Source organism: Protomyctophum parallelum, assembly GCF_964188405.1.
Source record: "Protomyctophum parallelum genome assembly, chromosome: 12".
Lineage (NCBI taxonomy): Eukaryota > Metazoa > Chordata > Actinopteri > Myctophiformes > Myctophidae > Protomyctophum > Protomyctophum parallelum.
The window spans coordinates 907,567-976,436 of NC_139712.1; the positions used below are offsets into that span (position 1 = coordinate 907,567).

The 68,870-nt window shown below is 42.7% G+C and overlaps 1 protein-coding gene across 1 annotated transcript; it reads right to left on the bottom strand.

The window, feature by feature from the left end:
• Nucleotides 1–12,751: 12,751 nt before the first annotated feature.
• Nucleotides 12,752–46,227, bottom strand: LOC310868288 (protein NLRC3-like). The gene is made up of 6 exons (XM_083778651.1): nt 45,923–46,227; nt 42,351–44,175; nt 25,873–26,046; nt 24,478–24,636; nt 24,044–24,093; nt 12,752–13,976 (listed from the first exon to the last, which is right to left on the bottom strand). Exons 2-6 carry the CDS (start codon nt 44,090–44,092, stop codon nt 13,384–13,386), a joined length of 2,718 nt encoding a protein of 905 aa, XP_083634777.1. The 5' UTR covers nt 44,093–44,175; nt 45,923–46,227; the 3' UTR covers nt 12,752–13,383.
• Between the last annotated feature and the right edge of the window lie 22,643 nt (nt 46,228–68,870).

Here is a 68,870-nt window from a genome sequence, read left to right on the forward strand (position 1 = left end):
TTTTGTGACTGCAGTTGTGCTTCCTTTCTAGACCATCATCTAAGTGAGAATGAAGGTGCGCCTTGCCAGTCTTGCCGGCCTGAGTTCGAGAAGCTGCAGGCACTGAACAAGAGGATGACTGATGCTATCTCCAGTATCGGTAAGATGATTCATTTGCGGTCTTTTGTAACTTCAATTTGATAGTGTTGCAAATTGAAATCATGTCAGCTCAATTATTTGTCTCACTTGAAACTACTTTAATCTTTAAGTTCTGTCATCCACCCTGCTACTGAACAAATGTTCTATAGCCGTATTTAACACTTATTTGTCAAGTACTCAACCTTTTAAATATGTTGGTGTATATATAATTTAGTTTTCTTCTTTTTCCCCCCCTCTTATTCTAGTCCCAGAAAACCTGCAAGCCCTGCAGGCACTGATGGACATTGTCCAGACAGGCCCACCCAAGGACATTACTTCTTCAGCTGTTGGGATGCGAGAGCTCTATCCTGGTATGTGTGCAATGATTATGAATGTTGATGGTACGATTCTAGTCTAGAGTAAAAAGCATAGTTTCACAAATGTCTTGGTATGCATTAATTTGTTTCACATTTAACACTACATATGCTTCACTGCGATCACACCCATATATATGTTTATACCATACATTTCACGCTACAGTAAGATTAACCGTTGCCACACAGCTAGGAAGTAAAGTTAAGGTCTCATAGTAGTCTCTGAAACGGTCAATGTAGCTGCCTTACAAGTACAAAACTGTTTCAGTTTTAAAATGCAGTTTGTGAAATGTATTAATTGCTGAATCTCTATTCGCAGGTTGTGGAGTCCTTGTTTCTTCAGTGGAACTGACAGCGTGGCACCAGAATGCTGGGAAAAGAACCATGAAACTGTTCCACTCGTTGTTCGATGCCCTCTTCACAGTAAAGGAGTGTGCAGACGCAGTGGTCTTTGGCAAAAATGGTGTTATCAAAGAGGGGAAACAGAAGTTGGACCCCAAGAAAGTGACAGCAATTCAGAGTAAGTTTTCCTCATACAGGGTTAGGGTCCATTTGGTTCCATTTGTACACAGAGTTACAGTCCCAGTTGGTTCAGGCGGCTATCATTTAGCTGGGGACCCCTGGGGGTCCCTGGACCCCACTTTAGGAACCACTGGTGTAGATGACTTACCAAGATCCACTATTCTTGAAGAGTGTCTTTCATTATGGGTTGTGTTCATTTCCTGTAGACTTTTGGGCTCCAAGAGTGGTAATATTATGGGCTGACACCGACGCCTTCAAGCATCGCTACGATTGGTTTCCTAGATAGGCTTAGCCAACATGGGCATCCTACATTCAGTATTGATGGTCTGAGGCCGAAACGTTTGTCTGCTCTGTGTCACTTTGCTGTTTGTAAAGTAAGACTAAAGACTACATGTATCTGTTTGGCATCCAAAGAACCCCATTCATCCTTCAATCTGCAAGCCCCTTTTTGCCTGCCTGTGTCTGTTGTACCTTGGCTTGTGGTAGCTGGTAGTAAAGATTTGCCAAGCTTCAACATGACGCAGTGATGTAAATAGCTTTTCAATGTAATGGGACCCAGGGGTGCTCTTTTAGATGGGTCCCAGGGTCAATTTATGAGTCCTACTTCAACAACAATAGAGTGCAGGATTGCATCCCAGGACCCCCGGAGGGTGACATGATTGCATCCTTTCTCAATTTAGTGAGTCTGGATGCAGGATGAAGCCTATTTGTATCACTGAGGCTGGCCTTGTCTGTGGCTATGCTATGCTCAGAGCCTGTACAGAGTCAGCCATTCCAACGCGCTCAATACTAACCCTAACTGCATGCCGTAGCCACGTAGTCGGAATAGCAGTGCTTCGGAATGGCACTCTCTCCGTTCAAATACTTCATGTAACATTAGTTTGTTTTTTTTACACTGAAGGATGAATGAGCTCACTGGTGGGGGAAACATGTTTGTGTGCTTATAGATAATTTCATATTCTCTGTCTGCAGACTATGTTTTACGGTGTGCCAACCTGGATGGATGGGACGACTTGAGCTTGGAGAAAATCAATAAGGCCATGCACAACAAGTGCCGCAACACTCGCAAAACCGCAAAAGGACTGGAGGACTAAAGGACGCATGGAGCCTTGTTATTTGTTTTGTTTTCTTTTACGGTAGCACACTTGCCAGACTGGATTACCAGCAAAGGTGCCTGGACCACTGACCCATTGCCCAGGCCATGGAGCCTTGTTTTAAGGGCCTGAAAAAATACATGTTCTAACCTACCCTGAAAAAAATAAATGTTTTATTGAAGGAAATTATTGTAGCAATTTTTTATATCACAATATTTGCATATTTACTTTCTCCTTTACAGCTCAACAATGGCTCGATTATGAGACTCATGTGAGACACTATAGAGACAATAAAATAGCTAATAAGAGATCTCGAATACCTCTCATTTATCTCTCACTATAATCTCATTTAAAGCTACCCTTATGCATCCTAAGCAATAAACAAGACTTAAATGATCATAAAATGAGATCTCAACTAGTTCTCATTTATCTCTCACTGTAATCTCAAACAAGGCTAAATGCATCTTATTCATGGCTCCAAAGGACACTTATTCGAGACACTATAGAGCATTAAAGCAGACTATATCGATATCTCAATTTTGTCGCCTAAGGCATTTTAGGCATCATAATTGAGACTTTGGTGATCATCAAATGAACCACGTATGAACCACAAATGAGACGCTCCCTTATGTCTCGGAAGCAATATATCAGCTTTAAATGAGCAACAATATTTTCCTCTGGGTAGGCCTTTCTATACAAATATCTAACTATACTAAAAACAATCGTTTACAAAAAATAAACTAATCTAACATGCAAAAGCAATAACATTCCCAAAATACAGTCGACAATCGACATTTTTAAATGTTACCTCTGGCCCGACACATTTAAAAATCTATTTGCTAAAGGAGAATGTAATAAAACTGTCAAAAAAGGATTATGCAATGGCGCCATGTCATAGGTTGATATTTTGTCCATTATTTATCTTCAGAGATAGTTTATAAATTAGTTACTGTATTGGTTTGGTGATTGACTGGCTCCAGAAACTGGAAGTAATACAATAAGAGATATGGGAAAATATCATGGCATGCATAAACAACAGTTTGTCTGGTGCAATGGTATATATGGTCTGGCCAATCTAAAGCAGTTCAGTCTTGCTCAACTTTTGTATGTGCACATTTGAATTGAGTCAAGGATGACACCTAATCATAAGGAACACTCAAGATTTTGCTCATAGTTTGGAAATATACTGGAATATAGCCTACTGCATACCATCAATGACATTCTCTAAATATACTGGAAAATACTGCATACCATCAATGACATTCTCTGCACCTACAACCCCAACACACCACCATGCAGGCAAACACAAAAACATGGCCGTGTGTTTTTTTGATTGATTTAAATATTTATTAACAGTTTGTATAATTTACAGTACATTTTAAGCACAAACTCAATACAAAGACTGTTAACTGTGAGTGGACGACCCAATTAAGCATTACACTTGTTTACAACAGGGTCCACATTGTTCAATTCATCAAAACATTTAGAGACATACAAATAGACACTTCTATGTAGCTAAAGAACAGAACAGGAATTCATCATTTAGGAAGCAAAAAGGGAAAAGAAACATATACAGTGAGGGGAAATGGGGTGGGGGGGGGGATTCAGATTTTACAGAGGCCAGTTTCGAATTGCAGCCATCCGTAGGTGCCCTTTGAGAGCGGTTTTGAAGGAGTCAAGGGATTCACATGTCTTAATGACTGTTGGTAGGGCGTTCCACATTTTGGTGGCATAGGAGCGAAAATAATTTAGTCCCTTGTTTGTGCCGAATCTGGGTTGTACATGGTTTGTTGCACTCCCTCTGGTGTTGTGGGTGTGGACTTCGTTTACATTAAGGAAGTATTTAGACAGGTACATGGGTATCTTGGTGGTGTATCGAATCTTGTGGACCAGACCCATTGCAAGATGCTGTACTCTGTCGTCGACCCTAAGCCATCCCAGCCTGTCAAAGTGGGCAGGGGTGAGGTGGGTTCGGGGGGTGAGGCCAAGTAGGAGCCTGACCAGTTTGTTTTGGGAGGTCTGGAGCCTTGTTTTAAGGGCCTTTGAGGTGCTGTGGTACCAAGAGGTGGATGCATAGTCAAAGAAACCTTGTACGAGGGCTCCTTTTAAGGTCTTCAAGGTGTTTTTGCTGACCAGTGAGGAGATCCTGTAAAGGAATCTTGTTCTTTGATTGACTTTTTTGATTACGTTGGTGGCCATCTTATCACCGGAAAGATTGGCCTCCAGGATGGAACCTAGGTAGGTAATTTGATCTTTTCGTGTGATAATATTGTCACCCACTCTAACCAAGAAGCCATCTGCCTTGCTGAGATTACTATTTGATCCGAAGAGGATGGATTCAGTTTTTCCCAGGTGTAAGGATAGTTTGTTATCAGCGAGCCAGGTGCAGATTCTACCGAGTTCAGAGCTGAGGGTCTTTTCAACCTGCAGTTTGTTCCTGTCCGAGACCAGCAGTGCTGAGTCATCTGCGAACAGGAACAAGTCGCAGTCACAAGCTGAAGTCATGTCGTTAACATATATTAGGAACAGTAAAGGCCCTAGTATGCTTCCTTGTGGGACGCCACAGCTCACTGGGAGGGGAGGGGACAGTGTTCCGTTCACCTCCACCATCTGTTCTCTCCCCTCCAGGTAGGATTGCATCCAGCTCACTGATGTGCTATCAAAACCAATAGCTTTAAGCTTGTTAACCAGTATGGAGTGGTTCACAGTGTCAAAAGCCTTTTGGAGGTCCAGCATGACCATGCCGCAGTATTTTCCAGCGTCCACCTCGTGTTTGATGTGGTCGCTCAAATAGAGGAGGCATGTGTCAGTGGAGTGGGATGTTCTGAAACCAGATTGGAACTCGTACAGCAATTTATTAGTGGCAAGATACTTTTCAACCTGTTCATAGACAATTTTTTCCATCACTTTCGAGATGGAGCTTAGAATAGAAATAGGGCGGTAGTTGCCGGGTTCTAATTTACTCCCTTTTTTGTACAAGGGGGTTACTTTGGCCAGTTTAAAATCTTGGGGGACCTGTCCCTGTTTGATGGAGAGGTTAACTATGTGGGTGATGACTGGAGCTATGGAAAAGGCTGAGTCTCTGAGAAATTTGGAGGGGATATTGTCATGGCCAGTGGCCTTGTGGGGTTGGAGGGCACTCAGTTTTTTAAGTACCTCCTCGGTTGTTACCATTGCCATTTTGAAATCATCTTTACAAACACCAAGGTTTTTGTAGAAGGCTTTGATGTGCTCTACACCAAAACGCCCAGAGTGGGAGGGCAGTTTGCTAACCAGCTTTGTTGCAATGTTTGTAAAGAAGATGTTCAGGTGGTTGGCTACATCAAGCTTGTCAGTGATGAGGGTGTTATTCGATTTGATGTTTATGTTAGTAAACCTGGTTTTTAGTTTCTGACCACAGCCTAGTTGGTTGTTTAGTAACTTCCAGAGTTCCCGAGGATTGTTTTTGATTTCCTCGGCTTTATCATTGATAAAGTTACATTTGGCAGATTTGGTCATGGCAATTACACCGTTTCTTAGCTTGTTACACTGGGTTTTTAGGTTGCACAGTTTGGTTTGGAGATTACTGTCGAAGCGCTTGGCTAGCATGGACTTGCATTTAAGAAGTTCAGAGCATTTGTTGTCTCTGGCTTTCATTGCAGTCAGTATGTCCGAATTCATCCATGGCTCCGAGCGGGTTTTGACCCTGATGGTTCTCAAAGGAGCCATGATGTTTAGTACTGATGTAAATTTGGTTTTAAAGCCAAGCCATGCTTCTTCGACTAGTGAGCTCCTGAGCACATCGGACCAATCCAGACTCTCCAGTTCAAGGTTAAAGGCCTCACTAGAGTAGGTTTTGAGGTCCCTAGATATGACTGTTTTGTGACAGTCAAACTTTAGTTTTTGTATTTTGCGGGTACAGAAAATCATAAAATGATCACTGAGCCCACATACAACCCCTTTCTTGGAGATTCTGGATTTGTCCGAGGTCAGAATGAAATCAATGACAGTTTGAGTAGAATCACACACTCTTGTGGGTTGGGTAATTAGCTGACTGACACCATGCAGATCACAAAACCGACTAAATGACTTAAACACAGGTGTTTCCTTACGAAGCATATCCGTATTGTAGTCGCCAATCAGGATTTTCTCTACACATTCCTCCCCAGCTAGGCACCCCTCAAGTATATCATAGAACCCATTCTGATCGGGCGGTCTATAGACGGTGCCAACTAATACTGATTTAGCATTTTTGAAAATTAATTCAACCCACACAGTTTCAATTTCATCATGCTGTAAGTCAGTACGAGTAACATATTCAGTGTCTTTGTGAATATACATGCACACGCCACCGCCATGCCTGTTTCTGTCGTTCCTAATGATAGTATAGTTCTCTATTTCTATCTCTGGGTCCCTGGTGGACTCGTCCAGCTTTGTTTCAGAGAAACTTAGGATGTTTACCTTACCGCTTTGGAACACTTGTCTGACCTCAGCCAGTTTGGGTCCAAGGCTGTTGATGTTCAGGTGAAACAAATGGATTCCTTTGACGCTGGCAATACTGTTAATGTCCTCCATGTTAAAATAGGGAGGTCCATTGTTTATGTCTGCAGTAGTTGCGGCCGCGGGTTGCCGTGGGGTGAGGGTGGGGGGTGCCGGAAGTTGGGCTGCGGGTGGGGGGAGGGGTCCCTCGTCAAAGTTTGAGGGCGTTGAGGGCTCTGGTGGGGTTGATTGAGCCATGGTCCCGACTGGAAAAAAAGCCGGGAAAGAACGCCGATGAGGCCGACAAGGTCCGTCTCCAGATGCGATGTCCCCCGTGGTTGGATGCGGGGACTCTTCATGCCTGTAGATGGGGGTGTTGACCGTGTCTTGGGCCTTGACTGTCGCCGGTAGCAGGTCACTCCTCAGTCTCCTGCCTTTGCCTGGGACACACTCGGCCCTTGCGAATATAGGATTCACAACCGGGATATTAGCGTGTATATCCAGCATGATGCAGGTTGGTTGAGGAGGAAGGACGCCAGCGGTGTTGTTGTTGTTGTTCATCGCTGTGTCGGCGGTGAGGGCCGCGAGTCCATTGTTCTCCACGCCAGCGGTGTTGTTGTTGTTCTCCACCGTTACCTGTTCGAGCAGTCTAGTCCTTTGTCGAGTGATCACGGGACCAGGATTACTTTCGATGTCGCCAGCCAGTAACAAAATAAAGAAAAAGAAAAATCTCTTCACTTTGCTAAGCTGGAGCTTGTCTCTTCGGGCTGAATAGGATTGAATAGTTTCAAAGCCGTATCCAGGGTGCTTCCCGTGGTTCACGTTGATCTCGTTGTCTCTGACCAGGTAAAACTCGCTATGGGGAAGATGTTGAAACTCCCCTTTTACCGGTTCGTTTTTCTCCAAAACAACTCAATATAGTCCCTTGGGTGTATTGAGGTAGGGGTCCATACACCAGAAGAGGAAAAAAACAAAATTGATCAAAATCAGCGACTTTGAGTCCGTCGGAGGGCAGGAGCGAACGTAAACACGTCTTGTCATGATGAAAGCGGATGTAATTTGAGGGGGGGGTCAAATCAACGAATGAAATGATTCCCGAGCAGGGCACCGTTGGGCTCATATAATGTATAGCATAGTAGTATAGATATATAGTTTGTATAGTCTCATTATATAGATATTCCACTGTTACTTTCTTAGCTTACGCATGTTTTATGATAAATGCTTTTGTATTCCCATGCTTTTTGTTCTTGCTTAATGTAAATCGCTCTGGATTAAGAGCGTCTGATAAATGCCTAAATTGTAAATTGTACCAAATTCTCTTAACAGACCTTGTATTGAACTGGACTTTACTGTGCTTTTCTTTTCTCTACAAAGTGTTAATAAAGTATTCGATCAATCTGATTAAATTACTGCTATTTCTCCGTTCCATATATGGTTACTAGGGCCGGGACTAATTGCGATTAATTTAGATTAATTAACTACAGAAAAATTAATCGCGATGAACTACAGATAAATTAATCACACCTTTTTGTTTCCCCCATCATAAAGTTGTTTTTATTTGTTTTCTCATGCCCAGCCATGTAAAGCACATTTGAGTATTCATATACACACTGAAGACACTTTATATATAAGGCACTTGCTGCCTATATCACCTTCCTATATATCACTGTTGGGATAAAACGCATTTTTCTATGGAGTTGTGTGCACTGGAAATAATAAAAAGTCCCCCCATTCTGTGTTGCCTATAGAACTGGAGGTCTGAAAAAAACAGTAACATTATGAAGTACATTTTTGTGATGTCACTGAGATGTACTTCATAATGTTACTGATTTTACTGACAGTAAAATGTTGAAAATGAGTGGAATCCCGTAGTCACTATTCACTGGGATACCAAAAACATTTGAAAAAAAGGTTTCTCACTGTTCTCGGGTTAAATATTGATATGCGATTAAAATGCGATTAATCGAGATTAATTAACTACAAAGCCTCTGATTAATTAGATTTTTCTTTTTAATCGAGTCCCGGCTCTAATGGTTACACTTGGTCTATAAATACATATTCTCTCTCTGTGTTCATGTCAAGGTTTCTTCTATTATGTGTTCAAATATAATGTCTGTGTTTACCATGCAGAGAAACACCGTGTTTAGCCTGTAAATGAACCCAAATAGTGTCTGAAACACAGAATCAGCCTTCTAAAAACAGTGGTTCACAAAGTGGGGTCCGGGGACCCCCAGGGGTCCTTGAGGCAGTTCCAGGGGGTCCCCAGCTAAATTGACTTTTTTACCGGGCCAGTTTTGAACTGCAGCCACCTGTAAGGGCTCTTTGAGAGCGGCTTTGAAGGAGTCTAGGGATTCACATTTCTTTAACAACTGTTGGTAGCGCCCCACCAACAGTCGTAAAGGAATGTGAATGTCCGTGGCATGGGAGAACGAACTCAACCCCTTGTAGTTTGAGCCAAATCTGGGCTGCGATATTTAATAATAATAATAACTTTATTTATATAGCACTTTTCTGCACAAAGTCACAAAGTGCTTAAATAGATGCGGCATAGGAAATCAACAACTTACAGCCAGCTGGCCAACAGTAGAAAGCATATTTAAGGATCCAATATAAAAATAACAACAATGTAATAGATAAAAAATACCGACAGAGTTCAGTAAACAAACATTCAACGGGGCTGGGGGGGGGGGATGCTTCTCTGAACAAGTAGGTTTTGAGAAGAGATTTAAAGGATGCAACGGTGTCTGCTTGTCGGATGGTTTTGGGACAGAGAAGGCTCTTTCTCCCTTGTTTATGAAGGGTGTTACAACAGAGAAGGCTCCTTCTCCCTTGTTTATGAAGGGTGTTCAGACAGAGAAGGCTCTTTCTCCCTTGTTTATGAAGGGTGTTCAGACAGAGAAGGCTCTTTCTCCCATGTTTATGAAGGGTGTTCAGACAGAGAAGGCTCTTTCTCCCTTGTTTATGAAGGGTGTTCAGACAGAGAAGGCTCCTTCTCCCTTGTTTATGAAGGATGTTCAGACAGAGAAGGCTCTTTCTCCCTTGTTTATGAAGGGTGTTCGGACAGAGAAGGCTCTTTCTCCCTTGTTTATGAAGGGTGTTCGGACAGAGAAGGCTCTTTCTCCCTTGTTTATGAAGGGTGTTCGGACAGAGAAGGCTCTTTCTCCCTTGTTTATGAAGGGTGTTCAGACAGAGAAGGCTCTTTCTCCCTTGTTTATGAAGGGTGTTCAGACAGAGAAGGCTCTTTCTCCCTTGTTTATGAAGGGTGTTCAGACAGAGAAGGCTCTTTCTCCCTTGTTTATGAAGGGTGTTCAGACAGATAAGGCTCTCTTTCTCCCTTGTTTATGAAGGGTGTTCAGACAGAGAAGGCTCTTTCTCCCTTGTTTATGTGATGGAATTTCTCGCGAACCTTTAAGTCTCACAGCTTGTTTCGTCATTTCATAGTTTTACATCCTAATGTCAAACCCTGACCAATGAGCTGTGGCCAAATTGTCATGTGAAAACACTATGAATAATTAATACACGACAACAGAACCACGACAGACTTTTCAACAATACGTTTATTAAATGAAAACAATTACAGTTTATCATTTAGGCACTTAGCAATGTATCCACAGAGCCATTTACAGTAACATGTTTCATCATTTAGGCACTGAGCCATTTACAGTAACATGTTTTATCATTTAGGCACTGAGCCATTTACAGTAACATGTTGTATCATTTAGGCACTGAGCCATTTACAGTAACATGTTGTATCATTTAGGCACTGAGCCATTTACAGTAACATGTTTTATCATTTAGGCACTGAGCCATTTACAGTAACATGTTTTATCATTTAGGCACTGAGCTATTTACAGTAACATGTTTTATCATTTAGGCACTGAGCTATTTACAGTAACATGTTTTCAGAACACCACAAAGTTGGTACGGTGACTTTAAAATAAAATACACCATGAATTAAAATACACCATGAAATAAAATATGCCATACAATAAAATCCACCATTGGGCCAGCCTGTAACAGGAACATTTGTTACACATGTCATAAAAAAGAGAACATGAAAAAAATCGAATACAAGAATCAAATATCAGTAAAACAAAACAAAAAACACCATCATCAGTCTTGAAGGAAAGTCATTCATGAAACGTAAATGTGTGGAGATCTGATCTACTCTAACCTAACCTAATGTAATCTGTAAAGCTCCCTGTGGTGATGACTGGTTCAAACACAGAGGGTCTAGTTAACTAGTGTTAACCCATTCTGACCTTAGATCAGATTCTAAAAATGTCAGTCGTTCTTCGATTTTTCAAAAATAGCAGACCTACAAGCTCGTAGCGCGCCACTCGGTGGCGCGCTATGAGCTTGTAGATCTGCTATTTTTCAATAGCTAAAGCATAACATGATGCTAACACCAAAATGGGTTCCCGTTCAGAATGGGTTAACTAGTGTTAACTAGTGATAACTAGTGATAACTAGGAGCAGTAACCAGGCAGGCTGCATGCTACTAGATTGGTTGAGACGGTTGTGAGTTTGTTGATCTGCTATTTTGAAACACATTTGAAGGAGATGAAGAAAAACAAAGACCCAAAAAAATCTTAAAATTCACAAATAAACCTGAGATGAGGTATAAATCTACATATTCATACGTCAATGAGGTATGAATCTACATATTCATACATTAACCTGAGATGAGGTATAAATCTCCATATTCGTACATTAATGAGGTATACATCTACATATCCGTACATTAATGAGGTATAAATCTACATATTCATGAACCTGAGATCAGACATGAAGTAGCAGCAGGTGTACGCTGTGCATTATATCAGTTAAAACTCTTTCACTGCCACCTGCTCTCTCCTTGCCACGGTCTTTGTTTTAACCCATTCTGAACGGGAACCCATTTTGGTGTTGGCATCATGTTATGCTTTAGCTATTGAAAAATAGCAGATCTACAAGCTCATAGCGCGCCACCGAGTGGCGCGCTATGAGCTTGTAGGTCTGCTATTTAAAAAAAATCGAAGAACGACTGACATTTTTAGAATCTGATCTCAGGTCAGAATGGGTTAATCAGACCAGTGTGTGTCCAGTGGAAACCTCGTATGAATCTGATCTCAGGTCAGAACGGGTTAAAGGTGAAAATTACCCCGGGTCGTCACCAGGAAGTCAGCAAACGGCTAATGGATCCTCCTGTGATGAAAGCCTGATGCATTGTAACGCTGTCCAATGAGACGTGGGTAAAGCCTGAGACATTGTAACGCTGTCCAATGAGACGTGGGTAAAGCCTGAGACATTGTAACGCTGTCCAATGAGACGTGGGTAAAGCCTGAGGCATTGTAACGGCGTCCAATGAGACTGGGTAAAGCCTGAGGCATTGTAACGGCGTCCAATGAGACGTGGGTAAAGCCTGAGGCATTGTAACACTGTCCAATGAGACGTGGGTAAAGCCTGAGACATTGTAACGCTGTCCAATGAGACGTGGGTAAAGCCTGAGGCATTGTAACGGCGTCCAATGAGACGTGGGTAAAGCCTGAGACATTGTAACGCTGTCCAATGAGACGTGGGTAAAGCCTGAGACATTGTAACGGCGTCCAATGAGACGTGGGTAAAGCCTGAGACATTGTAACGCTGTCCAATGAGACGTGGGTAAAGCCTGAGACATTGTAACGGCGTCCAATGAGACGTGGGTAAAGCCTGAGGCATTGTAACGCTGTCCAATGAGATGTGGGTAAAGCCTGAGACATTGTAACGCTGTCCAATGAGACGTGGGTAACGCTTCCATTTTAAACGTGGCCGACTTGGGAACGATGCAAGTTGGGAACCTAGCATGGACACTGTGGAACGCCTGTGTCACCACTAGAAGTCAGCGGGGCGAAGAGTTCTCGAGTTACGTGGATGTGCGTACACACGTGCACACACACAGAGACGTAGACGTGCGTACACACGTGCACACACACAGAGACGTAGACGTGCGTACACACGTGCACACACACAGAGACGTAGACGTGCGTACACACGTGCACACACACAGAGACGTAGGCGTGTGTACACACGTGCACACACACACACAGAGACGTAGGCATGTGTACACACGTGCACACACACACAGAGACGTAGGCGTGCGTACACACGTGCACACACACACAGAGACGTAGGTGTGCGTACACACGTGCACACAGAGACGTAGGCGTGCGTACACACGTGCACACACAGACGAAGGCGTGCGTACACACGTGCACACACAGAGAGACGTAGGCGTGCGTACACACGTGCACACACACAGACGTAGACGTGCGTACACACGTGCACACACACAGAGACGTGGTGCATTTATTATAGGATATATATTTGTTTCTTTGGAAACAATTCTACTGGAACACAATATGTTCAGCTGGAGGTCAGGGGTCAAACCCTATCAATGTGAGGTCAGGGGTCAAACCCTATCAACCTGGAGGTCAGGGGTCAAACCCTATCAATCTGGAGGTCGGAGGTCAAACCCTATCAACCTGGAGGTCAGGGGTCAAACCCTATCAATCTGGGGTCAGGGGTCAAACCCTATCAACCTGGAGGTCGGAGGTCAAACCCTATCTTGGGGTCTTTAGCACATCAAGGTTTGATTGACAGATTGTCACTGTGCTTGTTACTGTATATACATCATCAGTGTGATGTCACCATGATGTCATGATGAGTCACTCATGACCAAATATGGAGTCCATGATGTCAGGCGTACTGGCGGCGGTGGTAACCATGACAACCTGGACTCACTCAGACATGTGGAGTAACCATGGTGACCTGATGTGACCCTCGCTCACATGGAGACTCTATCTCTGCTCACACAGACACACTGAGGAGCCAGACCACCTCAACCTGAACCCAACGCAGAGGGGTTCAGTGGACGTGGTCTGGACGGTGTGCAGGTGGGTCAGAGTGTCCTCTGAGGACACGTCATAGAAGGACAGAGTCCCAGCGGGACGGTCCACATACACTGCTACTCTGTAGCCCCCGTCCTCCCTGACCTCACGGTCAGCATCCACTGCTGCTCTGATGGAGCGTCTAGAGGGACCGACAGGGAGGACAGTCACCTCCCTATTGTGTCTGACATAGTAACTGTCATAACACACCAGACTCCATGACATGCCATTCCATCCAAGCCCACAGTCATCACCACCTCCTTTCCTGCTGATTGCTCTGTCAGTCCCTGCTATAGAAACCCCTCCACTGCACTCTACCTCAGAGTAGCAGCGTTCGCTCACACTCTCTGCACTCAGAACCTGACGATACGGTCCATAAAACCTCTCTGTATGGTCAGGATACTGATGACGTCGTCCCTTCACCCGTGTGACCTTCCTGTTGTCCTCAGACAGAGTGAGGTCACGGTGTGCTGTGTTTGTGTCCAGTGAGAGACGCTGGGAATCTGATGAGAAAACACACAGTAACCATTAAGTACATCATTCACCAAAACGGGCCGGGCCCGGGCCGACTTTGTCACTGCCCAACGGGCCGTAAACCGGGCGGGCTCACGCGCCGTTATATTAATTTTCCGATTCCGATTCACCCAGACTGGACTTGCTTCAGCAGCGCGGCAGCATGCTGCTGTCTGCTCCATAGTGACGATGTGACAAATGACAATAACCCCTCCACAGTGTCCACACACACACACACACACACACACACGCACACACTACAATCTGGTCAAAACTATAAAGACTTTGAAACAACGTGTTTTACATTCTATCTCTCTCGCTCCGCGCCTAAACTCTCGTCCTCTCTCTCTCCTAATTATTATGCAGCGCAGCTGTACACACACACACACACACACACACACACACACACACACACACACACACACACACCGAGTACTAAGTAAGTAGGCCTAGGCTACGGCTCTCTGACAGAATTAATTTCAGGAGATCCGCAATAAAAACAAATTAAATACTGCGGGAGCATTATTACCAGTACCACACTAAACAAAGTTGGATTTGTACATTGCAGAAACTGCAGATACATAACGTAAGTGTTCTTACTTCTTATTATTGTCCGTCTGGGTTTTATAATGCAGCGTGAGTCCGCGATAGCCGATCTGCAAGCTCACAACGCGTTGCGCTGATTGACAGTGCACGTGCAGCAGCTACTATATAAAACTATAATTAAGTAGGCTACTTTTTAGTGTGACGTCTGTGTGTTATTGACTTCTTGTTCCTTAATGTGGGTTTCTGCTTCTGCTGCTGCTGCTGCGTCCGTGCAACAGATGTGCACCAATAATGCGGCCGCGGCGCGCATGCTATAGAAATAGCGTAATACCGGGCCCGGGCCTATTCTGGACTTGACCAACGGGCTTAGGGCCCGGGGTACGGGCCCATATTTTAGGCCCGTGCAGGGCTCTAACACACACACACACACACACACACACACACTTGTGTGCGCGCGCATTTGCACCCAGTCTCACACACACACACACACACACACACACACGTGCGCACACGCACACACACACACACACACATGTGCGCACACGTACACGTACACACACACACACACACACATGTGCGCGCACACACACACACACACACACGCTTGCACCCAGTCTCTCTCACACGCGCGCGCACACACATGTGCACTCGCGGCCGCACACACACACGCATGTGTTTGCACCCAGTGTCTCTCACATCCATGTGCACGCACACACACGCGCACGCTCGTCTCTCTGACCCACACACACCCACATGCGCGCGCACGCACACACACACACACACACACACACACGTTTGCACCCAGTGTCTCTCGCACACACACCCGCATTTGCGCACACACACACACACACACACACACACACACACACACACACACACACACACACACACATTATTAAATTAAATGTCAGAGGCGAAGTGATGTCAGCAAGGTAAATGTAGGCCTAAATTAAAATTAAATTGAATAACACTCGATTGTGGGTTAATACATACAGTGCCTTCGGAAAGTATTCACACCCCTTCACTTTTACCACAATTTGTTTTGTTACAGCCTCATGGAGCCAAATGGATTAAATTCGTTTTTTTCCTCATCAATCTACACACAATACCCCATAATAATGAAGTGAAAAAAGTTCTCAAATATTTTGTTAATTTATTAAAAATAAGAAGCTGGAAAAGCACATGTACATAAGTATTCACACTCTTGACTTAGTACTAAGTTGAGGCACCTTTGGAAGCAATTACAACCTTAAGACTTTTTGGGAATGATGCTACAAGCTTGGCACACTTGAATTTGGGGTATTTTCCCCCTTTTTCTCTGCAGATCCTCTCAAGCTCTGTCAGGTTAGACGGGGAGCATCGCTACACAGCAATTTTCAGGTCCTTCCAGAGATGCTCAATGGGGTTCAAGTCTGGGCTCTGGCTGGGCCACTCAAGGACTTTCACAGAGTTGTCCTAAAACCAATCCTTCGTTATCTTAGCTGTGTGCTTGGGGTCGTTGTCCTGTTGGAAGGTGAATCGTTGACCAAGTCGGAGGTCCTGAGCGCTCTGGAGCAGGTTTTCATCCAGGATGTCTCTGTACACGGCTCCATTCATCTTTCCCTCTATCCTGACAAGTCTCCCAGTTCCTGGGAGACTTGTTCTCCCCACAGCATGATGCTGCCACCACCATGCTTCACCGTAAGGATGGTATTTGCCAGGTGATGAGCGGTGCCTGGTTTCCTCCAGACGCAACGCTTGGCATTCAGGCCAAAAAGCTCTATTTTGGTTTCATCAGACAAGAGAATCTTGTTAATAATGGTCTGAGAGTCGTTTAGGTGCCTTTTGGCAAACTCCAAGTGCGCTGTGACGCCCGGCTGTCATGTGCCTTTTATTGAGGAGAGGCTTCGGTCTGGAGGAAACCAGGCACCGCTCATCACCTGGCAAATACCATCCCTACGGTGAAGCATGGTGGTGGCAGCATCATGCTGTGGGGATGTTTTTTAACGGCAGGAACTGGGAGACTTGTCAGGATAAAGGGAAAGATAAATGGAGCAGTGTACAGACATTCTGGATGAAAACCTGCTCCAGAGCACTCAGGACCTCCGACTTGGTCAACGATTCACCTTCCAACAGGACGACCCCAAGCACACAGCTAAGATAACGAAGGATTGGTTTTAGGACAACTCTGTGAAAGTCCTTGAGTGGCCCAGCCAGAGCCCAGACTTGAACCCCCTTGAGCATCTCTGGAAGGACCTGAAAATAGCTGTTCAGCGACGCTCCCCGTCTAACCTGACAGAGCTTGAGAGGATCTGCAGAGAAAAAGTGGGAGAATACCCCAAATTCAAGTATGCCAAGTAGAGCCCGACCGATCCGTCGGTCGCACCGATGTATCGGTCATTTTCGGGTCATTTTGCGACATCGGTGTTTATTTAATCCGATGTCCCGATTTTTATACAGGAGGGGGAAAATTATTTAATGTTTACTACAGTCCATCCTGCAAATATCACTCTCTCGGTCCTGCACCGCTGTACTAGAGAAGTATATCACCTTTTCGGTTCTGCACCGCTTAGTGGAAAAGTCTTACACTCTGTCGGGTGTGCAGCGTAACTACCCCCCCCCCCCCCCCCCCCAATTCAAGTCCAACCTAGAAGAGATCTTTCGGAAGTAGACTTCCCTCCCCTGACCTCACCAATACAGAGAAGTACACCGCAGAGGCAAACACAGAGCCAAAAAGACAAGGCCAAGGGAGCCATTCCAGATGACACGCCACAGCCCCAGAGGACGGTCCGCAGCAGGACGGGACCAATAGAGGAGAGGACCCCACATGGCCAGACCCAGGACACAGAAGCAGCCCCTACCTGGACCACGACAGACCCAGGAGAGAACCGAGGACAGGAAACAGACGAACCAGAGATCATGGAACCAAGGACCCCAGGGGAAGTTTACAAACACATCTCCACAAAAAAGAAGAACCTACGTTGGAGATTACACCCGGAGAAAAGCATCGTCATCATAGGAGACTCAAACCTGGGCAATATCCCATCTCTCCTCCCATCTCTCAGACGACCGGATCTACAAGTGGATGGCTACCCAGGAATGTCATTCCAACACACGAAGGTCTTACTGGAGAGAATACCAAGAAACACCACAGTAGCACACTGTATCCTATCCGTTGGGATAAACGAGAGAAGCCATAATAATAAAAAAACAACACAGAGGGCCTTGAGAGAGACCATCGCAGCAGCACAGAACGCATTTCCAACCGCAAGTATCCATATACCTTTAATCAACTTCTCAAATGACCTCACACACAGGGAGAAAGACAACTTAAGAGAATTAAATCGCAACATCACAAATAAAAATAGTTTCCTCCCAAAATTGGATGAAAGGGATTTTAAAGTGGGTCCTGATAACATACATTGGAAAAAAGAGACAGGCAAAGCAATGCTTGAAAATTGGCTTACTAGTTTAAACTTATTGACCCCATAAACCCAGAAAGGAGGGGGAGTAAGTCTAACATAATTAATTTGTCGCATTACTTCCAACCAGACCAACACCAGACCGAACTGCTGGAAAAGGGGCTTTCATTTGTTCCAACTCTGGACATCTACAAACAACAAACCAACAGGTTAAAGAAAGACCTTTCCCAGTATCACCGCAGACTGAAACTAGCCACACACTTTGGAATGGACCAGACAGGAGAAATACAACCATTTCGACCAGGTTCAAACTGGGAACCGGCCGATACGGTACTCCCAACCAGCCTTAAACAACTAATCAAGAAGGACCTAAATACGGTAAAACACATACCAGGACACATTAAGGAAAAAGATAACCTCACATTAGCACAAACCAGGGCACTTAGGGAACTAATTAACAACAAACAGATCGTAATCAAACCAGCAGACAAAGGCTCCTGCATAGTAATTATGGACAGACACCAATACCTGTTAGAAGGTGAGAGGCAGCTTAACAATCAGGATCATTATAGGCAACTAGACCAACCAATTTACATAGAGACAGCGAGAAAAGCCCAAGCCATTGTTAACAAACTGAAAGATAAAAAACACATAAATGCCAAACAATATCAATATTTAATAGGACAGGACAGCCCTCGAGCTAGGATATTTTATCTTTTACCAAAAATACACAAAAGCCCGGATTCATGGACAATACCATATGAAGTTCCACCCGGTAGACCAATTGTGTCGGACTGTGGCAGTGAGACTTATCAGACAGCAGAGTTTATTGAATACTTCCTAAACCCACTGTCGATAAAACACCCCAGTTTTATAAAAGACACTTACGATTTTGTGGACAAAATTAAAGCTATTATAGTAGGAAAAGAGGCCTTGTTGTTTTCGATAGATATAGACAGCCTCTACACAAACATTGAGACAGAAGCAGGCCTACTGGCAGTTAAAGAAGTATTTAATAAGTACCCAGACACAAATCGACCAGAAGAGGAATTACTCCAATTACTAGACTTAAATCTAACCCAGAATGATTTTTCCTTTAACAACTAATTTTATCTACAAATCAAAGGGACGGCCATGGGAAAGCGATTTGCACCATCTTATGCAAACATTTACATGAGCATATGGGAACAGACAGCACTAGAAAAATGCAGACTTAAACCAACACATTATTATAGGTTTCTGGATGATATTTTTGGAATATGGGAACATAGCAAGGAAGAATTCCAGGAATTTATTGATGTTCTTAATAGCCATCATAGATCCATAACGATAAAATTTGTGACACACACTGAAAGGATTGACTTTCTTGATGTAACAATCTTCAAGGGCCCAAACTTTAACACAAATGGGAAACTAGACTTAAAAGTATTCTTTAAAGAAACAGACACCCACGCCCTATTACACAAAACGTCATTCCACCCGACACACTCTTACACGGGGATAGTCAAATCACAACTACTAAGATTCCATAGGATTTGCACGCAAAGAAGTGATTTCAAAATAGCTTGTAAAACACTATTTAAGGCACTTAGACCAAGGGGATACACTAGGACATTCCTCCGGAAAGCTCAAAGTACTTTTTTAGAAATAAGAGTGCGAGATCCAGGCCCTAAATTGGCCCTGATAACCAGTTATTCAACACAGAGCACACTAGCCAACAACAGAATAAAAATGAACTTTGAGAACCGAACGGATGATCTTCTAAAAGATTATAAAATTATATCAGCCTACAGAAAAAACAAAAACCTTAAAGATTATCTAGTACACAGCAAGCTAAAAGAAATCAACACACCAGCACGCGAGGGACCAGAATACTTCAAACCCAAACAATTAGTCAAAAATAGAACTACAAAACGCGTTTTAGAGATTAAACAACGATTAACAATCAGAACGAGCAACTGCATTTACTTAATCACATGTAACAAATGTGGTTTACAATATGTCGGAGAAACAGGTAAAACAATAGGTACAAGGCTGGGACAACACAGATACAATATTAACAATGGAAAAAAGACAACCACAAGGTTTGTGCAACATTTTATGGCTCATGGCATTGAAGCTCTAAAATGCACTGGACTTCAACACAATCCCAACTGGACAGTAGGACAAATACGTTTTAATGAAAAACAGTGGATTAAGAACCTCAACACGGATTTCCCTGGAGGCTTAAACATACCTAAAATCAGATCTTGAACACAACAAAACCTAAACGCAGGATTAAACTGGAGAAATCTAAAAATGATTGGATCAGACTTCCTTCAAATACATGGCGAATGCATTTATTCCTTGCACTGTACCTACACATGATGCGACCTGCGGTCGCATCATGTGTAGGCACAGTGCACTGAAGTTTTTTAATTCCCCCCCCCACACACACACACACACACACACACACACGACACACCTCTACAGTACTACAGAGAGACGGAGAGAGAGGGTGGGGGGGAGAGAGCGAGAGAGAGCGCACGCAAACTCCTTACTCCTCGATTGTTTTACCTTTGTCTCAAATTGCCCAGCAAAACTATAATCCTTGTGTGAGTGTCCTTGTTCCAAATTGATGTGAAGTCATGTGCATATTGGTTGCCAGCAGGCACGTGGCAGCAGCAGCTAAGACGGTGAGCCTGTATATTTCACATAAAACTTGACCGCATAGGCAATCAAGACCATTAATTAATGACAGCTGTGAGCCTGTGTGTAACTGTTGTGTGTGGGGCTGGCTAATCCTTCCTTAGGCTATAGTGAGGGACTACAGGGAGCAGGGACAACTATTATATTTTAAATCATATATATATTCCATTCCATCCATATATATCCGTTCCATTGATAAAAACATTGGACGTTCGCCTGACGCCCAGTGTTCAAAGAACGATCGTTCACGAAAACCCACCAATAAGCCCTTCAGACTTGGATGGTCAGAGCGGCGCGATTACATACAAAGGCAATGCAAAGACGAGAATTGCGCAAACGGGCGCAGCGCGACCTGCCGCGGTACAAACTGGACGAATCGAGGCAAATATATATTCAGGTCTGAACTACAAGCTCAAGTCTGATCTACAAGCTCACAACGCGTCACAACGCCTACAAGCTCACAACACTCACAACGCGTCGCGTCCGCGACACGTTGTGATCTTGTAGATCAGCTATTTTCAGCATGCGGAGATATGCAGGCTCTGAGAACATTCAGAAACTTTTAGCTTCACGATAAAAGTATGCAGCTTTCACAAGTTGGCCCATGAAGACAAGGAAAAGGATTAAGAATTCGTTGGCATTTCACATTGCAAAAGATTTTTTCCAAAATGTAAAAATATTATAATAAGGAATTAATTTGGATAATGGTATATTGTACAAATTGTCACTTTATTAATCCCAAAGGTTTGGACTGCATTTAATTTTCAACACAAAACCTTAAACTGACTATGTGTGTGGAATATAAATATTTGCTTTATTGACTGAGTGACTTTGTGTTGGGTTCAAATCATCTACAGTGTTTTGAAGTATAACCAGGTAGGTTGCTGTTTTTTACACAGTGACCTTTGTAGGGTTTTATGATTCAAACCTATAATGGTGGAAACCACTACATAAATAAAAGGCATGATAAGAACATGTATTAATACCACGCTATACAAAGAAAACAATGGTGCTACCTAATTTCTAGTGGCGCTACCAAATGAAAAGGTAGGTGGCACAGTGCTACCTGTGAAAAGGTTAGTCTGGAGCCCTGATCCTACATACAACTAAAAAAATTACACCTGTGTGAAGTGAGGGGTGCTAATATATTAAAGTCTAACTCATGTTGATTAGGTGATGTAATGGTGATTATGATGTCTATTGCTCAGACACTGACCTGTTTTGTAGGACGGACATCTACACTAATAGCTGGATAATAGGAGGGCATAGGGGTGCATTTAATTTAGAAAAAAAGCCTTATGTGCCAAAACATTTTATTTAAATGTATTCAATGTATTCTATTGTTAATTTAATAAAAAAAACGTATTTTGAAGTTTAGACGTTTTTAAAATGTATTTTTTATTATTGATTACGAAACATCGGTCCAAAACATCGGCATCGTATCGGCATCGGTGGTGTAGGTCTCTCCAAAATCGGCATCGGACCCAAAAATATGGCATCGGTCGGGCTCTAATGCCAAGCTTGTAGGATCATTCCCAAAAAGTCTTAAGGCTGTAATTGCTGCCAACTTGGTACTAAGTCAAGATTGTGAATACTTATGTACATGTGTTTTTCCAGTTTCTTATTTTTTATAAATTAACAAAATATTTGAGACAACTTCATCATTATGGGGTATTGTGTGTAGATTGATGAGGAAAAAAACGGATTTAATCCATTTTGAAATGAGGCTGTAACAAAACAAAATGTGGTAAAAGTGAAGGGGTGTGAATACTTTCCGAAGGCACTGTATAGGCCTATAGTCCGGCAGCCCACAGGCGTCTTTTGTTTAACCCATTTAGACCCGAGGAGGATTCTACAAATGCCTTCTACATCCTGACAGTTTCCTGAAGAAACCTCATGTTTTTATGTCAGTGTTTCTCAACCTTTTCCATGTCAAGGACCCCCAATAATATATGTATTTCACCACCGACCCCCATCTGAAAATATGTTGTTCCAGGGACCAACATATTTGGTCTACAAGCTATGAGCTTGTAGATCTGCTATTTTTCAATAGCTAAAGTATAACATAATGCTTGAGACACCAGAATGGGTTAAAGTGGGATATTTGGTATATAGTATTTTTCATTGGCCTGAACTATTGTCTATATTCATACATTCATGAATCCACTTGCTGAGCGGCTGTCACTATTGGGCTTTCTTTTTCATTAACATCCTACGGCAGGCAAAATGGTCCAACATGTCAAACTTTCCTCATGCTTTAAGTAGCATGTGACATGTAAAACTTTCCTCATGCTTTAAGTAGCATGTGACATGTAAAACTAAGGGCTTTTCATGATTCTGAATACATTCCAGGCATTAGTTTTACACAAAAAACCCTCCTTGGGCTAAAAACGGCCATTGACGTCATGACAAATGTGATGAGGTCAGCACATTTTGGGCAAGTGGCTATGGCTGTTTGACATGTCACATGCTACTCCACCCCCCCCCCCCCCCCCCCCCATCTGAAAATATGTTGTTCCAGTGACACCCCCCCCCCCTCCCAGAAGCAAAGATTTGAGTTAAAATGTTCACTCTGTAATAATTTATATTTAAAGATTTGAGGCACATTTTCACGATTTTTCAAAAATAGCAGACCTACAAGCTCATAGCGCGGCACTCAGTGCCGCGCTATGAGCTTGTAGGTCTGCTATTTTTCAATAGCTAAAGTATAACATAATGCTTTAAAACACCAAAAGGGGTTCCCGCCCAGAATGGGTTAAACCATAATGGAAGTTTGACAACTTTGACATCTTTGCCTGCCATAGGATGTTAATGGTCACAAGAAACCCCTATAAAAAAGCCCAATACTTTCAGCCGGTCAGCAAGTGGATTCATGAATGTATGTATATAGACAATATTTTAGGCCAATAAAAAAGACTATATTCCCACCCGTCAACCTCGACTGCCGGACTACTAGACAAGGAGGTTAAATGGGAGGCTATTGTGCAGTCAAAGTTACCAATACAAGCTAGTTAATTCAACATTCTTTTATTGAGCGGTCAGGCCGGTATGGTAGGCCTCAGGCCTAGCAATATAGGCCTCAGGCCTACCATATCTGGCCCACGTTCAAATATGTGAGTGAGAACACGTGAGTGAGCGTTTCTGTCATTCTGATCTCCAACATATTTCTATTGACTGGCTTTATCTCTCAGCCAAGGCTGTAGTTGTCTGCAACGTGTCACTAAGGAGTATGAAATCCTTGTTTGACCAACACGCACACGCCTGAAGATGCACTGTGTGCGCGCCAGACTGCGTGCTTGACAAACTACAATGTGAAAGCAAACCCAGCCAACAATCTTACAACTACAGCCCTGAAGTTTACCAAACTATACAGTAGGTGTTAAAAAACTCTGTATAAGATGTCAATAGTGAGAGATACTCACGTCCTTGAATGAGATGAGGATTGAACCGATCTTCTCCACCATGTTTCACTCTGTAGGAAGTATAACATCAATGCATCAATGTCTGACTGTCTAACACAACGTCTCCACTAGCTGACACTACAGTGTTTCACTCTGTAGGAAGTAGAACAACAATGCATCAATGTCTGACTGTCTAACACAACGTCTCCACTAGCTGACACTACAGTGTTTCACTCTGTAGGAAGTAGAACAACAATGCATCAATGTCTGACTGTCTAACACAACGTCTCCACTAGCTTACACTACAGTGTTTCACTCTGTAGGAAGTAGAACAACAATGCATCAATCATCACATGTCTGAAACTAGTAAAATAGTGGTGATGCCCCATAAAACATTACCCACACATAGTAAAGGGTTCTGCTGTAAACCGGGCCCCACAACAGGGTCTACTCACTTGAGATTCTCCAGCCCAGCAGAGAGCAGCATCTTCATTCCTGACTCATTCACCATGTTGAGACTCACGTCCAATTCTCTCAGATGGAGGGAGGGATTAGAAGTTAGAGCTGAGGCCAGAACTTCACAGCATCGCTCTGACAACCAGCAGTTCTCCAGTCTAAATGAAGAATACAACCAGATGAGAGAGAGAGAGAGAGAGAGAGAGAGAGAGAGAGAGAGAGAGAGACAGGGAGAGAGAGAGAGAGAGAGAGAGAGAGAGAGAGAGAGAGAGAGAGAGAGGGAGAGAGGGAGAGAGAGAGAGAGAGGGAGAGAGGGAGAGAGAGAGAGAGAATATGATTCACATTGCATGTGAATCATATTGAATGTGGATCACATTCAATGTGATTCACATTCAATGTGAATCACAATGGCATGTTCTAAGTCAGAGGGAGGGTGAGCTAATAGTATTTAGACTAGAGTCTAAGGGAGGGTGAGCTAATAGTATTTAGAGTCTAAGGGAGGGTGAGCTAATAGTATTTAGAGTCTAAGGGAGGGTGATCCAATTCTGATAATAAAATAGTCTGGGTTTTTATATACTGTATACATGTTTTACTGCAGCTTTGTCTAATAATACCCCTCTGTTGCTTTCACTTGTAGAACACACACACACACACACACACGTCCGTCTTTCTCTCTCTACTCTGCCGATGTGAACGTAAATAAAAGCCTGTCTACTGAAGGATAGTCTGTCTCAGTCCCTCATATCTCTGGACACTTTCTTCATACTGAGCAAGCACAGAAACGCTATTGGCCCATTTTGGACTGAGGTCGATTAAAAAAAGGCTTCTAAATCCTAACATTATTCTGAATAACCCATGTTTCTATGTCAGTGGTGCTCAACCTTTTTCATGTCAAGGACCCCCAGAATTATCTCTATTGGGCCACGGACCCCCATCTGAAAATATGTAGTTCCAGGGACCCCCCAGAAGCAAATATTTTAGTTAAAAATGCTCTGAAATATATATTCAATGATTTGCGCCAAATTTTAAAGATTTTTCAAAAATAGCAGACCTACAAGCTCGTAGCGCGCCACTCGGTGGCGCGCTATGATCTTGTAGATCTGCTATTTTTCAATAGCTAAATTATAACATAATGTTTAACCCATTTAGGCCTGAGGTCGAAATAATAAAAAAGTATTCTGAAAGAATATATATTTAAAGATCTGTGTTGCATTTTCACGATTTTTCAAAAATAGCAGACCTACAAGCTCGTAGCGCTTGTAGTGTGAGTTACCATGATATTAACCTCATCCACACTCTTCAAATACTACCACCATCATAACTACATTATAATCACTTACTATAACAGAACTTTACTTAACCAAATACAAATAAAAATGTTAAATGAATCTGACCTGAGAGTCTCCAGACAACAGTTTGGGCTCTTCAGTGCAGCACAGATGAGATCCAGTCCAGAATCCTTCAAGCCGTTTCCACTCAGGTCCAGTTCTCTCAAATGGGACGGATTGGAGCTGAGAGCTGAAGCCACAACTTCAACGTCTTCCTCTCTGAGGTCACAGCCAACAAGTCTGTAATTACAGATTAAATGTAAAATCAGAGATGATCAAAACAGAACAGACCATGTTCACTGTCAAGGAGGTTCACTGTGGAGCTGTCTGAAATGTGTGTGTTTGGATACTTTTCTAACTAAGCAAATAGCGGCAGTGAGTAACACATATTTAATTTAAATGTGCTCATAACTTTCCACTGTTGTCATTTGATTGTAATACAAACATTAAACAATTAAAACGATCCCAACTCGCTGCTGTTGTTCCACTATATGGCAGTGAAGTGAATAAATGTTCTGTCAACAGATGAACAGTCTGTACGACCGCATGCCATGGCAAAATTACGGAGCCCCTAAGGGGACGTACCTAGGTAGATTATTTAAGAGATGGTGGTTTATGTTTTCTGGTATGGAAAAACATTTAAGATGTTGGCAGAAAAAAACAAGGCTATAACATTTTTCTTTTAGGAGATGGAAATGTTTTGAAAGGGGAATTTTTTTTGGAGGGGGTGACAAAAATAAATCAAGGCTGTGACTTTTTTTTTTTAGGAGATGAAAATGTTTTGAAAGTGGAAAGATATTTTTATTGGAGGGGATGACAATTTTTTTTTAGGAGATGAAAATGTTTTTAAAGGGGAAAGATATATTTTTTTGAGGGGATGACAATTTTCTTTTTGGGGGTCTCAAGGTTCGGGGACCCCCAGGGACCCCCAAATGGTAACTCTGTCATTCCTCTACCGTTTTGGACGGGGGTGGGCTCATTTGAATCGTGTCGCCCCCCAGGGGGCGTCTTTGGGGGTCTCAAGGTTCGGGGACCCCCAGGGACCCCCAAATGGTAACTCTGTCATTTCTCTACCGTTTTGGACGGGGGTGGGCTCATTTGAATCGTGTATCTCCCCTGGGGGATACAAGGTTCGGGGGCGTCTTTGGGGGTCCCTGGGGGTCCCCGAACCCTGAGACCACCGATTCAAATGAGCCCACCCCCGTCCAAAACGGTAGAGAAATGACAGAGTTACCATTTGGGGGTCCCTGGGGGTCCCTGGGGGTCCCCGGACCTTGAGACCCCCAAAGACGCCCCCTGGGGGGCGACACGATTCAAATGAGCCCACCCCCGTCCAAAACGGTAGAGAAATGACAGAGTTACCATTTGGGGGTCCCTGGGGGTCCCCGAACCTTGAGACCCCCAGAGACGCCCCCAGGGGGGCGACACGATTCAAATGAGCCCACCCCCGTCCAAAACGGTAGAGGAATGACAGAGTTACCATTTGGGGGTCGCTGGGGGTCAAGTAGCCATGTGCTTCTGTTGACAAGTAGCCATGTGCTTCTGTTTACTTCAAAGTCGTGCGCACGAGTTTCAAAGTCGTGCGCACGACTTTGAAAAAGAGGTGTTTTTTTTTCAGGAGATGAAAATGTTTTTTTTTTTTTCATTTTTTTTTTTTTTCAAAGTTTCTTTTTTTCATTTTTTTTTTTTTTTTCAAAGTTTGAAAAAGAAAACTTGGAAGTGAAAAAAAAAAAAACTATAAAAAAACACATTTAAAAGAGCCTGCATTTCCCCCCGTTTAGTGTTTCTAGCACAACAAAAAAAGATATGGCTGTTTTAAGTTTTATTTTCCTAACAACTTTTTTTCTACAGGGAGCACATACCAATGACATATCTCATTTTAAAGGGTGAGTTGTCTTGTTCAATAATAAAAAAATAAAAAGTTTCCCACATGTACCACTGTAGATATTTTGCCATCTATAAATAGCATGGTCAGTCATGACCAAACTGGCCATTCCAGCTAAAACTGCCTACTGCCCCCTACTGGAACAAGATAGAAACTCAAAGTTATCTTTTCATGAAACTAGACATTCTAACGAACATTTTGATATATACCATGTTTACATAGTCTTACCAGTACCCTAGTCTATTCATTCATGTATCTCAAAAACCTGTTATGAAGAAACACAGTTTTGATAAAAAACACATCCAATGACATTGTTTTGATGACTTGGTGCCTATGATGTGTATAAAAATATAGACTTGAATGTATACTGTATTATATAAAAAATATTAACTTCATCCACATTCTTCAAATACTACCACCATCATAACTACATTATAATCACTTACTATAACAGAACTTTACTTAACCAAATACAAATAAAAATGTTAAATGAATCTGACCTGAGAGTCTCCAGACAACAGTTTGGGCTCTTCAGTGCAGCACAGATGAGATCCAGTCCAGAATCCTTCAAGCCGTTTCCACTCAGGTCCAGTTCTCTCAAATGGGACGGATTTGAGCTGAGAGCTGAAGCCACAACTTTAGAGCGTCTCATTGACAAGGAGCAGTTCTCCAGTCTAAATGAATACAACCAGATGGAGAGAGACAGAGAGAGAGAGAGAGAGAGAGAGAGAGAGAGAGAGAGATAGAGAGAGAGAGAGAGACAGAGAGACAGAGAGAGAGAGAGAGAGAGAGAGAGAGAGAGAGAGAGAGAAGGGGGGGAGGGGGTGATTAAAACCAATAAAATACATATTACTGGATAGATAATAATACCCCTCTGTTGCTTTCACTTGTAGAACGAACACACACACACACACACACACACACACACACACACACACACACACACACACACACACACACACACACACACACACACACACACACACACACAAGTCCGTCCGTCTTTCTCGCTCTACTCTGCCGATGCGAAACGCTGGCCCATTTTGGACTGAGGTCGATTAAAAAAGGCTTCTAAATCCTAACATTATTCTGAAAAACCCATGTTTCCATGTCAGTGGTGCTCAACCTTTTTCATGTCAAGGACCCCCAGAATTATCTCTATTGGGCCACGGACCCCCATCTGAAAATATGTAGTTCCAGGGACCCCCCAGAAGCAAATATTTTAGTTAAAAATGTTTGCTCTGAAATATATATTCAATGATTTGCGCCACATTTTAACGATTTTTCAAAAATAGCAGACCTACAAGCTCGTAGCGCGCCACTCGGTGGCGCGCTATGAGCTTGTAGATCTGCTATTTTTCAATAGCTAAATTATAACATAATGTTTAACCCATTTAGGCCTGACGTCGAAATAATAAAAAAGTATTCTGAAAAAATATATATTTAAAGATCTGTGTTGCATTTTCACGATTTTTCAAAAATAGCAGACCTACAAGCTCGTAGCGCTTGTAGTGTGAGTTACCATGATATTAAACTCATCCACACTCTTCAAATACTACCACCATCTCTACATTATAATCACTTACTATAACAGAACTTTACTTAACCAAATAAAAATAAAAATGTTAAATGAATCTGACCTGAGAGTCTCCAGACAACAGTTTGGGCTCTTCAGTGCAGCACAGATGAGATCCAGTCCAGAATCCTTCAAGACGTTTCCACTCAGGTCCAGTTCTCTCAAATGGGACGGATTGGAGCTGAGAGCTGAAGCCACAACTTCAACGTCTTCCTCTCTGAGGTCACAGTCAACAAGTCTGTAATTACAGATTAAATGTAAAATCAGAGATGATCAAAACAGAACAGACCATGTTCACTGTCAAGGAGGTTCACTGTGGAGCTGTCTGAAATGTGTGTGTTGGAATACTTTTCTAACTAAGCAAATAGCGGCAGTGAGTAACACATATTTAATTTAAATGTGCTCATAACTTTCCACTGTTGTCATTTGATTGTAATACAAACATTAAACAATTAAAACGATCCCAACTCGCTGCTGTTGTTCCACTCTATGGCAGTGAAGTGAAGAAATGTTCTGTCAACAGATGAACAGTCTGTACGACCGCATGCCATGGCAAAATCACCCTGATATCACTAAATCATACTATCATCATATCATACTATAATTCAGTCAATGTCTCAGTGTGTGTCTCTGTGTCACTGTGACTGCCGTATCTCCTCACCGCCTGCACCAATCGCTCCCACTTTTCACACAGGCATTGACCATAATATGTTTTTTCCAATTTAACAAATTATGAATTAATAATTAATTTATTAGTGCACTCTGTCGAGTGCATACTTGCTTGTTGCACACTAGTAGAGGAGATCTTGAATGAACAAGAAGGTGGCCGCACACACCAATAGCTAGAGTAGTACCAATATTTATTAGGACAGCAGGTAAGACAGGAATATCCAACGTTTCGGCGGTTAAGCCTTCATCAGGGAATGTTGCACACTAGTAGGCCATAAATGGCCAACTAGTGCGCAAGCAGAGCTCGCAAGTACTTTCGACCGCTGTAAACTGTCAAATCTCAGTATATCTGTGAAGGAAGGTTTGAAATGTATAATTATTAGGTGTAACTATTTGCTACCTACTTACTTTATGCATATAAACACCTAGTATTATTAAAACTCTTTGAGGGTTTCAAGTCAAATCCCATTTGTTGTTAGACTTCTCTATGGGAGAAATGCGTTTTTTAATGATTTATTGCTTCCAGGAAAAAAAATGAACTGAGTTGATACAATGTTTAGTTTTTGTGTTGGAAGCCATTTAAAAGAGCCTGCATTTCCCCACGTTTAGTGTTTCTAGCACAACAAAAAAAGATATGGCTGTTTTAAGTTTTATTTTCCTAACAACCTTTTTTCTACAGGGAGCACATACCTATGACATATCTCATTTTAAAGGGTGAGTTGTCTTGTTCAATTATAAAAAAATAAAAAGTTTCCCACATGTACCACTGTAGATATTTTGCCATCTATAAATAGCATGGTCAGTCATGACCAAACTGGCCATTCCAGCTAAAACTGCCTACAGCCCCCTACTGGAACAAGATAGAAACTCAAAGTTCTCTTTTCATGAAACTAGACATTCTAACGAACATTTTGATATATACCATGTTTACATAGTGTAACGCGGGAACCATTGCCAACTTATGCCCTGCTACTATATTGCCCACAACCTATTGGGTGTGTCCTTACTGAGTGTAATGTGTTCTGATTGGATCTCAGCTAAGAGAGTTATGTGTTGTGTTCAGTTCAGCCCGCGAGTATTGAGTTGTCTTCCGGATCCCAGAGTGTATGGTCGTCGAGTGAATAATCCTCCGTCTGTGCCAGGGACTAAGGACTGACAGCCACAAAGACTGTTTACAGTGTGTTTACAGTGTATATGCGTGAGCTACAGGTACAGTGTACTGCTGTAGTGTAGCCTGTTATTCCGCAGCCTGTTGAGAGTTGTTATTATTGCCGTGCCGTCCTGTGAACTGTGTTATCTGCCGTTCTACTAGTAAAGTTCCTGACTGCCTGGAAATCCTTGTTGTGGCATTATTGCACCCACTCGCCTCCAACATCACATGAAGTGTAGTCAAAGTAAGTCCACAACAAATGGTGTCATCAGCGGGATAAAGTTTGATCAAGTCATTCAAGTGCCTACAGAAAGGACTGTTGTACCCTGTATGCTAATGCTGCTAGCCTACAGCTGCCCTGCTGTCAATGCTGTGGAGAGGGACGTTGCGGTTACCGGGTCACGTGACTGCAGACCAGTCTGGTCAAAACAAGCTGATCTACAAGCCACTGGTCCCCACTTCCCCCAGCAAGAGACCAAGCACAACAGCGAACCGCCGAACGTAATCGCCGCCAATCTCCGCCTGGATAGGTGAAGTAATAATAATAAAAAAATAAAAATAAAAAAAAGTTGGAAAAAGTTGAAAAAACAATAATAAAGAGGAGATCATGTCACAACAGCAGAGAGGTGAGGAGAAAGCAGGTGCTGATCAGGAGCAGCCACCAGCTTGGTTGGGCATCTTAATGCAACAGATGCAGCAACAGATGCAGCAACAGATGCAGCAACAGATGCAGCAGCAAGATGAACGTTTGTTGCGAGTCCTAGAGAGGCTGGAGGATGCAGCCATAACCCTGCAAGGGCCTCAACCACAGGGTCTAGACCAGGCAGACATTAGTCAAGACCAGGGAGCACCAGCCTCTACTCCCTCTTGTTCTTCTGCTGATGTCTGGAACGAAATCCTTATGTCCTTAGAGAGAACGGCTTGGGAGCATGGGTGGAGCTACGCAGAGAAGCTGGACGAGCTCTATGAGCAACTGAGTGCCTCCGAGTCTGAAATGTGCTTCGTCTACTCCCTGCCAGAGCATGTAAGAGAAGACTACGTCCTTCTCACTGACCAGCTGACACTGCGTTACAGTCAGTCTGTCCCACCTTCTACTGTTCGTCATCACCAGGTAGGACAGCTGCAATTCACAACGGCCACGGCTGTGGAGCGGCCTGCTGCTGATGTAGCCCTTCCAAGCCACACCTCAAAAGTTGAACAGCAACATGGAAGTTTCGATGGACCGGGCCTGATTAACGATGCAAGCGGGTCTGTGATGCCTCCGCAAGAGGGAAACGACACCAACCCCTCACCAGTCATTGCTAAGTGTGAGACCGGATCCGACTTCATACTGGAAGCTGATGGAGCCTTACAAGAGGGAGGAGAGATGTTCATTGAGGGTGAGCCAGTGTCAAGCTACATCACTGGGAATTCAGTGGGGAGCAAGAGAGTCTCCAAAGTGCTTCTCCTGAACCCTCCAACCTTCCCACTGGAGCCAGCTGACCTGACCGACAGTGTACACTCAGGCCATGGCCTTGTGGACAAGGATAAAGAGATGCCCATTCAAGTCTTTAAACTGCCTCCCCTCAGCACCAACCCACTGAGAGACCCCTGTCTTGGGATCAGGGGAGCCATGGAGAACTCTCCCCCGCCCACCCTAGAATGGCAGCAAACGGTTGATGACATTGCTGAATCCGGTGAGGTGCAGACACCAGACAAGGAACCTCCTGACACCTCTGCTAGACAGCTACCGCCAGACAAGCTTCCAAAGAAACCTCCTCCTGATCTTCCTTCCCTACTCAGCCTGCATCCACCAGAGAGCCTACTCAGCCTGCGTCCACCAGAGAGCCTACTCAGCCTGCGTCCACCAGAGAGCCTACTCAGCCTGCGTCCACCAGAGAGCCTACTCAGCCTGCGTCCACCAGAGAGCCTACACAGCCTGCGTCCACCAGAGAGCCTACACAGCCTGCGTCCACCAGAGAGCCTACACAGCCTGCGTCCACCTGATAATCTACTCAGCCTGCGTCAAAAGAAACCTCCTGACCCCCATACTGTGCTCATCCTGCGCCCACCAGAAAACCTGCCACGCCTGCATCTACCAGAGACTGTGTCCAGCTTACACCCACCACATACTTCATCGAGCCTGCAGTCAGCTGGGCCGGACAGAGGTCGGTCAGGTGACCAAAAAGGGTAGGCCAGTCAACAGGCTTGCCCACAAGGATAGCTCGGATTGAACTGAGACATTGATCTGAGACACAGACGTCTAACTAAATGTTTCATGCACAATTATTGAGTTTTGGTTTTGAATAGGGACATTTTGAGTTTCAGTAAATGACAATAAGTTAATTTAGATTGCCTAATGAAGGAATTGGACAGTTTGTTTAAGTGAAAGTTCAACATTATTGCATGCCTGCTGTTTATTGTGTTGTGTGAAATGCTTTGTGTTGATTAATTTGAGATGAAGGTGCTGAAGGGACTCAGCACTCTAGAGGGGGGGTGGTGTAACGCGGGAACCATTGCCAACTTATGCCCTGCTACTATATTGCCCACAACCTATTGGGTGTGTCCTTACTGAGTGTAATGTGTTCTGATTGGATCTCAGCTAAGAGAGTTATGTGTTGTGTTCAGTTCAGCCCGCGAGTATTGAGTTGTCTTCCGGATCCCAGAGTGTATGGTCGTCGAGTGAATAATCCTCCGTCTGTGCCAGGGACTAAGGACTGACAGCCACAAAGACTGTTTACAGTGTGTTTACAGTGTATATGCGTGAGCTACAGGTACAGTGTACTGCTGTAGTGTAGCCTGTTATTCCGCAGCCTGTTGAGAGTTGTTATTATTGCCGTGCCGTCCTGTGAACTGTGTTATCTGCCGTTCTACTAGTAAAGTTCCTGACTGCCTGGAAATCCTTGTTGTGGCATTATTGCACCCACTCGCCTCCAACATCACATGAAGTGTAGTCAAAGTAAGTCCACAACAATAGTCTTACCAGTACCCTAGTCTATTCATTCATGTATCTCAAAAACCTGTTATGAAGAAACACAGTTTTGATAAAAAACACATCCAATTATATTGTTTTGATTACTTGGTGCCTATGATGTGTATAAAAATATAGACTTGAATGTATACTGTATTATATAAAAAATATTAACTTCATCCACATTCTTCAAATACTACCACCATCATAACTACATTATAATCACTTACTATAACAGAACTTTACTTAACCAAATACAAATAAAAATGTTAAATGAATCTGACCTGAGAGTCTCCAGACAACAGTTTGGGCTCTTCAGTGCAGCACAGATGAGATCCAGTCCAGAATCCTTCAAGCCGTTTCCACTCAGGTCCAGTTCTCTCAAATGGGACGGATTTGAGCTGAGAGCTGAAGCCACAACTTTAGAGCGTCTCATTGACAAGGAGCAGTTCTCCAGTCTAAATGAATACAACCAGATGGAGAGAGACAGAGAGAGAGAGAGAGAGAGAGAGAGAGAGAGAGAGAGAGAGAGAGAGAGAGAGAGAGAGAGAGAGAGAGAGACACAGAGAGACAGAGAGACAGAGAGAGAGAGAGAGAGAGAGAGAGAGAGAGAGAAGGGGGGGAGGGGGTGATTAAAACCAATAAAATACATATTACTGGATAGATAATAATACCCCTCTGTTGCTTTCACTTGTAGAACGAACACACACACACACACACACACACACACACACACACACACACACACACACACACACACACACACACACACACACACACACACACACACACACACACACACACACACACACACAAGTCCGTCCGTCTTTCTCGCTCTACTCTGCCGATGCGAATGTAAATAAAAGCCTGTCTACTGAAGGATAGTCTGTCTCAGTCCCTCATATCTCTGGACACTTTCTTCATACTGAGCAAGCACAGAAACGCTATTGGCCCATTTTGGACTGAGGTCGATTAAAAAAGGCTTCTAAATCCTAACATTATTCTGAAAAACCCATGTTTCCATGTCAGTGGTGCTCAACCTTTTTCATGTCAAGGACCCCCAGAATTATCTCTATTGGGCCACGGACCCCCATCTGAAAATATGTAGTTCCAGGGACCCCCCAGAAGCAAATATTTTAGTTAAAAATGTTTGCTCTGAAATATATATTCAATGATTTGCGCCACATTTTAACGATTTTTCAAAAATAGCAGACCTACAAGCTCGTAGCGCGCCACTCGGTGGCGCGCTATGAGCTTGTAGATCTGCTATTTTTCAATAGCTAAATTATAACATAATGTTTAACCCATTTAGGCCTGACGTCGAAATAATAAAAAAGTATTCTGAAAAAATATATATTTAAAGATCTGTGTTGCATTTTCACGATTTTTCAAAAATAGCAGACCTACAAGCTCGTAGCGCTTGTACTGTGAGTTACCATGATATTAAACTCATCCACACTCTTCAAATACTACCACCATCTCTACATTATAATCACTTACTATAACAGAACTTTACTTAACCAAATAAAAATAAAAATGTTAAATGAATCTGACCTGAGAGTCTCCAGACAACAGTTTGGGCTCTTCAGTGCAGCACAGATGAGATCCAGTCCAGAATCCTTCAAGACGTTTCCACTCAGGTCCAGTTCTCTCAAATGGGACGGATTGGAGCTGAGAGCTGAAGCCACAACTTCAACGTCTTCCTCTCTGAGGTCACAGTCAACAAGTCTGTAATTACAGATTAAATGTAAAATCAGAGATGATCAAAACAGAACAGACCATGTTCACTGTCAAGGAGGTTCACTGTGGAGCTGTCTGAAATGTGTGTGTTGGAATACTTTTCTAACTAAGCAAATAGCGGCAGTGAGTAACACATATTTAATTTAAATGTGCTCATAACTTTCCACTGTTGTCATTTGATTGTAATACAAACATTAAACAATTAAAACGATCCCAACTCGCTGCTGTTGTTCCACTCTATGGCAGTGAAGTGAAGAAATGTTCTGTCAACAGATGAACAGTCTGTACGACCGCATGCCATGGCAAAATCACCCTGATATCACTAAATCATACTATCATCATATCATACTATAATTCAGTCAATGTCTCAGTGTGTGTCTCTGTGTCACTGTGACTGCCGTATCTCCTCACCGCCTGCACCAATCGCTCCCACTTTTCACACAGGCATTGACAATAATATGTTTTTTCCAATTTAACAAATTATGAATTAATAATTAATTTATTAGTGCACTCTGTCGAGTGCATACTTGCTTGTTGCACACTAGTAGGCCATAAATGGCCAACTAGTGCGCAAGCAGAGCTCGCAAGTACTTTCGACCGCTGTAAACTGTCAAATCTCAGTATATCTGTGAAGGAAGGTTTGAAATGTATAATTATTAGGTGTAACTATTTGCTACCTACCTACTTTATGCATATAAACACCTAGTATTATTAACTCTTTGAGGGTTTCAAGTCAAATCCCATTTGTTGTTAGACTTCTCTATGGGAGAAATGCGTTTTCTAATGATTTATTGAAAATTCTCTGTTGTGACTGTGCGACAATAAAAGACCTTCAGAGAAAGCTTGACTTGTTTGCTTCCAGGAAAAAAATGAACTGAGTTGATACAATGTTTAGTTTTTGTGTTGGAAGCCATTTAAAAGAGCCTGCATTTCCCCACGTTTAGTGTTTCTAGCACAACAAAAAAAGATATGGCTGTTTTAAGTTTTATTTTCCTAACAACCTTTTTTCTACAGGGAGCACATACCTATGACATATCTCATTTTAAAGGGTGAGTTGTCTTGTTCAATAATAAAAATAAAAAAAAGTTTCCCACATGTACCACTGTAGATATTTTGCCATCTATAAATAGCATGGTCAGTCATGACCAAACTGGCCATTCCAGCTAAAACTGCCTACAGCCCCCTACTGGAACAAGATAGAAACTCAAAGTTCTCTTTTCATGAAACTAGACATTCTAACGAACATTTTGATATATACCATGTTTACATAGTCTTACCAGTACCCTAGTCTATTCATTCATGTATCTCAAAAACCTGTTATGAAGAAACACAGTTTTGATAAAAAACACATCCAATTACATTGTTTTGATGACTTGGTGCCTATGATGTGTATAAAAATATAGACTTGAATGTATACTGTATTATATAAAAAATATTAACCCATTCTGACCTGAGATCAGATTCATACGAGGTTTCCGCCGGACACACACTGGTCCTGATGAACCCATTCTGACCTGAGATCAGATTCTAAAAATGTCAGTCGTTCTTCGATTTTTCCAAAAATAGCAGACCTACAAGCTCGTATCGCGCCACTCGGTGGCGCGATATGAGCTTGTAGATCTGCTATTTTTAAATAGCTAAAGCATGACATGACGCTGACACCAAAATGGGTGCCCGGTCAGAATGGGTTAACTTCATCCACATTCTTCAAATACTACCACCATCATAACTACATTATAATCACTTACTATAACAGAACTTTACTTAACCAAATACAAATAAAAATGTTAAATGAATCTGACCTGAGAGTCTCCAGACAACAGTTTGGGCTCTTCAGTGCAGCACAGATGAGATCCAGTCCAGAATCCTTCAAGCCGTTTCCACTCAGGTCCAGTTCTCTCAAATGGGACGGATTTGAGCTGAGAGCTGAAGCCACAACTTTAGAGCGTCTCATTGACAAGGAGCAGTTCTCCAGTCTAAATGAATACAACCAGATGGAGAGAGACAGAGAGGGAGAGAGAGAGAGAGAGAGAGAGAGAGAGAGAGAGAGAGAGAGAGAGAGAGAGAGACACAGAGAGACAGAGAGACAGAGAGAGAGAGAGAGAGAGAGAGAGAAGGGGGGGAGGGGGTGATTAAAACCAATAAAATACATATTACTGGATAGATAATAATACCCCTCTGTTGCTTTCACTTGTAGAACGAACACACACACACACACACACACACACACACACACACACACACACAAGTCCGTCCGTCTTTCTCGCTCTACTCTGCCGATGCGAATGTAAATAAAAGCCTGTCTACTGAAGGATAGTCTGTCTCAGTCCCTCATATCTCTGGACACTTTCTTCATACTGAGCAAGCACAGAAACGCTATTGGCCCATTTTGGACTGAGGTCGATTAAAAAAGGCTTCTAAATCCTAACATTATTCTGAAAAACCCATGTGTCCATGTCAGTGGTGCTCAACCTTTTTCATGTCAAGGACCCCCAGAATTATCTCTATTGGGCCACGGACCCCCATCTGAAAATATGTAGTTCCAGGGACCCCCCAGAAGCAAATATTTTAGTTAAAAATGTTTGCTCTGAAATATATATATTCAATGATTTGCGCCACATTTTAACGATTTTTCAAAAATAGCAGACCTACAAGCTCGTAGCGCGCCACTCGGTGGCGCGCTATGAGCTTGTAGATCTGCTATTTTTCAATAGCTAAATTATAACATAATGTTTAACCCATTTAGGCCTGACGTCGAAATAATAAAAAAGTATTCTGAAAAAATATATATTTAAAGATCTGTGTTGCATTTTCACGATTTTTCAAAAATAGCAGACCTACAAGCTCGTAGCGCTTGTAGTGTGAGTTACCATGATATTAAACTCATCCACACTCTTCAAATACTACCACCATCTCTACATTATAATCACTTACTATAACAGAACTTTACTTAACCAAATAAAAATAAAAATGTTAAATGAATCTGACCTGAGAGTCTCCAGACAACAGTTTGGGCTCTTCAGTGCAGCACAGATGAGATCCAGTCCAGAATCCTTCAAGACGTTTCCACTCAGGTCCAGTTCTCTCAAATGGGACGGATTGGAGCTGAGAGCTGAAGCCACAACTTCAACGTCTTCCTCTCTGAGGTCACAGTCAACAAGTCTGTAATTACAGATTAAATGTAAAATCAGAGATGATCAAAACAGAACAGACCATGTTCACTGTCAAGGAGGTTCACTGTGGAGCTGTCTGAAATGTGTGTGTTGGAATACTTTTCTAACTAAGCAAATAGCGGCAGTGAGTAACACATATTTAATTTAAATGTGCTCATAACTTTCCACTGTTGTCATTTGATTGTAATACAAACATTAAACAATTAAAACGATCCCAACTCGCTGCTGTTGTTCCACTCTATGGCAGTGAAGTGAAGAAATGTTCTGTCAACAGATGAACAGTCTGTACGACCGCATGCCATGGCAAAATCACCCTGATATCACTAAATCATACTATCATCATATCATACTATAATTCAGTCAATGTCTGAGTGTGTGTCTCTGTGTCACTGTGACTGCCGTATCTCCTCACCGCCTGCACCAATCGCTCCCACTTTTCACACAGGCATTGACAATAATATGTTTTTTCCAATTTAACAAATTATGAATTAATAATTAATTTATTAGTGCACTCTGTCGAGTGCATACTTGCTTGTTGCACACTAGTAGGCCATAAATGGCCAACTAGTGCGCAAGCAGAGCTCGCAAGTACTTTCGACCGCTGTAAACTGTCAAATCTCAGTATATCTGTGAAGGAAGGTTTGAAATGTATAATTATTAGGTGTAACTATTTGCTACCTACCTACTTTATGCATATAAACACCTAGTATTATTAACTCTTTGAGGGTTTCAAGTCAAATCCCATTTGTTGTTAGACTTCTCTATGGGAGAAATGCGTTTTCTAATGATTTATTGAAAATTCTCTGTTGTGACTGTGCGACAATAAAAGACCTTCAGAGAAAGCTTGACTTGTTTGCTTCCAGGAAAAAAATGAACTGAGTTGATACAATGTTTAGTTTTTGTGTTGGAAGCCATTTAAAAGAGCCTGCATTTCCCCACGTTTAGTGTTTCTAGCACAACAAAAAAAGATATGGCTGTTTTAAGTTTTATTTTCCTAACAACCTTTTTTCTACAGGGAGCACATACCTATGACATATCTCATTTTAAAGGGTGAGTTGTCTTGTTCAATAATAAAAAAATTAAAAGTTTCCCACATGTACCACTGTAGATATTTTGCCATCTATAAATAGCATGGTCAGTCATGACCAAACTGGCCATTCCAGCTAAAACTGCCTACAGCCCCCTACTGGAACAAGATAGAAACTCAAAGTTCTCTTTTCATGAAACTAGACATTCTAACGAACATTTTGATATATACCATGTTTACATAGTCTTACCAGTACCCTAGTCTATTCATTCATGTATCTCAAAAACCTGTTATGAAGAAACACAGTTTTGATAAAAAACACATCCAATTACATTGTTTTGATGACTTGGTGCCTATGATGTGTATAAAAATATAGACTTGAATGTATACTGTATTATATAAAAAATATTAACTTCATCCACATTCTTCAAATACTACCACCATCATAACTACATTATAATCACTTACTATAACAGAACTTTACTTAACCAAATACAAATAAAAATGTTAAATGAATCTGACCTGAGAGTCTCCAGACAACAGTTTGGGCTCTTCAGTGCAGCACAGATGAGATCCAGTCCAGAATCCTTCAAGCCGTTTCCACTCAGGTCCAGTTCTCTCAAATGGGACAGATTTGAGCTGAGAGCTGAAGCCACAACTTTAGAGCGTCTCATTGACAAGGAGCAGTTCTCCAGTCTAAATGAATACAACCAGATGGAGAGAGACAGAGAGAGAGAGAGAGAGAGAGAGAGAGAGAGAGAGAGAGAGAGATAGAGAGAGAGAGAGAGAGACAGAGAGACAGAGAGACAGAGAGAGAGAGAGAGAGAGAGAGAGAGAGAGAGAGAGAGAAGGGGGGGAGGGGGTGATTAAAACCAATAAAATACATATTACTGGATAGATAATAATACCCCTATGTTGCTTTCACTTGTAGAACGAACACACACACACACACACACACACACACACACACACACACACACACACACACACACACACACACACACACACACACACACACAAGTCCGTCCGTCTTTCTCGCTCTACTCTGCCGATGCGAAACGCTATTGGCCCATTTTGGACTGAGGTCGATTAAAAAAGGCTTCTAAATCCTAACATTATTCTGAAAAACCCATGTTTCCATGTCAGTGGTGCTCAACCTTTTTCATGTCAAGGACCCCCAGAATTATCTCTATTGGGCCACGGACCCCCATCTGAAAATATGTAGTTCCAGGGACCCCCCAGAAGCAAATATTTTAGTTAAAAATGTTTGCTCTGAAATATATATTCAATGATTTGCGCCACATTTTAACGATTTTTCAAAAATAGCAGACCTACAAGCTCGTAGCGCGCCACTCGGTGGCGCGCTATGAGCTTGTAGATCTGCTATTTTTCAATAGCTAAATTATAACATAATGTTTAACCCATTTAGGCCTGACGTCGAAATAATAAAAAAGTATTCTGAAAAAATATATATTTAAAGATCTGTGTTGCATTTTCACGATTTTTCAAAAATAGCAGACCTACAAGCTCGTAGCGCTTGTAGTGTGAGTTACCATGATATTAAACTCATCCACACTCTTCAAATACTACCACCATCTCTACATTATAATCACTTACTATAACAGAACTTTACTTAACCAAATAAAAATAAAAATGTTAAATGAATCTGACCTGAGAGTCTCCAGACAACAGTTTGGGCTCTTCAGTGCAGCACAGATGAGATCCAGTCCAGAATCCTTCAAGACGTTTCCACTCAGGTCCAGTTCTCTCAAATGGGACAGATTGGAGCTCAGAGCTGAAGCCACAACTTCAACGTCTTCCTCTCTGAGGTCACAGCCAACAAGTCTGTAATTACAGATTAAATGTAAAATCAGAGATGATCAAAACAGAACAGACCATGTTCACTGTCAAGGAGGTTCCCTGTGGTGCTGTCTGAAATGTGTGTGTGTGTGTGTGTGTGTGTGTGTGTGTGTGTGTGTGTGTGTGTGTGTGTGTGTGTGTGTGTTTGGATACTTTTCTAACTAAGCAAATAGCGGCAGTGAGTAACACATATTTAATTTAAATGTGCTCATAACTTTCCACTGTTCTCATTTGATTGTAATACAAACATTAAATAATTAAAACGATCCCAACTCGCTGCTGTTGTTCCACTCTATGGCAGTGAAGTGAAGAAATGTTCTGTCAACAGATGAACAGTCTGTACGACTGCATGCCATGGCAAAATCACCCTGATTTGAATTGGATTGCAATACTAATATATATATATATATATATATATATATATATATATATATATATGAAGTGAGGGTCTCTCTCTCTCTCTCTCTGAATGAAGTATATAGTGATCTAACATGTTAACATCCACACTACTAACCTGGCTGTTTTGCAGTTCTTCACAGCTGGGACCAGTCTCCGTCGCCCCTCCTTTGATGTGTTGTATTTCTGCAGGTCCAACTCCTCCAGAACCTCCTCTGACATCTGCAGCATGACGGCCAGAGCTGAACACTGGGTCTGAGACAGTTTCTCTGTTCTGTTCTCTGACTTCAGGAACTGTTGGATCTCCTGATGTAATGAGTGGTCGTTCATCTCCATCAGACAGTGGAAGATGTTGATACATCTGTCAGGAGAGGCATCAGGATCAGTTAGAAACGTCTTCAGGTTCCGGATGGCTTTCTGGATCTCCTCTGGACTGTTCTCTGTCTGACCCAGCAGGTCTCCTAACAGACTCTGGTTGGACTGCAGTGAGAGGCCATGAAGGAAGCGGACTAAGAGGTCCAGGTGGCCATTTTTACTCTTCAGGGATTTTTCGATAGCAGCTTCCAGGAAGCCTGAGAGGGAGATGTCATCATCATCATCATCATCAAGGAATGTCTTCAGGACCTCCATGTTCTTCTGTGTGAAACAGTGGAACAGGTAGACTGCAGCCAGAAACTCCTGGAAGATCAGATGAACAAAGCTGTAGACCGTTTTCTGGAACAGCACACTCTCTGTTTTGAAGATCTGTGTGCACACTCCTGAGTACAGCGCGGCGTCTTTCACATCAAGACCACACTCGTCCAGGTCTTCTTGGTAGAACATGATGCTACTTGTCTTCAGGTGTTTGAACGCCAGCATGCCCAGATTCAGAAGAACATCCCTGTCAGACTTCATGAGCTGCTGTTGATTCTCTCTCTTTTTTCTTTTTTCACCCTCATGAGTCTCGTCATACTTCTGCTTCTTGGTGTTTGTCTGAACCAACAGGAAGTGGCAGCACATCTCAGTCAGGGTCTTGGGCAGCTGTCCTATCGTGGTGTGTGTCCTCAACATGTCCAGCAGAACGGTAGCAATGATCCAACAGAAGAGTGGGATGTAACACATGATGTGGAGGCTCCTCCATGTCTTCAAGTGTGAGAGGACTCTGTCGGCCAGCTTCTCTTCACTGAATCTCTTCCTGAAGTACTTCTCCTTCTGGGGGTCTGTGAACCCTCGCACTTCTGTCACCATGTCAACACATTCAGGAGGGATCCGATTGGCTGCTGCGGGTCTGGTGGTTATCCAGTGGAGGGCCTTGGGGAGCAGATTCCTCTTGATGAGGTTCGTCAACAGAGCATCCACCGATGATGTCACTGTGACATCAGAGATGATTTCATTTTTGTCGAAGTGCAACGGAGACCTGCTTTCATCGAGGCCATCAAGGATGAAGCAAACTTTCCAGGCAGCGAGCTGCTCTGCTGTGACCTTCTTTAACGTTGGGTGGAAATCATGGATCAGGTTGAGAAGACTGTACTGCTTATCTCTGACCAAGTTCAGCTCCCGGAATGAAAAGGGAACCAGGAGATCTATATCTTGATTCTCCAAACCTCTTGCCCAGTCCAGAGCAAACTTGCGCGCAGAGAATGTTTTTCCGATGCCAGCGATGCCATTGGTCAGAACTGTTTCGTTGGGTTTCTCTCTGCCAGGGAGGATGATCTTAAAGATTTTACAGCAGTTGATTGCATCGTCATGCAAGGTCTTCATGTTGGAAGTTCTCTCAAGCTGTATCACCTCATGTTGGCTATTAACCCCTTCACTCTGTCCCGCTGAGATGTAGAGCTCTGAGTAGGTGCTGGTGACGGAGTCTCCAGACTCTTCCGTCATGTGGTTTTTCACTCCATCAAGACTGTCCGAACTGACCTCCAAACTGACCTTATAATCGTTCAAATCAACCTGCAGACGGACATCTGAAATGAGAAGAACATTTAAAACATTCAGGTTAATTTATAACTTCACATGTTTACACCACACATTTTCATTTAACACCCTACAGACAATATGCAAAAACATCCAAAAGTAACAACAAATAAATAATAAATAAGTGAAGGATCACTGGATCTGTGTAGTCATGTGAAACGGAGCTTTTGAGAAACAATGACGTCACCGCTCATTAGCGCATATCATTACTTGCGCAAGCAGAGCGCGCACGTACTAGTTTCGCCCGGGACTAGCCGTGCGTATGCACCGTCCCAGCAAACGTAATGACTAATTGTGCCTGATATGGCAGTGGTGCCAGATTACATACATGTATACACAGGAGCATTACCTTTAATCCTCCCAACACTAAAACATATCGTCATTACGTCACCATCGAAAACCAATTACACTCTGGCATTGGGTCCTTTAATCCACATCTTTATTACGTCATCATTGAGAGCTAGTTATACATCTATGTATATGTATAAAACCAATGGTTTTCGATGGTGGTGACGTAATGACGAGGGGGGAGGGGGGAGAGAGGTGTGAATGCAATAGCGTGGTTGGTGAGAAGAAAGTATACAGTGGGTCGCCGTGCGCATGTATGGCACATCTCTCTCCTGTTTAGGTAATAAAGGGTGTACCCTTGACTGCATTCCATTGTGTGAATTAGCTTACATTATTTTTTTTTAATATATTTTGTCAATCATCTCAACCTGTGTCAATCATCTAATGTGATCCTGGGCTCTACACACCCTCCACCAACCTAGTCCCCATATATGGGGGACAAGGGGAGAGCAACGGACTTGAACTCATGCTTCCTTCATGCCTGAGTGTCCAAGTTGCTCCTTTACACCTGACAGGGGGAGTTTCCCTGGTTGGACGTAGCGTGTGGAAGGAACACGCTATTCCAACCAGCTCCTTTCCCCTCCATCAGGCGCCCCGGCTGGCCAGGGGGAGGCAGTTTAGAGACCAGGATTACTGCATGTTTTTGTGAGGGTACCTACCCTAGGGGACACGGGGAGAACATGTGAGGGTACCTACCCTAGGGGACACGGGGAGAACATGTGAGGGTACCTACCCTAGGGGACACGGGGAGAACATGCAAACTCCACACAGAAAGGCCCTTTGGCCAACCCCGCCTTCGGGTATGGGCACTGATGACGCAGAGGAGGAAACACGCCGCCAGCACCCACAGCGTCCCGAACGGGAATCGAACCCAGGACCTTCTAGCTGTGAGGCGACAGCACTACCAACTGTGCCACCGTGCCCCTTTTTTAGCCTACATTATAACGTGACATTTATTACACCTCGAAAATATAGCCACTCTACAAGCTCACTGTGGACTTCTATAGGTCTGACTATTATTTTATGTGCAGGACTTGCCAAGTCTCCAGAGCAATGGTAAAGTGTCTATCATTCTTTTATTATATGGAGAGAAAAGTCGAGAGTCGGGATTTGGAGATTTACCACATAGTGTGAAATGACAGACAATGAAAGAAACATGTTCCACTTCCACTCACAATTTAGGTGGCTTTTAAAATGCGGTACTTATTCCTTCCTTAAAATATGATTGGCACCTCATAAGTGTAAATATAAAATCAAATATAATATCACCTACAATTGAAACCTGCAACTGCAGTGATTTTATTCTGTGTTCAATGCGTTTCTGTGTTTGTGTGGACTCAGCCCAGGCCTTAAGTGTTCAATTTATTAGCATGAAGTTTCAATTCTTACTTGTCTTCAGTCCAGGTGTGGTTTGACTGGGTGTCTTCAGTTCAGGTGTGGTTTGACTGGGTGTCTTCAGTCCAGGTGTGGTTTGACTGGGTGTCTTCAGTCCAGGTGTGGTTTGACTGGGTGTCTTCAGTCCAGGTGTGGTTTGACTGGGTGTCTTCAGTCCAGGTGTGGTTTGACTGGGTGTCTTCAGTCCAGGTGTGGTTTGACTGGGTGTCTTCAGTCCAGGTGTGGTTTGACGGGGTGTCTTCAGTCCAGGTGTGGTTTGACTGGGTGTCTTCAGTCCAGGTGTGGTTTGACGGGGTGTCTTCAGTCCAGGTGTGGTTTGACTGGGTGTCTTCAGTCCAGGTGTGGTTTGACTGGGTGTCTTCAGTCCAGGTGTGGTTTGACTGGGCCTGACTAAGTTCTTGAGCTTAGTCCAGTTACCCTGGGTAAACATAGTACCTTTCCTTTCCTTTTCGGGTGTCTTCAGTCCAGGTGTGGTTTGACTGGGTGTCTTCAGTCCAGGTGTGGTTTGACTGGGTGTCTTCAGTCCAGGTGTGGTTTGACTGGGTGTCTTCAGTCCAGGTGTGGTTTGACTGGGTGTCTTCAGTCCAGGTGTGGTTTGACTGGGTGTCTTCAGTCCAGGTGTGGTTTGACGGGGTGTCTTCAGTCCAGGTGTGGTTTGACTGGGTGTCTTCAGTCCAGGTGTGGTTTGACTGGGTGTCTTCAGTCCAGGGTTCTGCTCAGTCTCACCACGCCTCTCGCTGTGGACATGATTACATATTTAGATCCACATTGGAGCCACCTGGTTCCTATGACAGACAGCAGTCACGAGGGCTAATTGGCCCTATATAAAAAATAGAAGTCCACATTATGGCATCAGTGCATGCAATTTGGCCAGTCATAGTTTTAAGCCAGCTCACCTTAATTCATTATAATATGGGCAACTGTAGCTGTGTAGACTGTAGGCTATTACATTGATCTCATCAGGTTTGGTGCCAAATGTCCTGCGAATCATTTTAATATGACGACATCATGAAATGAACCTTCACTTACATCTGACAAAGAGGATATAGGCTACGCGCCGTATATGGTTGAACATTTAAATAGCTATATGACTACGTGTCCATGATCAGAACAAATCTATTCTATATCTAATATATATATATATATATATATATATATATATAATCTATTCTATATGCATACGTGTCCATGATCAGAACAAATCCATTCTATATATATATATATATATATATATATATATATATATATATATATATATATAAATAATCATATATATATATATATATATATATATATATAATCTATTCTATATGCCTACGTGTCCATGATCAGAACAAATCTATTCTATATCTAATATATATATATAATCTATTCTATATGCATACGTGTCCATGATCAGAACAAATCCATTCTCCACATGGCATTCAGACAGATGACAGTGAGTGAGTGAGATGATATTAATGAATCAATGCAGCTCTGATTAAAAATCGGATATCTATTTTTTCAACAGAAATGTCTCTTTATAGGTATTTGCCAAGTAGGCCTAATGGCCTATAGGCTACAGCCTTGAGCTTGAACTTAAATCAATCAATAAATGAACGAGTTGGTTATGAGAGTAGCCTATACTTTAGAATGTCCAGTACGTTGACATTGCTGTCAAAATTAACTGATCTACAAGCTGTTAATTAACTGTTCTGTTAATTAACTGTTCTACAACAAGCTCATGCATTGCGTTCACTGGATCAGTTAATTATTCTGATCTACAAGCTCATGCATCGCGTTCACTGGATCAGTTAATTATTCTGATCTACAAGCTCATGCATCGCGTTCACTGGATCAGTTAATTAACTGATCTACAAGCTCATGCACCGCGTTCACTGGATCAGTTAATTAACTGATCTACAAGCTCATGCATCACGTTCACTGGATCAGTTAATTAACTGATCTACAAGCTCATGCATCGCGTTCACTGGATCAGTTAATTAACTGATCTACAAGCTCATGCACCGCGTTCACTGGATCAGTTAATTAACTGATCTACAAGCTCATGCATCGCGTTCACTGGATCAGTTAATTAACTGATCTACAAGCTCATGCATCACGTTCACTGGATCAGTTAATTAACTGATCTACAAGCTCATGCATCGCGTTCACTGGATCAGTTAATTAACTGATCTACAAGCTCATGCATCGCGTTCACTGGATCAGTTAATTAACTGATCTACAAGCTCATGCATCGCGTTCACTGGATCAGTTAATTAACTGATCTACAAGCTCATGCATCGCGTTCACTGGATCAGTTAATTAACTGATCTACAAGCTCATGCATCGCGTTCACTGGATCAGTGCATTTAGCTCATGCATCATGGAGGCGGTGCATTTTGCAGGCTGTAATGATGACCTATTTCAGATATTCAGAATCTCTTGGGAAAGAGGCGGAAAGGGTACACCGGGCGAACCGCACAAATTAACTCATTACACCCCCTTCGCTGAACGACAAGGAGGATTGACACAGCTTGATCGGACGGATAAATACGATATCATTACGCATCTCATTTACACCTGGGCGTACATTTTCGTTGTGAATGAGGACCATTGTGTGTATATTGTATAGTGTTATAGTGTATATTGTATAGTGTTATAGGTCCTGATTCTTCAAAAACTAAATGCGCCAGAGTGTAACGGTGGCGGAAACAGATATCGTATTTATCCGTCCGATCAAGCTAAGTTGAGATGACGTGTTATTCAGAGAGTGGTGTGTACCACAGGTTCGCAGGCGTATCGCAGGTGTATGTCATACTGAATGCAGCGGGTGCAAAGTGATCGGAAAAGCAACCGACAACCTCATCTGCATAGATCCACGCCCCATATCGTACCATAAAAGGCTTCAAGCATGACTCAGCAGACAGCAGTTTGTCTGAGATCCGTCTGTCAAAAAAAGAAAAAAGGCTTTGCAGCCGCAGACTATATAGCGGCTTCACAAATTACAATAAAAATGATTGCTGGAAAGAAATTACAGCCGCGGTCACTGCTATGAATATAGCCCGCACTCTATTAATTTAATAATTCTACACATGTAGGAGCAGGACAGTTAGGGCTTTTATGTTATGTCGTTTTTGCACCATTGTATATTACCACTGTAGGCTACTATATATGTACAAACTATGTACAACGGTGCGTGCTCCGCTGAAGCAATATAATTATAATTTATTTAATTAAGTTCTGGACCAAGGCGGGTGCTCACTCACACCTTTGCAGAGGTAAAACATATCCGATAGGATATATGTCAATGCAAAAGAGAGAGAGAGAGAGAGAGAGAGAGAGAGAGAGAGAGAGGAGAGAGAGAGGGAGGGGGGCATGGGCCCTCGACACTGGTTTGCGCGATAAAGAACAGTAGCCTATACATTCATAAGTGAATAATTATAGGCCTACCTCGTAGGCCTGGGATCCTCTTGTCTGAAGAAATTATAATCCAGTGAGTTTATCCAGTGAGTTAAACTATTCTGTGTGTGGCATCCATGCATGTGATCAATATCAATAATATACATTATTATAAAGTCTGCCCGTCATGTTTGTGAACAAGTGCGAGTGCAGGTGAGCTGGCTTAAAACTATGATATGACTGGCCGACTTTCAAACACGCTGATGCCATTCATTAGGCTAATGTGGTCTTCTATTTTTTTCCAATGTGAATCGGATCGGCAGCACGCTGCTGTCTGCCCCCCCCCCCCCCCCCCCACACACACACACACACACACACACACACACACACACACGCACACACACACACCGACAGTCAGAGAACTGACTCACTAACTATACAACACTAACCAGGCCTATGTTCTTATTATAATTGTGAGTTTGTTTTTTAACATGCAGCGAGTCCGCGAGAGCCGATCTACAAGCTCACAACGCGTTGCACTGCGAGTAGAAAGCTGTCAAGTGAGCAGCCCCAATCGCGCATGATAGAAATATCCTAATGCATGCATTAAAGGCATACAAGTGCACTCGGCTTTTATATATATATATATATATATAGGCTATCATTTTTTTATGACCAATATGTTGGGGACACATGCCTACATATTTTATCTGAGATTTGGGAACAATTTATTGATTCAGCATGAAGACTAAAGCCTTCTGAATAAATCTATACGCAAGTGTATGGTTCCGAAAATTTCTCCGCCACCTAAAGAGGTGGCGGAGGATTTAGCGGAATTTCCGACAAACCAAAGGCAGCGTCAAGTTCACGGCCATTTTCATGAATTCCAAATTAATGTGGGAAATCCACGTAAATGCCTTTCCGCTAGCGTCACGTCAATATATAAGCGGAAGCGCGTTGAAGAATCAGGCCCCTAGTGTGTATATTGTATAGTGTTATAATGTATATATTGTATAGTGTTATAGTGTATATATTGTATAGTGTTATAGTGTATATATTGTACAGTGTTATAGTGTATATATTGTACAGTGTTATAGTGTATATATTGTATAGTGTTATAGTGTATATATGGTACAGTGTTATAGTGTATATTGTACAGTGTTATAGTGTATATATTGTACAGTGTTATAGTGTATATATTGTACATTGTTATAGTGTATATATTGTACAGTGTTATAGTGTATATATTGTACAGGATTGACATACTGTGTATCTGGAGGTCCAGGTTCATTGAAGTTAGGAGGAGGTCCTTTAGACCAGTCACTCTTCATAGACAGAAGGCTGGGAGTTGGAGACTCTGCTCTGTGGTACAGACGTCTGGAATAACATAAATGTTTGTGTGAATGAGGACCGTAGTGTATATATTGTACAGTGTTATAGGCCCTCATTTATCAACCGTGCGTACGCCAAATTTTTTGACATTTACCATTTCAGCCAAAGCTTGAAATTGAACTTGAGTAGGACAAAAAGTCACGTCTGGTCGGGAGCTGTCGTACGCTTTGTCCTCGGCTGTTTTTCTGTCGTACACAAGCGGAGCAGCATTGTCTGAACTGCTGACACGCTGTCACAGGCATCTAAACATATGTTTTCACTCCTAAAATGTTAATATAAAACGGTATGTGTATGTAAAATAAAAAGAGAGATTTCCAACTTTACAAGTAATTAAAATTGCGCAATTAAAAACAATATAACATGTTTACAATGTATTAGTTTGTGCTTAATCAAACAGTGCTTACTGGCCTTGTTATGCGAGCACACTTGTGAGATGATTTGGGATCGCATGCGGTGATGCGCCATATGTGATTATGATATTATTAAAAAAAATGCATAAATGGACTGCACGCCTTTATTTCCAAGTGACAATGACAAGCATACAGCTTGCCTATTTGCAAGTAGCAGGCTATAGGCGTAAGGGGCTTAATCATTCACCATTTAAATAAGTGCTTTGACAGTTCAGATAAAAGCGAGATCATTTTCGGGGGTCGGGAGGACGGGACCGTGGCGTGCGTCGCCAACACATACCAGCACACATGCAAGCGGCAAGCCTTCATCCATATGTTTATGATTCGTTCATCAATGATCAAATCACTACATAAACGTTGATTATGTCTGCCTTGACGACATGATAGCCTATCTCTCATGCAAGCATCACTGAGTCACCCACAGGTCTTTCAGAACGACGAGTGGCCCAGGAAATGAAATACAATGCATTTCTCCCATAGGAGTTTCTTTTAGTATTTATTTAAAGACGGTTACGCTGCGGACAAAGCCAACTCGGATCGTGACAAATCATGACAATGAACACAATGTTTTGGGCCGATCAAATAATTTATAAGAAGAAAAACAAAACAAATAGTGTTGTCTCCTGCCTTTATTTTCTTCTTTCTAATGATTTGATCGGCCCAAAATATTGTGTTCATTGTCATGATTTGTCACGATCCGAGTTGGCTTTGTCCGCGGCGTAACCGTCTTTAAATAAATACTTAAAGAAAATCCTATGGGAGAAATGCATTGCATTTCATTTCCTGGGCCACTCGTCGTTCTGAAAGGGGGAGGGACTGTGACGCTCTATAGTGTATATATTGTACAGTGTTATAGTGTATATATTGTACAGGAGGATTGACATACTGTGTATCTGGAGGTCCAGGTTCATTGAAGTTAGGAGGAGGTCCTTTAGACCAGTCACTCTTCATAGACAGAAGGCTGGGAGTTGGAGACTCTGCTCTGTGGTACAGACGTCTGGAATAACATAAATGTTTGTGTGAATATGGACCGTAGTGTATATATTGTACAGTGTTATAGTGTATATATTCAGGGCTGCACACAACTTTTTTGGTCTAGTACTCAGAGGAGCACCTGGAGGAGTTTCTTGGTGCTCCTAAAATGCGGCGACCCGTCTCGCCGGATGGATAAAAGAGGGATGAATAACTTATAGCAAAACAATATTTATTGGATGAGTGGGGAGTCAATGGAGGGTATTGCAACTCTAGATTTAGCCCTAGAATGGCTCTTGTTGTAGATTCATCCCATTATTTAAAAAATCTAAATTTGCTAAAATCTAGGTCCATGTGTGGTCCAGCCCTATGGAATGCATATTATAATAAAAAATAACTTAACACTTCCTAAGGATAATATGAGCATCAAAGCAATATTTAGATTTTTTATTATTTTGTATTTAAATAACCGATCTACTAGCTGAAAAAATAGCTGATCTGCAAGCTCACAACGTGTTACAAAACGTTGTGAGCTAGTAGATCAGCTATTTTCTTAACATGCGACACATCGTACGGCGAAGCATACATCAGGCTTCCCTAGTTCCCTTTTGTTTTTAGCTGAGGCGACGTACGTAGTCAGACAGTCAGACACACATGGCTCCTCGGTGCAAAAATAAACAGTGTACACTACCCGACTTTACGATAATAAGGGACAGTATGTCGAGACACGGTGTTCATGTTGGGCAGCAGCAGTGCCAGTCCGCAATGCTTTAAACTCTTCCCACTCCACTATGTCGGAACTAAAACCTTAGTACCCGTAAAAAGTCGGTGGCCGGTGCCTAGGCTGTGAGAGACGCTAATATGGTTTCTGCCTCGGATTCGGGTTCTGAGACGGCATCGCACACGAGCAACCATGCTGCTCCAGCAGCCTGAAAACAAACACAAGCACAGCGGCAAATGGGAAGAGTGCAAAGCATCCAAAGCATGCCCTTTTACACCGGGGACTACGGTAGTTTGCTATCTGAAACGGAGAAGACCAAACTATTTGTGTCAGGTTTTCCTGTCAACCGCCCTCCGCCTCCTCCCAGGCTCCCAGCAGAAAGCAGCATGGAATCCTCCCCCTTTTGAGTAAGGACGCGCTGTGATTGGCCAGTAGCCACTTTGAGTGGCAGTCGGTGGGAAATGCTCTCGCCACAGAATGTACTAGTATTCTGGCCATAATAATCATTCTAGGCGGCCCCGGCTGTTGGTACGCAGAAGCGCTTCCCGGCGCTTGATTGACAGCGCATTTTGAATTTTGACGACGCATGCGCGGTGGCGCACCACTTATGTGCAGCCCTGTATATATTGTACAGTGTTATAGTGTATATATTGTATTATAGTGTATATATTGTACAGTAGTATTATAGTGTATATATTGTATAGTGTTATAGTGTATATATTGTACAGTGTTATAGTGTATATATTGTACAGGAGGATTGACATACTGTGTATCTGGAGGTCCAGGTTCATTGAAGTTAGGAGGAGGTCCTTTAGACCAGTCACTCTTCACAGACAGAAGGCTGGGAGTTGGAGACTCTGCTCTGTGGTACAGACGTCTGGAATAACATAAATGTTTGTGTGAATGAGGACCGTAGTGTATATATTGTACAGTGTTATAGGCCCTCATTTATCAACCGTGCGTACGCCAAAAATCTCGACATTTACCATTTCAGCCAAAGCTTGAAATTGAACTTGAGTAGGACAAAAAGTCACGTCTGGTCGGGAGCTGTCGTACGCTTTGTCCTCGGCTGTTTTTCTGTCGTACACAAGCGGACCAGCATTGTCTGAACTGCTGACACGCTGTCACAGGCATCTAAAAATATTATGTTTTCACTCCTAAAATGTTAATATAAAACGGTATGTGTATGTAAAAAAGAAAAAGAGAGATTTCCAACTTTACAAGTAGGCTAATTAAAATTGCGCAATTAAAAACAATATAACATGTTTACAATGTATTAGTTTGTGCTTAATCAAACAGTGCTTACTGGCCTTGTTATGCGAGCGCACTTGTGAGATGATTTGGGATCGCATGCGGTGATGCGGCATATGTGATTATGATATTATTTAAAAAAAGGCATAAATGGAATGCACGCCTTTATTTCCAAGTGACAATGACAAGCATACAGCTTGCCTATTTGCAAGTAGCAGGCTATAGGCGTAAGGGGCTTAATCATTCACCATTTAAATAAGTGCTTAGACAGGTTTTGACAGTTCTGATAAAAGCGAGATCATTTTCGGGGGTCGGGAGGACGGGACTGCGGCGTGCGTCGCCAACACATACCAGCACACATGCAAGCGGCAAGCCTTCATCCATATGTTTATGATTCGTTCATCAATGATCAAATCACTACATAAACGTTGATTATGTCTGCCTTGACGACATGATAGCCTATCTCTCATGCAGGCATCACTGAGTCACCCACAGGTCTTTGATATCACAGCAGTGCGGGAGAAACCTTTTTTCCCTGTAACCATGGTTTCCACAGGTCGTATTGCATGTGTTCATGTCGCAAAAACGAGGGCGAGGCTTGATTTCATAGGGCGTGCCAGATAGATTTCAGCCTTCACATTTATTAACGTCAGAACGAAATTAAGGAAGGATCAGCTGTTTGCGATCACTTTATAAATGCTGTGGCGACGTGGGTGTACTACGAAACCCACACTCGAATCTGTGGCAGATTTTACACTCGATTGATAAATGAGGGCCATAGTGTATATCTTGTACAGTAGTATTATAGTGTATATATTGTACAGTGTTATAGTGTATATATTGTACAGTGTTATAGTGTATAATTGTACAGTGTTATAGTGTATAATTGTACAGTGTTATAGTGTATATATTGTACAGTGTTATAGTGTATATATTGTACAGGAGGATTGACATACTGTGTATCTGGAGGTCCAGGTTCATTGAAGTTAGGAGGAGGTCCTTTAGACCAGTCACTCTTCACAGACAGAAGGCTGGGAGTTGGAGACTCTGCTCTGTGGTACAGACGTCTGGAATAACATAAATGTTTGTGTGAATGAGGACCGTAGTGTATATATTGTACAGTGTTATAGAGCGACGCAGTCCCTCCCCATTTCAGAACGACGAGTGGCCCAGGAAATTAAATACAATGCATTTCTCCCATAGGAGTTTCTTTTAGTATTTATTTAAAGACGGTTACGCTGCGGACAAAGCCAACTCGGATCGTGACAAATCATGACAATGAACACAATGTTTTGGGCCGATCAAATAATTTATAAGAAGAAAAACAAAACAAATAGTGTTGTCTCCTGCCTTTATTTTCTTCTTTCTAATGATTTGATCGGCCCAAAATATTGTGTTCATTGTCATGATTTGTCACGATCCGAGTTGGCTTTGTCCGCGGCGTAACCGTCTTTAAATAAATACTTAAAGAAAATCCTATGGGAGAAATGCATTGCATTTCATTTCCTGGGCCACTCGTCGTTCTGAAAGGGGGAGGGACTGTGACGCTCTATAGTGTATATATTGTACAGTGTTATAGTGTATATATTGTACAGGAGGATTGACATACTGTGTATCTGGAGGTCCAGGTTCATTGAAGTTAGGAGGAGGTCCTTTAGACCAGTCACTCTTCATAGACAGAAGGCTGGGAGTTGGAGACTCTGCTCTGTGGTACAGACATCTGGAATAACATAAATGTTTGTGTGAATATGGACCGTAGTGTATATATTGTACAGTGTTATAGTGTATATATTCAGGGCTGCACACAACTTTTTTGGTCTAGTACTCAGAGGAGCACCTGGAGGAGTTTCTTGGTGCTCCTAAAATGCGGCGACCCGTCTCGCCGGATGGATAAAAGAGGGATGAATAACTTATAGCAAAACAATATTTATTGGATGAGTGGGGAGTCAATGGAGGGTATTGCAACTCTAGATTTAGCCCTAGAATGGCTCTTGTTGTAGATTCATCCCATTATTTAAAAAATCTAAATTTGCTAAAATCTAGGTCCATGTGTGGTCCAGCCCTATGGAATGCATATTATAATAAAAATAACTTAACACTTCCTAAGGATAATATGAGCATCAAAGCAATATTTAGATTTTTTATTATTTTGTATTTAAATAACCGATCTACTAGCTGAAAAAATAGCTGATCTGCTAGTAGATCAGCTATTTTCTTAACATGCGACACATCGTACGGCGAAGCATACATCAGGCTTCCCTAGTTCCCTTTTGTTTTTAGCTGAGGCGACGTACGTAGTCAGACAGTCAGACACACATGGCTCCTCGGTGCAAAAATAAACAGTGTACACTACCCGACTTTACGATAATAAGGGACAGTATGTCGAGACACGGTGTTCATGTTGGGCAGCAGCAGTGCCAGTCCGCAATGCTTTAAACTCTTCCCACTCCACTATGTCGGAACTAAAACCTTAGTACCCGTAAAAAGTCGGTGGCCGGTGCCTAGGCTGTGAGAGACGCTAATATGGTTTCTGCCTCGGATTCGGGTTCTGAGACGGCATCGCACACGAGCAACCATGCTGCTCCAGCAGCCTGAAAGCAAACACAAGCACAGCGGCAAATGGGAAGAGTGCAAAGCATCCAAAGCATGCCCTTTTACACCGGGGACTACGGTAGTTTGCTATCTGAAACGGAGAAGACCAAACTATTTGTGTCAGGTTTTCCTGTCAACCGCCCTCCGCCTCCTCCCAGGCTCCCAGCAGAAAGCAGCATGGAATCCTCCCCCTTTTGAGTAAGGACGCGCTGTGATTGGCCAGTAGCCACTTTGAGTGGCAGTCGGTGGGAAATGCTCTCGCCACAGAATGTACTAGTATTCTGGCCATAATAATCATTCTAGGCGGCCCCGGCTGTTGGTACGCAGAAGCGCTTCCCGGCGCTTGATTGACAGCGCATTTTGAATTTTGACGACGCATGCGCGGTGGCGCACCACTTATGTGCAGCCCTGTATATATTGTACAGTGTTATAGTGTATATATTGTACAGTGTTATAGTGTATATATTGTATTATAGTGTATATATTGTACAGTAGTATTATAGTGTATATATTGTATAGTGTTATAGTGTATATATTGTACAGTGTTATAGTGTATATATTGTACAGGAGGATTGACATACTGTGTATCTGGAGGTCCAGGTTCATTGAAGTTAGGAGGAGGTCCTTTAGACCAGTCACTCTTCACAGACAGAAGGCTGGGAGTTGGAGACTCTGCTCTGTGGTACAGACGTCTGGAATAACATAAATGTTTGTGTGAATGAGGACCGTAGTGTATATATTGTACAGTGTTATAGGCCCTCATTTATCAACCGTGCGTACGCCAAAAATCTCGACATTTACCATTTCAGCCAAAGCTTGAAATTGAACTTGAGTAGGACAAAAAGTCACGTCTAGTCGGGAGCTGTCGTACGCTTTGTCCTCGGCTGTTTTTCTGTCGTACACAAGCGGACCAGCATTGTCTGAACTGCTGACACGCTGTCACAGGCATCTAAAAATATTATGTTTTCACTCCTAAAATGTTAATATAAAACGGTATGTGTATGTAAAAAAGAAAAAGAGAGATTTCCAACTTTACAAGTAATTAAAATTGCGCAATTAAAAACAATATAACATGTTTACAATGTATTAGTTTGTGCTTAATCAAACAGTGCTTACTGGCCTTGTTATGCGAGCGCACTTGTGAGATGTTTTGGGATCGCATGCGGTGATGCGGCATATGTGATTATGATATTATTTAAAAAAAGGCATAAATGGAATGCACGCCTTTATTTCCAAGTGACAATGACAAGCATACAGCTTGCCTATTTGCAAGTAGCAGGCTATAGGTGTAAGGGGCTTAATCATTCACCATTTAAATAAGTGCTTAAACAGGTTTTGACAGTTCAGATAAAAGCGAGATCATTTTCGGGGGTCGGGAGGACGGGACCGCGGCGTGCGTCGCCAACACATACCAGCACACATGCAAGCGGCAAGCCTTCATCCATATGTTTATGATTCGTTCATCAATGATCAAATCACTACATAAACGTTGATTATGTCTGCCTTGACGACATGATAGCCTATCTCTCATGCAGGCATCACTGAGTCACCCACAGGTCTTTAATATCACAGCAGTGCGGGAGAAACCTTTTTTCCCTGTAACCATGGTTTCCACAGGTCGTATTGCATGTGTTCATGTCGCAAAAACGAGGGCGAGGCTTGATTTCATAGGGCGTGCCAGATAGATTTCAGCCGTCACATTTATTAACGTCAGAACGAAATTAAGGAAGGATCAGCTGTTTGCGATCACTTTATAAATGCTGTGGCGACGTGGGTGTACTACGAAACCCACACTCGAATCTGTGGAAGATTTTACACTCGATTGATAAATGAGGGCCATAGTGTATATATTGTATAGGAGGATTGACATACTGTGTATCTGGAGGTCCAGGTTCATTGAAGTTAGGAGGAGGTCCTTTAGACCAGTCACTCTTCATAGACAGAAGGCTGGGAGTTGGAGACTCTGCTTTGTGGTACAGACGTCTGGAATAACATAAATGTTTATGTGAATATGGACCGTAGTGTATATATTGTACAGTGTTATAGTGTATATATTCAGGGCTGCACACAACTTTTTTGGTCTAGTACTCAGAGGAGCACCTGGAGGAGTTTCTTGGTGCTCCTAAAATGCGGCGACCCGTCTCGCCGGATGGATAAAAGAGGGATGAATAACTTATAGCAAAACGATATTTATTGGATGAGTGGGGAGTCAATGGAGGGTATTGCAACTCTAGATGTAGCCCTAGATTGGCTCTTGTTGTAGATTCATCCCATTATTTAAAAAATCTAAATTTGCTAAAATCTAGGTCCATGTGTGGTCCAGCCCTATGGAATGCATATTATAATAAAAATAACTTAACACTTCCTAAGGATAATATGAGCATCAAAGCAATATTTAGATTTTTTATTATTTTGTATGAAATAACCGATCTACTAGCTGAAAAAAGCTGATCTGCAAGCTCACAATTAACATGCGACACATCGTACGGCGAAGCATACATCAGGCTTCCCTAGTTCCCTTTTGTTTTTAGCTAAGGCGACGTACGTAGTCAGACAGTCAGACACACATGGCTCCTCGGTGCAAAAATAAACAGTGTACACTACCCGACTTTACGATAATAAGGGACAGTATGTCGAGACACGGTGTTCATGTTGGGCAGCAGCAGTGCCAGTCCGCAATGCTTTAAACTCTTCCCACTCCACTATGTCGGAACTAAAACCTTAGTACCCCTAAAAAGTCGGTGGCCGGTGCCTAGGCTGTGAGAGACACTAATATGGTTTCTTCCTCGGATTCGGGTTCTGAGACGGCATCGCACACGAGCAACCATGCTGCTCCAGCAGCCGGAAAACAAACACAAGCACAGCGGCAAATGGGAAGAGTGCAAAGCATCCAAAGCATGCCCTTTTACACCGGGGACTACAGTAGTTTGCTATCTGAAACGGAGAAGACGAAACTATTTGTGTCAGGTTTTCCTGTCAACCGCCCTCCGCCTCCTCCCAGGCTCCCAGCAGAAAGCAGCATGGAATCCTCCCCCTTTTGAGTAAGGACGTGCTGTGATTGGCCAGTAGCCACTTTGAGTGGCAGTCGGTGGGAAATGCTCTCGCCACAGAATGTACTAGTATTCTGGCCATAATAATCATTCTGTGCGGCCCCGGCTGTTGGTACGCAGAAACGCTTCCCGGCGCTTCATTGACAGCACATTTTGAATTTTGACGACGCATGCGCGGTGGCGCACCACTTATGTGCAGCCCTGTATATATTGTACAGTGTTATAGTGTATATATTGTACAGTGTTATAGTGTATATATTGTATAGTGTTATAGTGTATATATTGTATAGTGTTATAGTGTATATATTGTATAGTGTTATAGTGTATATATTGTATAGTGTTATAGTGTATATATTGTATAGTGTTATAGTGTATATATTGTACAGTGTTATAGTGTATATTGTATAGTGTTATAGTGTATATATTGTATAGTGTTATAGTGTATATATTGTATAGTGTTATAGTGTATATATTGTATAGTGTTATAGTGTATATATTGTATAGTGTTATAGTGTATATATTGTATAGTGTTATAGTGTATATATTGTACAGTGTTATAGTGTATATATTGTACAGTGTTATAGTGTATATATTGTACAGTGTTATAGTGTATATATTGTATAGTGTTATAGTGTATATATTGTACAGTGTTATAGTGTATATATTGTACAGTGTTATAGTGTATATATTGTACAGTGTTATAGTGTATATATTGTACAGGAGGATTGACATACTGTGTATCTGGAGGTCCAGGTTCATTGAAGTTAGGAGGAGGTCCTTTAGACCAGTCACTCTTCATAGACAGAAGGCTGGGAGTTGGAGACTCTGCTCTGTGGTACAGACGTCTGGAATAACATAAATGTTTGTGTGAATGAGGACCGTAGTGTATATATTGTACAGTGTTATAGAGCGTCGCAGTCCCTCCCCATTTCAGAACGACGAGTGGCCCAGGAAATGAAATACAATGCATTTCTCCCATAGGAGTTTCTTTTAGTATTTATTTAAAGACGGTTACGCCGCGGACAAAGCCAACTCGGATCGTGACAAATCATGACAATGAACACAATGTTTTGGGCCGATCAAATAATTTATAAGAAGAAAAACAAAACAAATAGTGTTGTCTCCTGCCTTTATTTTCTTCTTTCTAATGATTTGATCGGCCCAAAATATTGTGTTCATTGTCATGATTTGTCACGATCCGAGTTGGCTTTGTCCGCGGCGTAACCGTCTTTAAATAAATACTTAAAGAAAATCCTATGGGAGAAATGCATTGCATTTCATTTCCTGGGCCACTCGTCGTTCTGAAAGGGGGAGGGACTGTGACGCTCTATAGTGTATATATTGTACAGTGTTATAGTGTATATATTGTATAGTGTTATAGTGTATATATTGTACAGTGTTATAGTGTATATATTGTACAGTGTTATAGTGTATATATTGGTAAATGGTAAATGGTGCATTTATATAGCGCCTTTATCCAAGGCGCTTTACAGAGATTGTGCATTACATTCACCCATTCACACACACATTCATACACCGATGGCAGCGGAAACCATGCAAGGCACCAACCAGCACATCGGGAGCAATTAGGTTAGGTAGTTGGAGACTCTGCTCTGTGGTACAGACGTCTGGAATAACATAAATGTTTGTGTGAATGAGGACCGTAGTGTATATATTGTATAGTGTTATAGTGTATATTGTACAGTGTTATAGTGTATATATTGTACAGTGTTATAGTGTATATATTGTATAGTGTTATAGTGTATATTGTACAGTTTTATAGTGTATATTGTATAGTGTTATAGTGTATATTGTATAGTGTTATAATGTATATTGTATAGTGTTATAGTGTATATATTGTACAGGAGGATTGACATACTGTGTATCTGGAGGTCCAGGTTCATTGAAGTTAGGAGGAGGTCCTTTAGACCAGTCACTCTTCATAGACAGAAGGCTGGGAGTTGGAGACTCTGCTCTGTGGTACAGACGACTGGAATCATAGAAATGTTTATCATTATCATGTGAATTCAATGAATTCAATATACATATCTGTAAGTTCTCAGTCGTCAAAACTGACTTCAGTTACACGCACACACGCACAGGGTTGGGAAGGTTACTTTTAAAAAGTAATCCCCTACAGTTACAAGTTACAAAAATTGTAGTCAGTAACGTAATCCGAGTACCAGAATTTAAAGTAACGGGGTTACTTTCAGTTACTTTTGGATTACTTTTAAGCTAAACTCTATTTAATTAGATGAAACACATTTTACCATTGATAACCAGACGAGAATGTTGAGCTTATGAAATTAAAGGTATATTCAGTGATTTCACTCAAAAAACGTTAGGTTTCGTTTTTGGCTGTGGGACCCAGCCTTTCGTCCAATCAGGATAGAGAGTCAAAAACGAAACCTAAGGTTTTTTGACCCCCAGGGGTTAACTGGGGACAGGGAGGAACTCCTTATATGGTCAGCACACTCTATAGTAGGGAGGATTATCACAACAAAACAAAAAAATAAGTGATATTTGAATTAAGTGAAATCACTGAATATACCTTTAAGAAAAGGACAACAGAAATATGGTTAAATCAACCTTTTTACAACAAGCAGAACCTCCTCAGAAAATATTTGGCTCTCAAGTTCCTTATTATGATTCATGTTAAAATACAGTCCTATTGGGCTAGGCAAGGCACGTGTTCACACAAAAGGCTAATTCATTCCAAATCATAATAATATATACAAATATATAGAATATATATAGGCCCTATAGGCAAAGTCATGCTTTGGCTACAAAATTATATTGATAAAAAAAAGGGGAAAAAAAAACTGGCACACTAAGTTGTCACAGACAGACAGACAATTACAATTTACAATTACAATTTAGGCATTTATCAGACGCTCTTAATCCAGAGCAACTTACATTAAGCAAGAACAAAAAAGCATGGGAATACATCACATAAAAACAGACTGCCAAATAGACCAGTCACCCACGTACAAGAAGAACACAACCTTCACACAACCCTATTGGGGTTTTGAATGATTCCAGAACACAACGTGGTTGTGGCCGTCGCTCACTGCCTGCTTTCTATTAACGCATCGCGGTGACAGACAGGCTGACAGGCAGAGAGACAGACAGGCAGACAGACAGACAGGCAGCCCAGAGCATGCAGGCAGAGAGACAGACAGGCAGAGAGACAGACAGGCAGGCAGCCCAGAGCATGCAGGCAGAGAGACAGACAGGCAGCCCAGAGCATGCAGGCAGAGAGACAGACAGGCAGAGAGACAGACAGGCAGCCCAGAGCATGCAGGCAGGGCGCATCAGCCTGGCTTGTTGCACCCTGTGGTCCCTATGATGTCACCCTGTGGTCCCTATGATGTCACCCTGTGGTCCCTATGATGTCACCATGTGTCAACCATTGTGACAAACCCCCCCATGGTGAACCCGCCCATCTAACGTTGTTAAATGGCTCCTTCACCCCGCCACACCTGTATATTAAAAGTCAAAGTCATACGATTTGTCACACACGTTACCGCAGTGAAATTTGTTCTCCGCATTTGACCCATCTCTCTTGGAGCGGTGAGCTGCAGCCAAGGAGCGGTGAGCTGCAGCCAAGGAGCGGTGAGCTGCAGCCAAGGAGCGGTGAGCTGCAGCCAAGGAGCGGTGAGCTGCAGCCAAGGAGCAGTGAGCTGCAGCCAAGGAGCGGTGAGCTGCAGCCAAGGAGCGGTGAGCTGCAGCCAAGGAGCGGTGAGCTGCAGCCGTGCCGCGCTCGGGAATCATTTGATTAGTAGATTTGACCCCCCAATCCAACCCTTTGATGCTGAGTGTCAAGCAGGGAGGCACTGGGTCCCATTTTTACAGTCTTTGGTATGACCCGGCCGGGGATCGAACCCCGACCTCCCAGTTTCAGGGCGGACACTCTAACCACAAGGCCACTGTCTGGTTACCGTATATTAACTGTATATGCCCGCCAAACTTTAGGTTTACGGGCAAATCCAGTGCCCATACTGTTCAAATGTTCAAATGATGGATTCCACACGTAACATGGGAATGCTGGTAAATGTGGTGTGAATCTGGCCCATAGTGTGTATATTGTATTGTATAGTGTAGTGTAGGTTATATATTTATAGGTGCATTCACATACTTAGCATCAGGAGGTCCAGGTTCATTACTGAAGTCAGGAGGTAGAGACGAGTATAGACTCTTCATAGACATGTAGCTGGTTGTTGGAGACACTGGTCTGTGGATGAGATGTTTGTCAGCTCCCTCCTCTCTCTCCTCACGGCGACTCATCTCTTCTCTGTGGACGAGATGTTTGTCAGCTCTCTCCTCCTCTCTCTCCTCACGGCGTCTCTTCTCTGCTCTGTGGATGAGATGTTTGTCAGCTCCCTCCTCCTCTCTCTCCTCACGGCATCTCATCTCTGCTCTGTGGATGAGATGTTTAACAGCTCCCTCCTCCCCTCTCTCCTCACGGCGTCTCATCTCTGGTCTTCAGGAAACCTGCCAAGACATTACAGACACAATACACCAGGAGAAAACTGCGTTATTTGATGCGATCCAACAGAACTGGTCCCCCTGCAGAGTCTTATCTGTCATCTACCTCAGTGATTCTCATTTTTCAACTTTTTCAGGCTGTGACTCCCCAAAAACATTCACATGTGATCTGGGGACCACCCAAAACATTCACATGTGAACTGTGGGGACCACCCAAAACATTCACATGTGAACTGTGGGGACCACCCAAAACATTCACATGTGAACTGGGGACCACCCAAAACATTCACATGTGAACTGTGGGGACCCCCACAAAGCACTTGGAATGTAAGAGTTGAGGCATTACATTAAGTTTGAGTCCATGGGTAAATATTGTGAAACTAGCAGATCTACAAGCTCACACATTTTTGCCCCTTTCTCATATTTAAGCCCATGTTTAAAACCCATTCTGGGCAGGAACCCCTTTTGGTGTTAGCATCATGTTATGCTTTAGCTACTGAAAAATAGCAGATCTACAAGCTCGTAGCGCGCCACTCGCTTGTAGGTCTGCTATTTTTGAAAAATGACTGACGACTGACATAGAAACAGCTTCTTCAGAAAACTGTCAGGATGTAGAAGACATTTGTAGAATCGTCCTCAGGTCAAAATGGCTAAAGCCATTGTTTAATCAATCAAGACAGTTTGTATAGTAGGCCTATAGTAGTTTGTTGATTACTTTTTGATGCAGTAATGCTCTTTCAATTGTTCTTGTATATTGTAAAGGTCTTAAAGGAGAATTCCATACTAAAAGGCTTTCTTACCTTTCTTTGTATTTGTTACGTCCCCACCAAAGACATCCAGGTGTTATTTTGTGCAAAATCTTTCCTCTACCATAAGCCCTAAATGAATTGCATTGAATGGGAATTGAATGGGGCTATGGGGTGTTGTGCTAATTCGCTTATTTCCATCGCTCAAAATTATATTTTCTTCGTATATATCCTCTCTTCATAATGTAAATAGTATCCCAAGCGGCACACTTTACTACTTCTTTCGATGGAAATAAGCAAATTAGCACAACACCCCATAGCCCCATTCAATTCCCATTCAATTAAATGCAATTCATTGAGGGCTTATGGTAGGGGAAATAGCCAATAAGGAGTTTTTGCACAAAAAAACACCTGGACCTCTTTGGTGGGGACGTAACAACTACAAAGAAAGGTAAGAAAGATAAAAAAGCCTTCTAGCATGGAATTCTCCTTTAAAAGCCCTTCATTTGCCACTTTACTGTCATCTGGGGACCCCTCCCTGGGTGTCCCAGCCCACATGTTGAGAACCACACCTTACAGGTGACTCGTAACAATCATGCCACACAGCAACATGGAAGAGGAGAGATGATTGGTTAACATTCTTAGCCAAAATCTCGGCCACTCCCTGACTCACGCCAGCATGGTGGTGTTACGGTGTAATCGGTGATGGTGGTGTTACTGTGTAATCTGTGATGGTGGTGTTACGTGTAATCGGTGATGGTGGTGTTACTGTGTAATCGGTGATGGTGGTGTTACTGTGTAATCGGTGATGGTGGTGTTACTGTGTAATCGGTGATGGTGGTGTTACTGTGTAATCTGTGATGGTGGTGTTACGTGTAATCGGTGATGGTGGTGTTACTGTGTAATCTGTGATGGTGGTGTTACCGTGTAATCTGTGATGGTGGTGTTACGTGTAATCGGTGATGGTGGTGTTACTGTGTAATCTGTGATGGTGGTGTTACGGTGTAATCGGTGATGGTGGTGTTACTGTGTAATCGGTGATGGTGGTGTTACTGTGTAATCGGTGATGGTGGTGTTACTGTGTAATCTGTGATGGTGGTGTTACCGTGTAATCTGTGATGGTGGTGTTACGTGTAATCGGTGATGGTGGTGTTACTGTGTAATCTGTGATGGTGGTGTTACGGTGTAATCGGTGATGGTGGTGTTACGTGTAATCGGTGATGGTGGTGTTACGTGTAATCGGTGATGGTGGTGTTACGTGTAATCGGTGATGGTGGTGTTACTGTGTAATCTGTGATGGTGGTGTTACTGTGTAATCTGTGATGGTGGTGTTACGGTGTAATCGGTGATGGTGGTGTTACGGTGTAATCTGTGATGGTGGTGTTACTGTGTAATCTGTGATGGTGGTGTTACTGTGTAATCTGTGATGGTGGTGTTACTGTGTAATCGGTGATGGTGGTGTTACCGTGTAATCTGTGATGGTGGTGTTACTGTGTAATCGGTGATGGTGGTGTTACTGTGTAATCTGTGATGGTGGTGTTACGGTGTAATCGGTGATGGTGGTGTTACGTGTAATCGGTGATGGTGGTGTTACGTGTAATCGGTGATGGTGGTGTTACTGTGTAATCTGTGATGGTGGTGTTACTGTGTAATCTGTGATGGTGGTGTTACGGTGTAATCGGTGATGGTGGTGTTACGGTGTAATCTGTGATGGTGGTGTTACGGTGTAATCGGTGATGGTGGTGTTACTGTGTAATCTGTGATGGTGGTGTTACTGTGTAATCGGTGATGGTGGTGTTACCGTGTAATCTGTGATGGTGGTGTTACTGTGTAATCGGTGATGGTGGTGTTACGGTGTAATCGGTGATGGTGGTGTTACGTGTAATCGGTGATGGTGGTGTTACGTGTAATCGGTGATGGTGGTGTTACGGTGTAATCTGTGATGGTGGTGTTACTGTGTAATCTGTGATGGTGGTGTTACGGTGTAATCGGTGATGGTGGTGTTACGTGTAATCGGTGATGGTGGTGTTACTGTGTAATCGGTGATGGTGGTGTTACGTGTAATCTGTGATGGTGGTGTTACGGTGTAATCGGTGATGGTGGTGTTACTGTGTAATCTGTGATGGTGGTGTTACGGTGTAATCGGTGATGGTGGTGTTACGGTGTAATCGGTGATGGTGGTGTTACTGTGTAATCGGTGATGGTGGTGTTACTGTGTAATCGGTGATGGTGGTGTTACGGTGTAATCGGTGATGGTGGTGTTACGTGTAATGGGTGATGGTGGTGTTACGTGTAATCGGTGATGGTGGTGTTACGGTGTAATCTGTGATGGTGGTGTTACGTGTAATCGGTGATGGTGGTGTTACGTGTAATCGGTGATGGTGGTGTTACTGTGTAATCTGTGATGGTGGTGTTACTGTGTAATCGGTGATGGTGGTGTTACGGTGTAATCTGTGATGGTGGTGTTACGGTGTAATCTGTGATGGTGGTGTTACTGTGTAATCGGTGATGGTGGTGTTACGGTGTAATCGGTGATGGTGGTGTTACTGTGTAATCGGTGATGGTGGTGTTACGTGTAATCGGTGATGGTGGTGTTACGGTGTAATCTGTGATGGTGGTGTTACGGTGTAATCGGTGATGGTGGTGTTACGGTGTAATCTGTGATGGTGGTGTTACTGTGTAATCGGTGATGGTGGTGTTACGTGTAATCGGTGATGGTGGTGTTACGGTGTAATCTGTGATGGTGGTGTTACGGTGTAATCGGTGATGGTGGTGTTACGGTGTAATCGGTGATGGTGGTGTTACGGTGTAATCTGTGATGGTGGTGTTACGGTGTAATCGGTGATGGTGGTGTTACGGTGTAATCTGTGATGGTGGTGTTACGGTGTAATCTGTGATGGTGGTGTTACGTGTAATCGGTGATGGTGGTGTTACGGTGTAATCTGTGATGGTGGTGTTACTGTGTAATCGGTGATGGTGGTGTTACGGTGTAATCGGTGATGGTGGTGTTACGTGTAATCGGTGATGGTGGTGTTACGGTGTAATCGGTGATGGTGGTGTTACTGTGTAATCTGTGATGGTGGTGTTACGGTGTAATCTGTGATGGTGGTGTTACGTGTAATCTGTGATGGTGGTGTTACGGTGTAATCTGTGATGGTGGTGTTACGGTGTAATCTGTGATGGTGGTGTTACGTGTAATCGGTGATGGTGGTGTTACTGTGTAATCTGTGATGGTGGTGTTACGGTGTAATCTGTGATGGTGGTGTTACGTGTAATCTGTGATGGTGGTGTTACTGTGTAATCTGTGATGGTGGTGTTACGTGTAATCGGTGATGGTGGTGTTACTGTGTAATCGGTGATGGTGGTGTTACTGTGTAATCGGTGATGGTGGTGTTACTGTGTAATCGGTGATGGTGGTGTTACTGTTTAATCTGTGATGGTGGTGTTACTGTGTAATCGGTGATGGTGGTGTTACTGTGTAATCTGTGATGGTGGTGTTACGTGTAATCGGTGATGGTGGTGTTACTGTTTAATCTGTGATGGTGGTGTTACTGTGTAATCGGTGATGGTGGTGTTACTGTTTAATCGGTGATGGTGGTGTTACTGTGTAATCGGTGATGGTGGTGTTACTGTGTAATCGGTGATGGTGGTGTTACGGTGTAATCGGTGATGGTGGTGTTACGGTGTAATCGGTGATGGTGGTGTTACTGTGTAATCGGTGATGGTGGTGTTACGTGTAATCGGTGATGGTGGTGTTACGGTGTAATCTGTGATGGTGGTGTTACTGTGTAATCTGTGATGGTGGTGTTACGGTGTAATCGGTGATGGTGGTGTTACTGTGTAATCTGTGATGGTGGTGTTACGTGTAATCGGTGATGGTGGTGTTACTGTGTAATCGGTGATGGTGGTGTTACGGTGTAATCGGTGATGGTGGTGTTA

Bases quoted from the DNA above. Each gene is read 5' to 3' on its own strand.
- LOC310868288 (XM_083778651.1), bottom strand. From the start codon at position 44,092: ATGACGGAAGAGTCTGGAGACTCCGTCACCAGCACCTACTCAGAGCTC. The intron at 26,047-42,350 runs GTTAGTAGTGTG...CTGTAATTACAG, and splicing joins AAGAACTGCAAAACAGCCAG to ACTTGTTGGCTGTGACCTCA. The intron at 24,094-24,477 runs GTGAGTAGACCC...TACTTCCTACAG, and splicing joins GCTGGGCTGGAGAATCTCAA to AGTGAAACATGGTGGAGAAG.